The sequence below is a fragment of the Salvelinus fontinalis genome, chromosome 10 (assembly GCF_029448725.1).
Source record: "Salvelinus fontinalis isolate EN_2023a chromosome 10, ASM2944872v1, whole genome shotgun sequence".
NCBI classification, from domain to species: Eukaryota; Metazoa; Chordata; class Actinopteri; order Salmoniformes; family Salmonidae; genus Salvelinus; species Salvelinus fontinalis.
In genome coordinates this window covers 12,346,296-12,418,384 of record NC_074674.1, presented here as the reverse complement: position 1 = coordinate 12,418,384, position 72,089 = coordinate 12,346,296, and the positions used below count along the sequence as shown (strand labels likewise).

General features: G+C 43.7%; 1 protein-coding gene and 1 long non-coding RNA gene across 2 annotated transcripts; one reads left to right on the top strand and one right to left on the bottom strand.

Moving 5' to 3' along the window:
• Positions 1-28,752: 28,752 nt before the first annotated feature.
• On the bottom strand, positions 28,753-30,973 carry LOC129863212 (uncharacterized). Its single transcript, XR_008760944.1, has 4 exons — positions 30,744-30,973; positions 30,534-30,575; positions 30,022-30,167; positions 28,753-29,590 (listed from the first exon to the last, which is right to left on the bottom strand). It is a non-coding gene; the product is annotated as an uncharacterized LOC129863212 (long non-coding RNA).
• A 35,458-nt stretch (positions 30,974-66,431) lies between these two features.
• Positions 66,432-71,879, top strand: LOC129863639 (actin-related protein 2/3 complex subunit 5-like protein). The gene is made up of 4 exons (XM_055935765.1): positions 66,432-66,861; positions 68,556-68,627; positions 70,817-70,993; positions 71,214-71,879. The coding sequence occupies exons 1-4, from the start codon at positions 66,721-66,723 to the stop codon at positions 71,274-71,276; spliced, it is 453 nt and encodes a 150-aa protein (XP_055791740.1). The 5' UTR covers positions 66,432-66,720; the 3' UTR covers positions 71,277-71,879.
• Positions 71,880-72,089: the final 210 nt, after the last annotated feature.

Genomic DNA, 72,089 nt, shown 5'->3' with positions numbered 1-72,089 from the left:
AGTGATTAGTGCTGTGTAGCCAGTTAGTAGTGCTGAGCGAATAGTGCTGTGTAGCCAGTTAGTAGTGCTGAGCGATTAGTGCTGTTTAGCCAGTTAGTAGTGCTGAGCGATTAGTGCTGTGTAGCCAGTTAGTAGTGCTGAGCGATTAGTGCTGTTTAGCCAGTTAGTAGTGCTGAGCGATTAGTGCTGTTTAGCCAGTTAGTAGTGCTGAGCGATTAGTGCTGTGTAGCCAGTTAGTAGTGCTGAGCGATTAGTGCTGTTTAGCCAGTTAGTAGTGCTGAGCGATTAGTGCTGTTTAGCCAGTTAGTAGTGCTGAGCGATTAGTGCTGTGTAGCCAGTTAGTAGTGCTGAGCGATTAGTGCTGTTTAGCCAGTTAGTAGTGCTGAATGATTAGTGCTGTTTAGCCAGTTAGTAGCGCTGAGCGATTAGTGCTGTTTAGCCAGTTAGTAGTGCTGAGGGATTAGTGCTGTTTAGCCAGTTAGTAGTGCTGAGCGATTAGTGCTGTGTAGCCAGTTAGTAGTGCTGAGGGATTAGTGCTGTTTAGTCAGTTAGTAGTGCTGAGCGATTAGTGCTGTTTAGCCAGTTAGTAGTGCTGAGGGATTAGTGCTGTTTAGCCAGTTAGTAGTGCTGAGGGATTAGTGCTGTTTAGCCAGTTAGTAGTGCTGAGCGATTAGTGCTGTGTAGCCAGTTAGTAGTGCTGAGCGATTAGTGCTGTGTAGCCAGTTAGTAGTGCTGAGCGATTAGTGCTGTGTAGCCAGTTAGTAGTGCTGAGCGATTAGTGCTGTGTAGCCAGTTAGTAGTGCTGAGCGATTAGTGCTGTGTAGCCAGTTAATAGTGCTGAGCGATTAGTGCTGTTTAGCCAGTTAGTAGTGCTGAGCGATTAGTGCTGTTTAGCCAGTTAGTAGTGCTGAGCGATTAGTGCTGTTTAGCCAGTTAGTAGTGCTGAGCGATTAGTGCTGTTTAGCCAGTTAGTAGTGCTGAGCGATTAGTGCTGTTTAGCCAGTTAGTAGTGCTGAGCGATTAGTGCTGTTTAGCCAGTTAGTAGTGCTGAGCGATTAGTGCTGTGTAGCCAGTTAGTAGTGCTGAGCGATTAGTGCTGTGTAGCCAGTTAGTAGTGCTGAGCGATTAGTGCTGTGTAGCCAGTTAGTAGTGCTGAGCGATTAGTGCTGTGTAGCCAATTAGTAGTGCTGAGCGATTAGTGCTGTGTAGCCAGTTAGTAGTGCTGAGCGATTAGTGCTGTGTAGCCAGTTAGTAGTGCTGAGCGATTAGTGCTGTTTAGCCAGTTGGTAGTGCTGAGGGATTAGTGCTGTGTAGCCAGTTAGTAGTGCTGAGCGATTAGTGCTGTTTAGCCAGTTAGTAGTGCTGAGCGATTAGTGCTGTGTAGCCAGTTAGTAGTGCTGTGCGATTAGTGCTGTTTAGCGAGTTAGTAGTGCTGAGCGATTAGTGCTGTTTAGCCAGTTAGTAGTGCTGAGCGATTAGTGCTGTTTAGCCAGTTAGTAGTGCTGAGTGATTAGTGCTGTTTAGCCAGTTAGTAGTGCTGAGCGATTAGTGCTGTTTAGCCAGTTAGTAGTGCTGAGCGATTAGTGCTGTGTAGCCAGTTAGTAGTGCTGAGCGATTAGTGCTGTTTAGCCAGTTGGTAGTGCTGAGCGATTAGTGCTGTTTAGCCAGTTAGTAGTGCTGAGCGATTAGTGCTGTGGAGCCAGTTAGTAGTGCTGAGCGATTAGTGCTGTTTAGCCAGTTAGTAGTGCTGAGCGATTAGTGCTGTTTAGCCAGTTAGTAGTGCTGAGCGATTAGTGCTGTTTAGCCAGTTAGTAGTGCTGAGCGATTAGTGCTGTGTAGCCAGTTAGTAGTGCTGAGCGATTAGTGCTGTTTAGCCAGTTAGTAGTGCTGAGCGATTAGTGCTTTTTAAAGGTTTTTTGGGGTCAGTTCGGTTTCAGTTTAGATTATGAAAAAGTGATCAAGGGTTTCAATGTCGGTTTTGATCCTTTTTTTTTTACCATTAAAATCCCTATGAATTATGTGGGTTGAATGCTGTAACAACACAGAATAAAACAATTCATACAAATCCATGATGGTAGAGACCGCCCATTACTGCTCGTCACTTATTAACCATCATTTATTCACATTACTTGAATCAAATATTTCAGTTCTTGTGTATATTACACATTTGTTTTATTTGATGAATGTATTTTTTCATTCCAAGTCATCATCTCATGTCTATAGAGCTGCTGCCTATGTTGTCTGACAAAATCATCCCTTTAGTGTAAAAAAAAAACACATACCGGACAAGTAAGCACGCAATGGATTATGGTCATTGTAGTTAATTACCAAGTTTTCTGTTCTAAACTACGTTGAATATTGGCCTGTTGGAAACTACATTTTCATACTACATCGCACAGTTCGGTGCCTGAACTGATTTATCTCTACAGAAACTGTGCAATGTGTGCAATTGATCTCACAGAAAAAAAGCTGAATGAAATGGAATTCAAATACTTGAACCAACTTTGGTCAATTAGTTGTTTCAAAACCAAAATAATAACTGACATTTCAGTTCATCGCTCAACACTACCAGTTACCAGTTAGAAACAGTCATTTCTAAAGGCTTTCCCATAAGATTAAAATTCAATAAAATTAAAATTGCAAAGTAGGCTTACCCAGCAGAATATTATGATATCATGATGATTTGTATCAATCTCTGCTATTGTGCATGCAGTACAGAAACACAGCCAGCCAAACACCAGTCACTTGATGTGTGCAATTGAAATTAAAGGGCAACCATACCCTCCAAAATATATTATTTTTCCCACAGACCTCAAAAGTGATCTCCTGATGTGGTTAACACAGTTGTCAAGTTGGCTGGATGTCCTTTGGGTGGGGGACCATTCTTGACACACACGGGAAACTTTTGAGGGTCAAAAACCCAGGAGAGTGGCAGTTCTTGACACAAACCGGTACACCTGCCACCTACTGCCACACCCGGTTCAAAGGCATTTCAATATTTCGTCTTGCCCATTCCCCCTCTGAATGACAGAGCGGACGACCGGTGTGTCGGTGGCGGTGGAACACAGTACGAGCAGGTAGAGCAGAGCTGCCCTCCCTGGAGCGTGAGCACAAACAGAAGCATCCTGGGGAAGTACAGCGGCTATCGTACAGAGATTGTGTGCGTGTGCACGCCCACGTGTGTGTCGTAGGGAGATTGTGGATTACAGAGAGGATGTAACTGGGCCGTGAGATTTTAGTTTTGAGGAATTTTCCCAGTGCGGTCAAAGAATGCTCAAACTTATTTCTGACCTACTGTTGTGTCATAGCTCTGAGGTCAAGGGTTATGTATCAGTCTATCTAATTAAATGTAATCTGTATGGAAAACCACAGATGTAGATTTTGCACGTCTCTGTATGCGTGTGTATATGTGAAAAAGCCAGTTTTAGCATACCAGTTGGCAGTTAAGTGTGTTTGAGCGAGGGTACATGCATGTGTACATGGTGTATGTGTGCATATGCTTGTGTGTGTGTGTGTGTGTGTGTGTGTGTGTGTGTGTGTGTGTGTGTGTGTGTGTGTGTGTGTGTGTGTGTGTGTGTGTGTGTGTGTGTCTTCATTTCACAGGATATGCTGCAATCCCCAACCTCCAACCCATGGCTGTAAAGTGAAAAGGCATTATTTGCATAGCTTATATCTGTGTGGATGGAAGGTAACTAGCGGAGTTAGCAAATTAGTAAGCTTCTCGGGTATAAAGGGGTCTTTTTAAGAGAAAGGGGTGTGTCACGCCCTGGCCTTATTATTCTTTGTTTTCTTTATTATTTTAGTTAGGTCAGGGTGTGACATGGGGAATGTTTATGTTTTGTTGTTTTGGGTGTTTATTTGGTAAAGGGGTTAATGGGTGTAGTATATGGTTTTGTGTTGAGTGTAGATGTTTAGCATTGTCTATGGTGGTTAGTTATCTAGGAGAGTCTATGGTTACCTGAATGAGTTCCCAATTAGAGACAGCTGATTTCGGTTGTCTCTGATTGGGAGCCTTATTTAGGGTAGCCATAGGCTCTCATTGGTTGTGGGTAATTGTCTATGTAAGAACGTTAGTAGCCTGTATGTTTGTGCACAACGTTTGTAGCTTCACGGTCGTTTTGTTGTTTTGTTAAAGTGTTTTTGTGTCGTGTTCATCTTCGTGTTATAATAAAAGAAGATGGCTTATTTTCCAACTGCTGCATTTTGGTCCGTTAATCCGCCACACGATCGTGACAGGGTGAGACAAGGAAGGGCTCTGTCCCAGTACTTCTAAATAATGTCCTTTCCTTCATGTCCTTTTAGAACAGTAGTGATGAAGGAAAGAAAATGAGGAAACGGAGCCACAGTCAAGTATTGTATCGGGACACTGCACAAAGTAGGGCTACTGAGTTGGCAGTGCGGATTGCCAGGTTACAGCAAGACCCTCATGAAATTCGGTTGGTGACATAGTACATTCATAACCTTGTCATAAGGTTATTAGCACGACGTGAATTGAATGACACTGAAAGTGACACAAGCTCTTTTATGAAGCACAAACTGGTACAGCTAAACTACTGCCGATTTCAGTTTGTGAACGTGTTATGTACGCTCCTATGCATAAAAGACAGGTCTTCAATAACAACAAAGACATGTTACGTCCGGTGATATGACATTCTTATTACAGCATTATAACGGTCTTACGCAGTGTCTCCCCTCTCTCCCAGGAACTTAAGCCCTCAACCTTAGTGCCATACTCTCTCCCTTTTTCTCTTTCTCTCTGCTTTGTTCATTGTGAGCGATCAACAAAGGAGGAAAGTCCACTGAGACCGAGCACACAAACAGGCCAGTACAGTATCTTTCTTCCCCCTTGCACACAGACGCCGGACGGTGCGTTTGGGCAGCGCTGATACCGCTTCCCTTATCAACTCTACCACTTCAACTCTACCACTTCCTCTTCCTCCTTCCTACTCCGATAACCTAGGAAGAGCATTGTGATGTCACGCCGACGCTTCCTTTTTCCAGGGAGAGTGAGTGCAGCTGGGAGATATCAACCGCCGCCGCACCCGCCGCACAATAAACCGAGTCAAATGTCCAACGCAGCCGTTTTGATGTCAATTTCATTTCTAGACAACAATGAATTACCTTATATAGAAACCACGTTTTAATCCGTTCCATTTATTCCATTCCAGCCATTACAATGAGCCCGTCCTCCTATAGCCTCCCATCAGCCCCATGATTTCTGGGTAACGATTAAGTACCTTACTGTCATTGTTTTCAATTAACTAAGAGCAATTTCTCAAGCAAGAATTTAGCTAGGACTGTCTGGGAATGGATGGGAGGGGGGATTGGAAGACTGAAAACCAGCTGTTAATGGCAGAGAGGTTTGGAACCCTTGATCTTTTTATCATTGAATGTTTTTCCCCCTTTTTCTCCCCAATTTCGTGGTATCCAATTGGAAGTTACAGTCTTGTCTCATCGCTGCAACTCCCGTACGGACTCAGGAGAGGCGAAGGTCGAGAGCCGCGTGTCCTCCGAAACACAACCCAGCCAAGCCGCACTGCTTCTTGACACAATGCACATCCAACCCGGAAGCCAGCCGCACCAATGTGTCTGAGGAAACACCGTACACCTGGCGACCGTGTCAGTGTGCACTGCGCACGGCCCGCCACAGGAGTCGCTAGTGCGCGATGGGACAAGGACATCCCTGCCGACCAAACCCTCACCTAACCCGGACGACGCTGGACCAATTGTGCGCCGCCGGCTGCGACAGAGCCTGGACTCGAACCCAAAATCTCTAGCGGCACAGCTCGCACTGTGATGCAGTGCCTTAGAGCACTGCGCCACTCAGGAGGCCGGAACCCTCGTTCTTATTGGTCTCAGTCACTGCCTAGCAAGCCAGAACTCCATCCCACCACAACAGGCTGAAATTTCTTCTACTAAAAGGGCGTCATCATAATGTTTACAATTTCACAGTCTTTTCCCACCCTCATAGTGTGGAAATATATATAAAACACAGGAGAATCTAGTTGACTGCAATGGGCCTTATTGGTTGTTTGATACTATTTAAATGTGTTATCGCTCAGAATGTCCCCTGCTGAGAAAGAAATTGCATAGACCAGCATACATTTCACGCTGGTCCATGCTCGTCAAACTGGTCTGACCAGCATGGTCTAGCTGGTTATGCTGGTTTGCCAGCATGGTCTAGCTGGGTATGCTGTTCTGACTAGCGTAGTCTAGCTGGTTATGTTGGCCGACTAGCATGGTCTAGCTGGTCTGAACAGCATGGTCTAGCTGGTCTGAACAGCATGGTCTAGCTGGTCTGAACAGCATGGTCTAGCTGGTCTGAACAGCATGGTCTAGCTGGTTAGGCTGTCAGACCAGCTCATGCTGGTGATGCTGGTATGCTAGTGACCAAGCTGGTCCAGCATGGTCTAGCTGGTCCAGCATGGTCTAGCTATCAAAACCATGCGCATCATTATCATATTTCACAGAATGCTGTATTGTAGTTAGATTTTACAGTTGTTTGTTTCAATATCTGTGTTTTTAGGAAAAGGAATTAAACATCACTTGCAGGCCTGTTGTGGCCACTGTATTAGGTAGAAACTAGGCCCTCAAAGTACGGCCTTATGATATAAAGTGCATTCGGAAAGTATTCAGACCCCTTGACTTTTTGATACTTTAAATCAAATTTTATTTGTCACATACACATGGTTAGCAGATGTTAATGCGAGTGCAGCGAAAGGCTTATTCTAAAATGCTTCTTCTTTTTTTCCCCCCCTCATCAATCTACTCACAATACCCCATAATGACAAAGCAAAAACAGGTTAAAAATAAAAAAAAACTGAAATATCACATTTACATAAGTATTCAGACACTTTACTCAGTACTTTCTTGAAGCACCTTTGGCAGCGATTACAGTCTCGAGTCTACTTGGATATGACGCTACAAGCTTGGCACACCTGTATTTGGGTAGTTTCCCATTCACCTCTGCAGATCCTCTCAAGCTCTGTCAGGTTGGATGGGGAGCGTTGTTGCACAGCAATTTTCAGGTCTCTCCAGAGATGTTCAATCGGGTTCAAGTCCGGGCTCTGGCTGGGTCACTCAAGGACATTCAAAGACTTGCCCCGAAGCCACTCCTACAGACAATTCCTTCGACCCCATGGCTTGGTTTTTTCTCTGACATGCACTGTCAACTGTGGGACTTTATATAGACAGGTATGTGCCTTTCCAAATCATGTCCAATCAATTTAATTTACCGCAGGTGGACTCCAATCAAGTTGTAGAAACATCTCAAGGATGATCAATGGAAACGGGATGCACCTGAGCTCAATTTCAAGTCTCATAGCAAAGGGTCTGAATACATATTTAGGGTATTTTCATTTTTCATTTTTAATACATTTACAAACATTTCTAAAAGGCTGTTTTTGATTTGTCATTATGAGGTATTGTGTGTAGATTGTCTAGGATTTTTTTTTTTATATCAATTTTAGAATAAGGCTGTAATGTAACAAGATGTGGAAACAATCAAGGGATCTGAATACATTCCGAAGGCACTGTATGTAAAGTATTGTCTTAAATAACTAAGCACTTTGATGCTGGTTTTGCATGCTGGTAAGCTGGTAGTTGTAACGAGTATTACCGAAGGTGGCCTTCCTTCCTGTTCGAGTGGCGCTCGGCGGTCGTCGTCGCCGGTCTACTAGCTGCCACCGATCCCTTTTTCCTTTTCGTTTGGTTTTGTCTAATTGATTTCACCTGTTTATTGTTTGGTTGTTAGGGTGGTGTTATTTAAGTTCGTTTAGCCCGTTTATGTTTGTGCGGGCTTGTTTCTCTGTTTGTATATGAGGTTGTTGTTTTCATTGGGGTTTTTCCACAGTCTGGATTTATTTTCCAGTTTTGGACTTTATTTCAAGTCGGAGTTTTACGCCAATGTTTTTGACGTTACCAGTTGTTATTCTGGTTGGACATTAAAAAGTGGTTTTCCCCGTTACCTTTGCTCTCTGCGCCTGACTCCTTACCTTTGTCCTCATCGAGTGTAACAGAAGCCCGCACCATTCTATGGAGCCAGCAGGAGCAGCGACCACCCCTCTCCCCACGATGGAGGAGAGAGTCCTTCATCACACGTCCATCCTTCATCGCATCGGATCAGCTATGGATCTTATGATGGAGAGGATGGATCGTTGGGAGAGGAGTGGTCTCCCTACTAACCCACCTACCCTCCCTCCAGCAACTATACCATCTCCTCCAGCAGGACCTGGTACCAGCGCGTTGCGTATTACGCCTCCAAGCCAGTACGATGGAGCGGCGGCGGGGTGCCAGGGATTCCTGCTACAATTAGACCTGTACCTGGCCACCGTTCGACCAGCTCCCTCGGATGAAGAGAGCGTGAGTGTCCTCGTCTCCTGCCTGACGGGTAGAGCCCTTGAGTGGGCCAATGCGGTCTGGAACGGGGCCGACTCAGCGAGGGGCCACTACCCGGAGTTCACCCGCCGTTTTCGGGCCGTGTTCGATCACCCTCCAGATGGCCGAGCGGCGGGTGAGAGATTGTTCTATCTACGACAGGGGACGAGGAGCGCGCAGGACTTCGCGCTGGATTTCCGGACCTTGGCCGCTGGAGCAGGGTGGAACGACAGGGCCCTGATAGACCATTACAGGTGTAGCCTGAGAGAGGACGTTCGCAGAGAGCTGGCTTGTCGGGACACTACGCTAAGTTTGGATGAACTAATAGACATGTCTATCCGGTTAGACCATCTGCTAGCTGCTCGCGGACGTTCTGAAAGGGTCCTGTCCGTTCCATCTCCTGACCCTCCTGCTCCCATCCCGATGGAGCTAGGAGGGGCAGCATCTAGGGAGATCGGAGGAGGCTCCTCCTGTACCAGTTGTGGCCGAAGACGGCACACTTCCGGTCGGTGCTGGAGGAGTTCATCTGGGAATCGAGAGGGCAGGCAGAACACTCCTCGGTCACCTCAGGTGAGTCAGCACCACACTCTCCCAGAGCTTCCTGTTGGTCACATGTTTTTGTTAATATGTTTCCTTAAATTTTTTCCCTCTCTCCAGCATAAGGCGCTAGTCGATTCAGGCGCAGCTGGGAATTTTATAGATCGCGGACTCGCTCAGAGGTTGAGGATTCCGTTAGTTAAGGTAGACCCCCCTTTTCCTGTGCACTCCTTAGATAGTCGACCGTTAGGGTCAGGGCTGGTCAGGGAGGCCACAATTCCTTTGGAGATGATTACGCAGGGGAATCATAAGGAACGGATTAGTATGTTTCTTATCGATTCACCTGCGTTTCCGGTGGTGCTGGGGATTCCTTGGCTGGCTATTCACAATCCGACGATTTCGTGGAAACAGGGAGCTCTACAGGGGTGGTCTGATGAGTGTTCAGGCAGGTGTGTAGGAGTTTCCATAGGTGCGACCACGGTGGAGAGTCCAGACCAGGTTTCCACCGTGCGCATTCCCGCTGAGTATGCCGATTTGGCTATCGCTTTCAGTAAAAAGAAAGCGACCCAATTACCTCCCCATCGACAGGGGGATTGCGTGATAAACCTCCAGGTAAACGCTGCACTTCCCAGGAGTCATGTGTATCCTTTGTCCCAGGAGGAGACGTTGGCTATGGAGACATATGTTACGGAAGCTCTGGGACAGGGATTCATTCGGCCCTCCATGTCACCCGTCTCCTCGAGTTTCTTTTTTGTGAAGAAAAAGGATGGTGGGTTGCGTCCGTGTATTGATTATCGAGGTCTAAATTCCATCACGGTGGGTTTTAGTTACCCACTACCTCTCATCGCTACGGCGATGGAATCAGTCCACGGAGCACGGTTCTTCACGAAACTGGATCTTAGGAGCGCGTATAATCTGGTGCGTATTCGGGAGGGAGATGAGTGGAAAACCGCGTTTAGTACTACATCGGGCCATTATGAGTGCCTCGTCATGCCGTACGGGTTAAAGAATGCTCCAGCTGTCTTTCAATCCTTTGTTGATGAGATTCTCAGAGACCTGCACGGACAGGGTGTGGTGGTGTATATTGACGATATTTTGATCTACTTCGCTACACGCGCCGCGCATGTGTCTCTGGTGCGTAAGGTTCTTGGGCGACTGCTGGAGCATGACTTGTACGTGAAGGCGGAGAAATGTGAGTTTTCTAAACAAGCCGTTTCCTTCCTGGGTTACCGCATTTCCAGCTCGGGGGTGGATATAGGGGGTGACCGCGTAAAAGCCGTGCGTAATTGGCCGACTCCGACCACGGTAAAAGAGGTGCAGCGGTTCTTAGGGTTTGCCAATTACTACCGGAGGTTTATCCGGGGTTTTGGTCAGGTAGCAGCCCCTATTACCTCACTCCTGAAGGGGGGGCCGGTGCGTTTGCAGTGGTCGGCAGAGGCAGACAGGGCCTTCTGTAGGTTGAAGGTGCTGTTTACCGAGGCGCCAGTGTTGGCGCATCCGGACCCTTCTTTGGCGTTTATAGTAGAGGTGGACGCATCCGAGGCTGGGGTTGGAGCGGTGCTCTCACAGCGCTCGGGTGTGCCACCAAAACTCCGCCCTTGTGCTTTTTTTTCGAAAAAACTTGGGCCAGCGGAGAGGAATTATGATGTGGGGGATAGGGAGTTGTTGGCTATGGTTAAAGCCCTGAAGGTGTGGAGACACTGGCTTGAGGGGCTAAGCACCCTTTCCTCATCTGGACTGACCACCGTAACCTGGAGTATATCCGATCAGCTAAGAGACTGAATCCGCGTCAGGCAAGGTGGGCCATGTATTTTACCAGATTTCGTTTTACGATCTCGTATCGACCAGGTTCCCTTAAAACCTGTTGGGGATGGGGGCGCTGTTTAGACTATTTATGCTAATTGGGTAATTTTTGAAACGGCTTCCCACAAAATCCTTGATCGTACAATATGCATATTATTATTATTATTGGATAGAAAACAGTCTATAGTTTCTATAGGAGTTGAAATTTTGTCTCTAAGTGGAACAGAGCCCATTCTACAGCAATTTCCCTGACATGGATTCAGATTTCAGAAATGTTGGCCACTGTTCTGAAGTCAGTTAAAAGGGCACTGAAATTGCTATGACTATACGGACACTTCTTACGTCTTCCCCTGGATGCCTTTACGTGATGACGATTCCAATGGGGTCGATTGCGCGTTCACAGGCCCTACAAATGAAAAAACCCTGAGGCTAGTCATTCTTTTGGAGCTGCGTCATGCGCCTAGAGGACACCGGCCCGCACCTGTTCCAAGCATTAGTGAAGGGGGTAATATTACTCGGGTCATGTTTCTACTCGTTATGGGAGTTAAAAACATCATAAGGTAGTTAATTTAAAGCGTTTTATAGCAATTTATATCCGTTTAGTGCGATTTTGGGACATTTATTTTTGAAACGATGTGAATAGTTGGGCACGCTTTTCAGTTCATCCCGAACGCAGTTGGCATTTCCACATGGCAAGAGGACAGCTTTCCACCAAAAGACGATTTCTCCCAAGAAAGGATCCTTTGCCCAAGATACTGATGGAAGAACAGCTCAAGGTAGGACATTTTTATTATGATAAATCGTGTTTCTGTCGAAACATTTTAGTGGCTTAGGACGCCATGTTTTTTGACGTAGCTTCGCTTGGCGCAAACTGTATTGAAAAGTAAGGATAAATTAAAAAATGTAATTCCGCAATTGTATTAAGAATTAAATTGTCTATCAATCCCTGTCCACCCTATATTTTTTAGTCACGTTTATGAGTATTTATGTATAAGAGTAGATCACTGTCTAAGTGGCGCAAGGACATTTTCTGACCAGCTTGTCTACATTTCACATTGTCTAACCATGATTTTGGTGGCTAAATATAAACATTTGCGATCAAACTCTATATGGATTGTGTAATATGATTGTTACAGGAGTGTCATCGGAAGAATTCTGAGAAGGTTAGTGAAAAAATTAATATCTTTTGGCGATGTTGACTTTTATCGCTCACTTTGGCTAGAATCAATGCTGGGCTGCTATGTGCTATGTGCTATGCTAATATAACGATTTATTGTGTTTTCGCTGTAAGACACTTAGAAAATCTGAAATATTGTCTGTATTCACAGGATCTGTGTCTTTCGATTCGTGTATGCTGTGTATTTTTACGAAATGTTTGATGATTAGTAAGTAGGTAAACACGTTGCTCTAAGTAGTTTTTCTATTCCATTTGTGACGGTGGGTGCAATTGTAACCTATGCCATCTACCTGAAATATGCACTTTTTTCTAACAAAACCTATCCCATACCATAAATATGTTATCAGACTGTCATCTGATGAGTTTTTTTCTTGGTTAGGGGCTATAAATATCTTAGTTTAGCCGAATTGGTGATGGCTACTGGTGTTGGTGGACAAATAAAAGATGGTGGATTATGCTAATGTGTTTTTAGGTAATAGATGTACATCTTTACATATTGTGTCTTCCCTGTAAAACATTTTAAAAATCGGACAAGTTGACTGGATTCACAAGATCTGTGTCTTTCATTAGCTGTATTGGACTTTAATGTGTGAAAGTTAAATATTTAAAAAAAATATTTTTTTTGAATTTCGCGGCACTGGTTTTTCAGTGGGGGGGGGGGGGGGTGTGCCGCTAGCGCCACGCTGATCCTAGACAGGTTAACACTAAGGCCGACGCGCTGTCTCGCCTCTATGACTCAGAGGAGCGGTCCATCGATCCTACTCCCATCATTCCGGCGGCCAAGTTGGTGGCACCGATAGTATGGGAGGTGGACGCGGACATCGAGCGGGCGTTAACCTGTCTAGGATCAGCGTGGCGCTAGCGGCACCCCCCCCCCCCCCCCCACTGAAAAACCAGTGCCGCGAAATTCAAAAAAAATATTTTTTTTAAATATTTAACTTTCACACATTAAAGTCCAATACAGCTAATGAAAGACACAGATCTTATGAATCCAGTCAACATTTCCGATTTTTAAAATGTTTTACAGGGAAGACACAATATGTAAAGATGTACATCTATTACCTAAAAACACATTAGCATAATCCACCATCTTTTATTTGTCCACCAACACCAGTAGCCATCACCAATTCGGCTAAACTAAGATATTTATAGCCCCTAACCAACAAAAAAACTCATTAGATGACAGTCTGATAACATATTTATGGTATGGGATAGGTTTTGTTAGAAAAAAGTGCATATTTCAGGTATATGGCATAGTTTACAATTGCACCCACCATCACAAATGGACTAGAATAATTACAATGAGCAACGTGTTTACCTAACTACTAATCATCAAACATTTCGTAAAAATACACAGCATACACGAATCGAAAGACACAGATCCTGTGAATACAGACAATATTTCAGATTTTCTAAGTGTCTTACAGCGAAAACACAATAAATCGTTATATTAGCTTAGCACATAGCAATTAGCAGCCCAGCATTGATTCTAGCCAAAGTGAGCGATAAAAGTCAACATCGCCAAAAGATATTAATTTTTTCACTAACCTTCTCAGAATTCTTCCGATGACACTCCTGTAACATCACATTACAACATGCATATACAGTTTGATCGAAAATGTTTATATTTAGCCACCAAAATCATGGTTAGACAATGTGAAATGTAACTCAGCTGGTCAGAATTTGTCCTTGCGCCACTTAGACAGTGATCTACTCTTATACATAAATACTCATAAACGTGACTAAAAAATATAGGGTGGACAGGGATTGATAGACAATTTAATTCTTAATACAATTGCGTTATTACATTTTTTAATTTATCCTTACTTTTCAATACAGTTTGCGCCAAGCGAAGCTACGTCAAAAAACATGGCGTCCTAAGCCACTAAAATGTTTCGACAGAAACACGATTTATCATAATAAAAATGTCCTACCTTGAGCTGTTCTTCCATCAGTATCTTGGGCAAAGGATCCTTTCTTGGGAGAAATCGTCTTTTGGTGGAAAGCTGTCCTCTTGCCATGTGGAAATGTCAACTACGTTCGGGATGAACTGAAAAGCGTGCCCAACTTTTCACATCGTTGCAAAAATAAATGTCCCAAAATCGCACTAAACGGATATAAATTGCTATAAAACGCTTTAAATTAACTACTTTGTGATGTTTGTAACTCCTATAACGAGTGAAAAGATGACCGGAGAAATATAACAGGCTAAACTAACGCTTGGAACAGGAGAGGGTCGGTGTCTTCCACGCGCGTTACGCAGCTCCCAAAGAATGACTAGCTTCAGAGTTTTTTCATTTGTAGGGCCTGTGAACGCGCAATCGAGCCCGTTGGAATCGTCATCACGTAAAGGCATCCAGGGGAAGACGTAAGAAGTGTCCGTATAGTCATAGCAACGACAGTGCCCTTTTAACTGACTTCAGAAAAGTGGCCAACATTTCTCAAATCTGACTCCATGTCAGGGAAATTGCTGTAGAATGGGCTCTGTTCCACTTAGAGACAAAATTTCAACTCCTATAGAAACTATAGACTGTTTTCCATCCAATAATAATAATAATATGCATATTGTACGATCAAGGATTTTGTGGGAAGCCGTTTAAAAAATTAGCCACATTAGCATAAATAGTCTAAACAGCGCCCCCATCCCCAACAGGTTAAGGGAGGAACCTGCGCCTCCACAGTGCCCGGAGGGGCGTAGGTATGTACCGCTCGCTGTTCGTGATCAATTGATTCGATGGGCTCATGGTATACTCTCGTCAGGTCACCCGGGTATTTCGAGGACAGTGCGAGGTCTTAGGCGGAAGTACTGGTGGCCCACCTTGGAGAGGGATGTGCGATTCTATGTCTCTTCCTGTTCGGTGTGCGCTCAGAGTAAGGCTCCTAGGCACCTGCCTCGAGGGAAGTTACAACCCCTCCCCGTTCCACAACGGCCGTGGTCCCATCTTTCGGTAGATTTTCTGACTGACTTACCTCCATCTCAGGGGAACACTACGATCCTGGTCATTGTGGATCGGTTCTCTAAGTCCTGCCGTCTTATCCCGTTGCCCGGTCTCCCTACGGCCCTGCAGACTGCGGAGGCATTATTTACCCATGTCTTCCGGCACTACGGGGTGCCCGAGGATATTGTTTCTGATCGGGGTCCCCAGTTCACTTCCAGAGTATGGAAGGCGTTTATGGAGCATTTGGGGGTCTCGGTCAGCCTTACATCGGGGTATCACCCGGAGAGTAATGGGCAGGTGGAGAGAGTGAACCAGGAGGTGGGTAGGTTTCTGCGGTCGTATTGCCAGGACCGGCCAGGGGAGTGGTCAAGATACATCCCTTGGGCAGAAATTGCTCAGAACTCACTAAGCCACTCCTCTACCAACATGTCACCATTTGAGTGTGTGTTGGGGTATCAGCCGGTTCTGGCACCATGGCATCAGAGTCAGACCGAGGCTCCTGCGGTGGAGGAGTGGGTACAGCGCTCTAAGGAGACTTGGAGAGCCGTCCAGGAGTCTCTGCGTCAGGCGAGTAGACGGCAGAAGAAGAGCGCTGACCGTCACCGCAGTGAGGCCCCCGTGTTTGCACCGGGGGATAGGGTCTGGCTCTCGACCCGAAACCTGCCCCTCCGCTTGCCCTGCCGGAAGCTGGGTCCGCAGTGTGTAGGGCCATTTAAAGTACTGAGGAGAATAAATGAGGTGTGTTACCGATTGTTACTTCCTTCTTATTATCGTATTAACCCCTCATTTCATGTGTCTCTCCTCAGGCCGGTGGTAGCTGGTCCCATGCAGGAAGGTGAGGTGCCGGAGGTCCCTCCACCCCCTCTGGATATAGAGGGGTCCCCGGCGTACAGGATAAGGTCCATTCTGGATTCCAGACGTCGGGTGGGGGGCCTGCAGTACCTCGTGGACTGGGAAGGGTACGGTCCGGAGGAAAGGTGCTGGGTCCCGGTGGGGGATATATTGGATCCATCTATGCTGAGAGAGTTCCATCGCCTCCATCCGGATCGCCCTGCGCCTCGGCCCCCGGGTCGTCCTCGAGGCCGGCGTCGGCGCGCTGCGGGAGCTGCGCGTCAGGAGGGGGGTACTGTAACGAGTATTACCGAAGGTGGCCTTCCTTCCTGTTCGAGTGGCGCTCGGCGGTCGTCGTCGCCGGTCTACTAGCTGCCACCGATCCCTTTTTCCTTTTCGTTTGGTTTTGTCTAATTGATTTCACCTGTTTATTGTTTGGTTGTTAGGGTGGTGTTATTTAAGTTTGTTTAGCCCGTTTATGTTTGTGCGGGCTTGTTTCTCTGTTTGTATATGAGGTTGTTGTTTTCATTGGGGGTTTTCCACAGTCTGGATTTATTTTTCAGTTTTGGACTTTATTTCAAGTCGGAGTTTTACGCCAATGTTTTTGACGTTACTAGTTGTTATTCTGGTTGGACATTAAAAAGTGGTTTTCCCCGTTACCTTTGCTCTCTGCGCCTGACTCCTTACCTTTGTCCTCATCGAGTGTAACAGTAGTGGCGGACTTACCATCAGGTCTCACATTATTAAGGGGACTTGTGAGCTGGGCATAATAAAAAAGAACAATAGGCCTACTGCTGGAATTATTTTGGATGAACGTGCGAAGGTAGCCTACTTCTTGAAGTGATTTGTTTGACAATCAGATGAAAGCATCATGACCGGTTGTGTTCATGACACATTAAAATGTAATACATTTTAACAGTTAACTTCTCTGCGCTACGGATCCCTTTAGCGGGATCATTTTCATAAACAACCACAGGGCGCAAAATATTACTAAAAATATTTATAATCATGCAATCACAAGTGAAATATACCAAAACACAGCTTAGCTTGTTGTTAATCCACCTATCGTGTCAGATTTTGAAAATATGCTTTGCAGCGAAAGCAATCCAAGCTTTTGTGAGTGTATCAATCAATGCTACAACAGCTAGCCCCAAATTAGCATGGTCACGAAAGTCAGAAAAGCAATACAATTAATCGCTTACCTTTGATAATCTTCGGATGTTTGCACTCACGAGACTCCCAGTTACACAATAAATGTTATTTTTGTTCGATAAATATTACTTTTATAACAAAAAAAACGCCATTTGGGTTGCGCGTTATGTTCAGAAAACCAAAGCCTCGTTCCGTTCGACGAAAATTCCAAAAAGTATCCGTAATGTTCCTTGAAACATGTCAAATGTTTTTATAATCAATCCTCCGGTTGTTTTTACGTAACATAATCGATAATATTTCAACCGGACCGTAACCTATTCAATAAAAGAGAAAAAGAAAATGGAGAGCTACCCCTCTCGCGCGCAGGAACTAATCAGAGGACACCTGACTAGTTTTGAAAAATCTCGCTAATTTTTCAAAATAAAAGCCTGAAACTATGTCTAAAGCCTGGTCACAGCCTGAGGAAGCCATTGGAAAATGAATCTGGTTGATACCCCTTTAAATGGAAGAAAGACAGGCCAGAAAACACAGATAAAAAAATATAAAAAATCACTAACCGGGTTAGATTTCCTCAGGTTTTCAACTGCAGAATCAGTTTTGTTATACTCACAGACAATATTTTGACAGTTTTGGAAACTTTGGAGTGTTTTCTATCATAATCTGTAAATTATATGCATATTCTACGATCTGGACATGAGAAATAGTCCGATTACCTTGGGAACGTTATTTAAAAAATATAAAAAATATGACCCCTAGCGTCAAGAGGTTAAATTACATGTGTGCACACGCTCAGACTGGCCTCTGCCTGGGGCTTCCAAATCACTAAGTCCGGCTCTGTATGCTGGTTACCAATAACTATACGCTGTTTTCTTCAGCAGGGGACTGTCTGACGTGCACTTTGTAGGGGCACCACGTTATGACATGATTGACAATCAGGTTGTGGCTTTGTTTATGACATTTTCTGACTAGAACAGATTAAAACATGATTGACGATAAGTTCAAAAGAAGTTCAGCACCGAGTAGAGGGAGACTGTGTTCCGTCACTCATTTTCATTACACATCTAACACAGAGTAGTGTGGGGTTTCCGGGGTTGTGGAGGAGGAGAAGAAAGAGGAGTAGGAGGGGAAAACGTATAGAACCCTGTCTGATCCCAATCTGAACCACGGTTGGAAATGAGTTTTGTAACAGAACGGCAACGACCGTAATATCTAACCAAACAAAACAATACACCCTTCAAACATAACTCCAGCCCTCTCCGTCCCTCTTCTCCCACACTTTTTCCATTTCTTAGCCCCGTCATCCTCCCCTTCTCCCTACCTCCTCCTCTTTGCCCGCCCTTCTCCTGAACAGGAAATGAAAACCATTTTAAAATAATTTCTAAACCGCAGGGGCTTCAAACCAGCAAGTAATTAGCATGGGAGTGAGGGCTGGGGAGTGGACGAGGGCCAAGGATGATCGCGGGATTTGGGTTGGGACAGGGCTACCATCCTGTCCCTGTCTCTCTCTCTCAAATTCAAACAAGCTTTATTAGCATGAGAAACGCAAATTGCAATTGTGGCCCTAAATAGATCAATTATACAAAGTGACAGTAAAAAAATTGGGAATTAAATCAGAAAATGCCCTAAATACCTTAAGTGAAGCTTCCATCCCTGTATCCTATCCACTAGTCCTTTTGGATCTGAAAGTACTCCAGTAGCCTACTGTAGGTGGTAGAGGCCAAGGTGACAAAATCAGGCCATCTTCCTTTCAACTGCATTTCAGTGGCATCTAGGGAATAGCATATAGGAAGGAAAGCTGAAAAGTTTTCAGAGCGATAGCAAATCTCCTTTACATCTTTCTCTTTGTCTGTCTGTCCGATCCTCCCTCTCTTTTTCCTCAGAGGAGGGGTGTACAGTAAATTGGAAGATGTTAGCATTCGTCTGAGTTATCATCCCCTTTTCCGTCCCCTTGGCGACCTCCACCGACCTCGGAGCAAAGTCGCCAAAGTGGACCACCTAGGGGGCGCCCTTCATTGAAAACCAGCTGATAACATCTCCTCTGACATTTCCCCCTCCATTCTATCTGAAAGGACCCAGCCACTGAAATTACAGCTAAGCAGCTCAAAAGCCCAGTTAAATGGTTCTTTCTTAGATGGCTGGCAGGTCAGTCTCTATGGGAAGCCTGGCTGAGGAATCACATAAAGGGGGAGATGACAGGCCCAGTCTGGGTCTCAGAGGCTCAGAGCCATCACACCAAAGCAGGATGGGTCGCACGTAATGTTGGGAGAACGTTGGGACAATGTGACATCAGTTATTCATAAATATATTGCCATGTGCATGGTTTCATAGCTGTGTGGTTTGATATAGCGATAGATAGGCCTTGAGCGGCCTACATGTTTTCACGTCTGGTTTGGACCATGACAACAGTAACGGTTTGTACCATTTTGTTCCCACCAGGTTAATAAAGGAATAAGTAGTTTTCACTGCAGAAAATAGACACATGATTTTTAATGTAAAACACAGTGTCCAAGCTCACTCCATTACTGTTTACTCTTCACTGCCTGCCCCCTGGTGGGAAGAAACACCTGTTAGAAACACCTGCAAATAACAGATTTTACTGGAATTTTGATGAAATGTTTACAACCTTTTGTCTGTCAGCGCACAAACAGCTGAACATCATTAAATCTCCACTGCTTTAATTCCAATTTGTCTACAAATGAATCATGAACATGTTGGAAAATCTAAGTAAAAGAATAGTACTAAATCAAATCAAACTTTATTTAAAGTGGATTTTAAAGTTTGATGTAGTCCTATTCTTTAAGTTTGGTTTTTGGTTGAGATGGAGACATGAATCCAAAATCAATGATACATTTGTAGACAAACTGGAATTAAAGCCAGACTTAGTCAGTGGCACAGACGGAACTATCCAAGCAGTAGATACAACCAAACACAATTCAATATTACTTTGGTCATACAGTAAATATCCTAAAGTTAAGGCTATCTTACAAACTAACGTAACCTTCAGAATTAAAAGGAGCAACACATTGAGGTTACTGTAACTGTTAATGTCTTCTTATGTAATCATATAATGCCTGCATGTTTAGGACAGCACGCATAGGTATTCACAGGTCTGTGGAGATCTTCACAATTGCTTTAATAATCCACACAGAATATCGAACGGCATTGATCATTTGTACCGTGCACTTTTAGTGTAATCTCAACTGCAATCCAGTTCATTTGGTTCTGCTATTAGATCAAGTGATAACGCATGAATCTGTTGTATAAGTAAACAAAATATCTGACATTGTAAATGGTTGAAAGCGCTGTGATAGACATTTGGGTGACAACTAAATAAATAAATACATTTCCACTGGAATTTGGTTGTGCTTTTAGACGGTTGAAAGCATCGTGATAACACATTTGAAATGCAACTAACTTTTGGATCTATTTTTGAGCGGGTGAATATAGGTTGTAACCTCGTTGATCAACGTCTCAACCATTACCCAATTATCCACGTTGAACTGACGTGGTGTGCCCAGTGGGTTTCTACAACCTTGGAAAGAGGTCAGAATGTGGTTCGAAAGACCACAGTTTACCATACCTGGGAATGAGCCACATCCCACAGAAAAATTTGATCGATAAAGTCAAACCACATTGCAGCTTTACTCAGACTGTTCACACTATATTCTAAGGACAGGTGTGGTTTCGCGTCAATATCCAATGACGATGTCCGCAAGAGGAACAGCTTGTTGAGTGTCGGTTGTACAGTAATATGATTGCCACCTCGTATACAGAGTGAGCATTCTAAGTGAACCGCGGTGCAATTTTTCCTTTCTCTGTTTTTGATTGAATTGGGACCTCGGTCTGGGTAAAAACAGACACCCTGGTGTGCCATGTTCTATATGTGCTATCAGAAACTCTGCCATGCTTAAACATGTCAATACTCTAAGCTTCTGGTGTTGAAAATTGTTCGTACTGAGCCTCCAAGTGGTAAATACCAATGGGAAACTCAGATAGCATTGTTGTAATCCCAGAATTTCCTAGTTCCGAGTAGCACATGAAGGCAGCATTAGCCGAGATGATTCTGATTGACTGAACCAGTGGGAGGTGGGTTTTAGCCTGAAGGGATTGAAAGAGCAGTCTTCTGCCTGAAACGCTGAGTGTCACAATATTCCCATCTCAAGCTCCTACTACTAGGAGCCCCAACATTGAGGTGACACCATGGGTATTTTAGTAACACTTTCTATCAACAAAGTGTAATCCATTGGGAATATATGTATGTACCGGTAGCTTAGTAAGGAGTTGTGAACTGGGATAATGCTTACAGCAAGTCATATAATGCACTATATTGTTCCACTCTTTAAGTACTGTCTGAAGTATTACCTTTTTGGTGTTAGCAAGACATATGTATGACATTTCTCTGCATGTCAGTGTTTGTGTACAGTGTCCATGTGTCTGAATGTTTGCGAGTACGCAAGCATCTGAAAGTGTTTGTTCGTCAGTGTGGACAACGCCTCCTCTGTATGTCTTGGAGATGTCTCGCACACACCCATAAATACCCTGCACCCCAGGATTTAGACAACACCGGTGAGGCGGGCCTTGATTGACAAGCCCATTCCAAATGTTTTTTCCATCCAAATCGGTGGGAGTTTAGCTGCAGCTGCCTCCCTCTCCAGATTTCATTAGTCATCTCTCTGTGGCAAACAAACCCGCTGCATGGCAGGGGTAGAGAGGGTACCCCACTGTTAGGTAAAATCCCTGAAAGTACTGTGGAGAATGTCTTCCTCTTACCTTGAGCTGGTTACAACCAGGGTTTTTGATTTGTTGTTTTTCAACTCAGGGCCTTCTCGCTATCACTGTTTTAAGATACTCTGCCGTTAAGCCAAACAGAGTGGTTCTCTATTAGCAAATGGGCCATGGCTAATAGTGGAGTTGTAGAGGGCTTTTGATTTGTGTTTTTGCTTTATTGTCAAAAAACACACAAAAAAAATGACATTTTCAAAAAGATGAGCCACTCTCCCAACTCACTTTGTCACTGTGGAAAGGGAGAATACAGCTTCAGCCAGTCAAGCGTTCGCATAAAATGATAATCTATGCAACTCCACCACACAGGTCATACGTGTGTGACTGTGTGTGCTCCTTTGGAGCCCCACCCAAAACAATACAGATTTCTGTGCGGCTATTGGCTCCAGACCGTGTTCATTTCAGCATAACCCCACTCATGCGCTCCCTCCTGGGCTCTGATGAAATTACACCCCCACATCTGCAGGGGGCTCTCTTTCCGTTGCCCTGGCCCCCATTTTTAGAAGGGCGAGTCGACAATGTGGTGTTGGAGGGATTGATGCAGGAGGCTCGTGGCTCACGATTTGTAGTTAATCAATCATTGCGCCGCCTTAATGACGTCCCGCTGCTCCCCTAATGTCTTCTGGCAGGGGCTGGCTCTGAGCTCACGCAGGCACACATATGGCCGCCTCGAGTGAGTGACAGGACCCCTATTTGCGCGAGTCACCCCTCGCGTCGGATGCCATCAGCCACACACAGCCTCCACAAGCAAGGAGTGAAACGGTGGAGAAAAATAAGAGAGAGGGAAAGAGAGAAAGGAGATAAGAGAGCCTCTTGAGTCCTGCCTGCCTGTTTGGCTAGGCTCTCCTGTAAAAGTGAGGTGTCGAGAACAATGCAAGTAGGGAATGTGAGAGACATTCTGTATTATCTCAAACTTTCTTTTCTAACACCCCAAAGAAGTGTGAACTCTGTTTAATAACGTGCTCGCGGAATTAGCACAGAATATCAGATGGTTGCAGCCTCAGAGACAACATTTTTGGTTTCTTTGTTTAAAAAGCTATGCAGAAAGATACTGAAATTGTAAGTGTGTGACATTTAATCATATTCATGTAAAAAGTACTATTTTCATTCACATTCTTCGAGGATGGCAGGTATTGTAGAGGTTAGAGAGGGTCAAATCCCCAGGTCCGACTGGAAGATCTGGTAGCGGTGAGCCGGCAACCTGAGGGTTTCTGGCATCAGTGTCCTAGAAGCCGTCTCCTGCCGTTGTGCCCCTGAGCAAGGCACTTGACCCCTAACTGCTCCGAGGGTGCTGCACGGCGAATGACCCCTCGTTGAGCCCACTGAAAGCAGAGCATGGTTGGGCTGGACAACATTTCCATTCATTACATTCGGGAAGAGACTTCAATGGCACTCCACTTTGACACCAGGGGCAGAACACTTGGAAGACTACAACTGAGGGAACTCAGGTGATTGGTGCGCAGTAGAGGATGCAGGAAACATCTGATGACAAATACAAATAGACATCCAAATCCAAACACAGGTGTCATGTCAACTCCTTGCCATGCTAAAGAAGTGTCAAGGAGTGCGATTATGGCACAAACAGACTGGTACCCCGGGCTACCCTTTCTGCCACTACAGTGCATGAAACAGCAGGTTTTGATGTTTTGACAGGGCAATTACGTGTCTGTTGTGATGCAGAGGAAAGATTTTGGCAGAACATGTCAGGGATGTGTCTCGCTGTCTATGTAACGCGTGGGTGCAGGAATCAGGCGCAGAGAGCAGAAGGTTAGGACAAACGTATTTAATTCTGGTACTGACACGCCACTAAGCGCATGAAAACCCAGACCGGCCCAAACCAGGACCCACTACAGTACGGGGTAAATACCACAAGATACAATCCACCACAACCTAACAGAAGGAACAAGCCCGCACAACAGCAAGCGGGCATTGCCAGCTTAAATAGCCCTAATCACAAACAAACAAGGAACAGGTGAAAACAATAAGACTCAACCAACCGAACAGGAAAAAAAGGAACAGGAAGTGGAACCGCCTTCGGTGGGAATCGTGACAGTCTATCCCAATGTGATGGTCATTGTTCAAGGCATGAATGCACATCGCAAACACTCCTAGAAAAACCTGTTGCTTTTAAAGAGTGAAAATATTGCATAATTGCTGATCTAGTGGAGAAAGTGACTTCAGCTGGCACAAATGAGACTAATTATTGACTGCCATGTGTGGTATAAAATGCTATTATTTTTGTAATGAGGCAGGCTCACTTCTGTGCTCTGAATACACCATACATATGATTTAATGAATGTTCCCTCCTCTCCCTTTTGCGCTCTGGCAGTTGAAAGGCAATGCAACGCAGCGCTCCCTTGATGTATCATGAAATTGGGCCATATTGTTGCGTGTCTTTAAGTAATGCAACATCGCCTCCGATGTAATTATTAGTCTCTCTTGGGATACTTTCTTGTGAGGTGACTTCAACACCTCACACACCTCGTATGCACTCTAAATACACACACAATAATACGTCAAATAACATGTTATACACTCATACACTTATCTACCGACTCTCAAATGCACACACAACCATACAAAACCATGGGCACATGCACTGGCATATCGCTGTTTCTCTGGACCACCTGCAAGGCCGCCCCCCTCCCTAAAAAACAACCAAACAGCCACTCACTAAGTACACTACCGATCGCTGTCCATGGTGCTGAAATTGCGACATCGACTCTATGATAGGCTTTTAGTGGTGCCAGGGTATGTAGCCTATAGCTTTGCTTGCTAATGGTTAAATGTTTATTCTCAGGTTAAGCATGACATTGTAATGAACACGAGGGGAGACAGAGAGCTGGTTTCAAGCGCAGGGCGCAGCAGGTGTTTATTGCAAAGGACCACAGGAGGAGGCAGGTAGCTGGGTCCAGGGGCAGGCAGAAGGTCATACAGAGGGGTCCAAAAGGGCAACAGTACAGGCAGGGAAAAGGCTAGTAACGTAGTCCGAGAGATCAGGCAATAGGTAGATAACAGGAAATCCGATAGGCTAAAGTACAGGCAGGGAATAGGCAAAAGGCGTCGTTAGTGAGGCAGGCAAAAACTCATACACGGGAGGAGTAAATCACGGGAAAAACAGAGCTCTGAAAGACGTGTGTCACAAAACAAACAATACCTCACAGTGATGAGGTGCAATGAACTGAACTAAATAGTGTGTGATAATGACATACAGGTGTGTGAACAGGTGATCAGAACTCAGGTGATTTGGATCTGGAGAGTGAGCTGCGTTCAGGGGATCTACGTGTGAGAGCGTGAGCTGGAAAGGGGGCTGGAAAGTGAGCTGCGTTCAGGGGATCGACGTGTTTGAGGGTGTGAGTTGGAAGCAGACGTTGCAAACATTTCACAAAGCTGTACATGGTGTCGCAATGCCGCCATTTATTTAGACTGCTGGCTAGCGGCAATAATGTAATTACTTAATCAATAATTCAAGTTGGAAATTCAAACATGGCAGATTATAAAATAAATTGTCGATGCAACAGCATACTAATCAGCTCCCAATAGAAATCAGCTCCGTGCTTGCAGAACTGGTGTATTTGAAGTGCCACCTTCTTCCCAGCTTCCCTGATGTTGCTACGGCAATCAAGCTGTTTTTACCATCCCTGTATCTGTCGCTTCTGCGGATAGATAGTTTTCTAAACTGAAATTTTTTCAGTCACATTCCAGAAGCCCAAGAAAAAATGCACATATGCACTAGGATTGACCTATGAAAGATTTTTTTTTTAAAGGCTTATGAATGACTTTTTGGAGGGTTACTGTCAAAATGAGATATTCAATAAAAATAATTGACATCGATGATCCCAGAGATCATATGCCCCCCCCCCCCCCCCCCCCCCACCACACCGTGCGGGGGTATCCGATACGCCAGTGTGCACACGTCAGTACACACACAAATTCAAACACCCACCAGGGGTTGGAACCGGTCAGGGAAAAGAACCAAAAGCCTGAAAAAATGAGTAACAGAATCCGAACCGGGAACGTAGGTGATCTATACTGTTCAGAAACTGAACCGTTATTTTAAAAGCATGGAAACTGGTTCATAACAGAATTTTACTTTCCGGGGATATTTTGCAGGACACTCCTGCATTGTCTTGGCTGTGTGCTTAGGGTTGATGTCCTGTTGGAAGGTGAACCTTCGCCAAAGTCTGAGGTCTTGAGCGCTCTGGAGCAGGATTTCATCAATGATCTCTCTTTACTTTGCACCGTTCATCTTTCCCTCGATCCTGACTGGTCTCCCAGTACCTGCCGCTGAACAACATTCCCTCAGCGGATGCTGCAACCACCATGCTTCACCATAGGAATGGTGCCAGGTTTCCTCCAGAAGTGATGCATGGCATTCAGGCCAAAGCGTTCAATCTTGGTTTCATCAGATCAGAGAATCTTGTTTCTCATGGTCTGAGAATCCTTTAGGTGTCTTTTGGCAAACTCCAAGCGTTCTGTCATGTGCCTTTTACTGAGGAGTGGCTTCCGTCTGGCCAATCTACCATAAGGGCTTGATTGGTGGAGTGCTGCAGAGATGGTTGTCCTTCTTATGCCTGCCAATACCATAATTCCACTGCCACCATGGGGCACTCTGTTCACAACGTTGTCATCAGCAAATCACTCGCCCACACAACACCATACACTTGGTCTGACGTTGTGAGGCTGTTTGGACGTACTTCCAAATTCTCTAAAACAATGGCTTATGGTAGAGAAATTAACATTCAATTACCTGGCAACAGCTCTGGTGGACATGTTTGCAGGCAGCATGCCAATTTCACTCCCTCAACACACTGTTGTGTGACAAAACTGCACCTTTTAGAGTGGCCTTTTATTGTCCCCAGCACAAGGTGAACCTATAAAATTATTGTGCTGTTTATTCAGCTTCATGACATGACACACGTGTCAGGTGGATGGATCATTTTGACAAAGGAGAAATGCTCACTAACAGGGATGTTAACAAATGTGTGACTCGTTTCAGGAAACTAGGCTTAGGTCGCACGTCTCTACTTCACTACTTTTTTTAATCAAAATGCATTTTTTGGGCAGAAATGCCTTCTGGAACGTCAACTTTCATGTGCCTTAATAACAAACTTGAATGCCATCTATAAATCTGAAATTGTTCAATTACGTGCCGAGATGGTTTAGCCAAGGAAAAAATAAGCAATTTTGACACAACTTTGGAAGTATGCTTGGGGTTATTGTCCATTTGGAAGACCCATTTGCGACCAAGCTTTAACTTCCTGACTGATGTCTTGAGATGTTGCTTCAATATACCCACATAATTTTCCAGCCTCATGATGCTATCTATTTTGTGAAGTGCACCAGTCCCTCCTGCAGCAAAGCCCCTCCACAACATGTTGCTGCCACCCCAATGCTTCACGGTTGGGATGGTGTTCTTCGGCTTGCAAGCATCCCCCTTTTTCCTCCAAACATAACGATGGTCATTATGGCCAAACAGTTCTATTTTTGTTTCATCAGACCAGGGGACATTTCTCCAAAAAGTATGATCTTTGTCCCCATGTGCAGTTGCAAACTGCAGTCTGGCTTTTTTATGGCGGTTTTGGAGCAATGGCTTCTTCCTTGCTGAGCGGTCTTTCAGGTTATGTCGATATAGGACTTGTTTTACTGTGGATAGAGATACTTTTGTACCTGTTTCCTCCAGCATCTTCACAAGGTCCTTTACTGTTGTTCTGGGATTGATTTGCACTTTTCGCACCAAAGTACGTTCATCTCTAGGAGACAGAACGCGTCTCCTTCCTGAGCGGTATGATGGCTGCGTGGTCCCATGGTGTTATACTTGCCTACTATTGTTTGTACAGATGAACGTGGGACCTCCAAACTTGTGGAAGTCTACAATTTTTTTCTGAGGTCTTGGCTGATTTCTTTTGATTATCCCATGATGTCAAGCCAAGAGGCACTGAGTTTGAAGGTAGGCCTTGAAAAACATCCACAGTTACACCTTCAATTGACTCAAATTATGTCAATTAGCCTATCAGAAGCTTCTAAAGCCATGACATAATTTTATGGAATTTTCCCAAGCTGTTTAAAGGCACAGTCAACTTAGTGTATGTAAACTTCTGACCCACTGGAATTGTGAACAGTGAATTATAAGTGAAATATTCTGTCAGTAAACAATTGTTGGAAATTACTTGTGTCATGCAGAAAGTAGATGTCCTAACCGACTTGACAAAACTATAGTTTGTTAACAAGAAATTTGTGGAGTGGTTAAAAAACGAGTTTTAATGACTCCAACCTAAGTTTATCTAAACTTCCGACTTCAACTGTATAGTGAGCTCCAAAATTAGTGGCATGATTCAATGGTGACTACATGGGAATAAGGTATATTTAACTTGAGTGTTAAATTCAACACTACATATGAATCACACTAATGTGATTCAGTGTTTAGAAAATACCACTGCCTGTAACGCACGTCGTCGGGAGAAGGAGAAGAGGACCAAGGTGCAGCGTGGTAAGTGTTCATACTATTTAATTAAAATATGAAACACTAGACAAAACAACAAACACGACAAACGAACAGTCCTGAAAGGTGAAACAAACACTAAACAGGAAACAACCACCCACAAACACAGGTGGGAACAGGCTACCTAAGTATGATTCTCAATCAGAGACAACGATAGACAGCTGCCTCTGATTGAGAACCATACCAGGCCAAACACATAGAAATACAAAACAAGGACAACATAGAACACCAGACATAGAATGCCTACCAAAACTCACGCCCTAACCAACCAAAATAGAGACATAAAAAGGATCTCTACGGTCAGGGCGTGACACTGCCTTAGAGTTAAAGTAAAATTCCACTCAAACTCTTTGGGTATTTGTTTCTAAATACAGAAAGTGTCACAGTATGATGCGTTTTGCATGACGTCATCATACTGTGACACATTCTGTATTTTGAAAGTTCTATATCGTGAAAACTTGAATGCTGTCATACAAAACATTTTTGGACAGTATCAACAGTGGACTAATGAAACAAATACCAAAAGATGGTTTTTGAGTGGTATTTTCCTTCAGGTTTTCATCACTTATAAAAGTGTTCAAGGGAAACTTTTGTTGTTGTTTTGTCTCTGTACTCCAGCACTTTGGATTTGAAATGATACAACGACTATGAGGTTAAAGTGCAGACAGTCAACTTTAATTTGAGAGTATTTCCATAAATATCTGGTGAACAGTTTAGAAATTACAGCACTTTTTGTACATAGTCGCCCCATGTTAGGGGACCAAAGGTATTGGGACAAATTCACTTACGTTTATAAAAGTGGTAAAAAGTATTTGGTCCCATATTCATAGCACGCAATGACTACATCAAGCTTGTGATTCTACAAATTTTTGGATGCATTTGCTGTTTGTTTTGGTTGTGTTTCAGCTTATTTTGTGCCCAATATAAATTAATGGTAAATGATTCATGTATAATTTTGGAGTTACTTTTATTGTAACTATGAATAGAGTATGCTTTTAAACACTTCTACATTAATGTGGATACTACCATATGGATAATCCTGAATGAGTCGTGAATAATGAGTGAGAAACTCACAGATGCACAAATATCATACCCACAAGACATGCTAACCTCTGACAATAGAAATAACAGGGGAGGTTAGCATCTTTTGGGGGTATGATATTTGTGCGACTAACTTTCTCAATCATCATTATTCACGATTCATTCAGGATTATCCGTAATCATGGTAGCATCCACATTAATGTAGAAATGTTTAGAAACATATTCTGGCAGTTTACCAGCTGGTTTAGCAGGCTTTGGCGACGTTAGCTGGGCTGTTGGGTTTGGGGAGCTGCGACTATGGCTTCTTGTAGACAACCGTCTGGTCCTTTCTGCGCTCCACAGCCAGGTGGACAAGCCTCTCCCTGAAGTGGTGGGTTCTGGGCTCGTACCCTTTCTTCATCACCCACTGCTTTGACCTCTTGCAGAACATTTGCTTGCACTGCAAGTCTCCTGGAAAGACATGACGACTGATCATAAGGATGTGTAACACATGAAGACTGATCATAAGGATGTGTAACACATGAAGACTGATCACGAGGATGTGTAACTATACAAGAAATCAAAAAAAAAATCTACAATAGACTGGTATGTGTTTTGTTACACTCAAAGTCAATAATGGGGCATGGAGATGGGCTGTTAGCAAAAATGTGAAAAGTTTGAAGGTGGGGGGGCTCGACTTGTGTAAACCCTCCTTGGTTGTGCTGTTGAGTAGACAAGCCCTGCCAACAATAGATTGAATAGGCTAGAAGAGTATACTAACAGCCCATCTCCTCCATGCCAAATAACTGACTGCAAGGGTGTGAAAGGTTTGAGGAGCACTAGATAGTTGAGTGTATTGGTGATTTTGTTTTCTCAAGAGGGTATTGTCCTTTCATAAATACTTTTGGCTGTCCTGCCTTGTTTCCGAGTCTAATGATGTTGAGTTTGAGCTTGTTCCCGTCTGAAAGCTTTCATCCAATGGGTGTGCAGGCTCTTTTCTATTAAAGCTGGTGTCAAGGTCATCTTCATTAGCAGCAGTGGGATTTGTCTGTAGGACGGACGGTAGTCATTGATTAGCCAACATTTTACTACTTCATCCCCATCAATGCACACTCAAACAAGGTACTATATCCACCCACTCCCCTCGTGTCAATAGATCATGCATACTAACCTTCACACACAATACCAACCGCCAACAGACACCAGTTAGTCACCCACACCATCCCCTCCTTACTAATACCTCCTTTTCTGCATGAGCAATCAACCAAGCCTCCATAAAACCACGAAAACTACTGGAGCCTACTTATAAACACACCAACTATGACAACAAGACACGGACCCTGTTTATGCCTAGCTCCAGTATATGTATTTTCTCATTCTGCAGTCATGGAAAGATTTAGCAAAGGTGACTTACACTTGTTCCTAGTGCTGAGCTTGATGTTGATGGGATTGGACTCTAAATAGAACACAGTCACATTAGCCTTTGTGATAGTCTCTAGCTAACGTAACATGACCAAACTAACATTAGCTTGCAAAGTTACAAATCACCTCGCCAGATAGCATCTGGCTAATTACATTGATTTGCTTTGGAATGTAAGAGCTAGCTAGATTTTAGTGTAGACACCTCAGCTCAACTTCTTTCTGCTATGTTGATGTTGGCGGATCGACTATCTTCCTCTTTGAAGGTGAAGAGGAAACTCGATGGAATAGCTCACTTTTCAACATTCAACGACTTGGGCTCCCCATAAGTTGAGACTTCAGCTCCATTTCAAAATCCTCTGGCTGAAAGGGCTGGATACAAAAAGATATTTCTCCAAATCAACTGTATCTACCGGGGCGGTTCTACGTCCTGAAATCGCTAGGAATTCTGGATAGCGTGGTTTGCTTACAACAAGGAAATGTAGATGGCCCTAGCGGTGAGATGCAGAAGCGTTCGTATTTGTGTGTCGTGAGGAAATCCACAATGTGTATTACATATATGATATGTTAATAACATATACAGGGAAATGTATAGTGAAATAGAGCAGCGGTGAAATGTCCCTTTAATTGAACACAGACAGTAAGAGAGTTAAACGTAACTCGGACAGAGTTAATTGCTTTCAAGCGCTCTGGATTGCGTCGTGAAAAAGGGGCTTGATTGAACAAAGATGAAGACGATAATTATTATAAAACGATTCTGACCTTCGCAACTCTGGATGATGGCACTACCCACGTAGCCCTCTGCGCAGCGCTCACAGTGTTTCCCTGTGGTGCTGTAGGCGCAGCTCAGGCAGTGGCCCGTCTCGGAGTTACAGATGCGGGGGTGAGGTCTCGGGGTCGGTGTTCCCGCTGCAGTTGCAGGGCAGGCAGATGCTGTCAGCGTTGTAGAATCCATCCCTGCACTGGTCACAGTGGGGTCCCTGGTACTCTGGCTTGCACTGGTCCCACACGGATTGTCCACTACGGTCTGGAATGAAGATAGAAATATCACAGCAGGGTTTCAGTATGGGGCGTCAACAAGACCTGCCACTAAGTGGTGGTAGCGTACTGTATGATAAACATGAGTTTGTAGAGATTGAATGTAGCGCACTGTAGGGTGTTTGCATGATAAGCAATAGAACACTGAATAAAACTAAAACGAATAATCCACATTTGACATTTTATTGTGAGAAGGAATACACCATTTCCAACCGTTTCCGTGTCCAATCCTCCCCTTTGCTTTCAAGATAGAATCTCTGCACAAAACAACATTTCTCAGGGTGCATATAACTGTGGCAGAGACGGATATATACACACTAAAGAAAAAACTTGAAATGTAAAGCATTGACAAATTTGTTTGGACAAAGTGTTACATTTGCTCTTTCTGTGGATAACTCAACAAACATCATTGCCTTGCTCACTGTGTTTTGCTAAATATGCTAGGAGACTATCAGTACACTAACTTCCAGTACACTAACTTCCAGTACACTAACTTCCAGTACACTAACTTCCAGTACCCCCATACTGGACCTCCTATATGTGCACATGCACCAAACATTTTTAATTGGCCTAATCAGATAATTACATATAGAATCCCTATTAATTAAATAGGATCACTGTCACCTTGTCGTAAAGATTTGTCACTTAACTTTTGTGGCAAACACAACCAGTCATGATGTTTTTGTCTGATATTCAAACAATCACTTCAAAGGGCTCCTTTACTAGGCTACCCATGCACGGTCATCCACTCGCAACATACACTACACAGTGCATTCCAAAAGTATTCAGACCCCTTCCCTTTTTCCACACATGTGTAGCCTAGTAAAGGAGCCCTTTGAAGTGATTGTTTGACTATCAGATGAAAACATAGTGACTGGTTGTGTTTTCCACAATAACAGGTAATACATTTTAAAAGTTAAGTGACAAATCTTTTTGTTACGTTACAGCCTTGGTCTAAAATGGATTAAATCATTGTTTCCCCTCATCAATCTACACACAATACCCCATAATGCGAAAACATGTATTTATACATTTTTGCAAAAAATGTATGCCAAATCAAATCAAATGTTATTTGCCACATGTCCCGGAATACAACAGGTGGTAGACCCAGTGGTGGAAAAAGTACTCAATTTTCATACATGAGTAAATGTAAAGATACCTTAATAGAAAGTTACTCAAAGTAAAAGTGAAAGTCAGCCAGTAAAAATACTACTTCTAAAAAGTATTTGGTTTTAAATATACTTAAGTATCAAAAGTAAATGTGATTGCTAACATATACTTAAGTATCAAAAGTTTAAAATAAAAGTATAAATCATTTAAAATTCCTTATATTAAGCAAAGCAGATGGCACCATTTTCTTGTTTATTAAATGTACGCATTGCCAGGGGCACACTCCAACTGCATTTGTGTTTAGTGAGTCTGCCAGGCCAGAGGCAGTAGGGATGACAACTTGTTATCTTGATAAGTGTGTGAATGTAACCATTTTCCTGTCCTGCTAAGCATTCAAAATGTAATGAGTACTTTTGGTTGTCAGGGAAAATGTGTGGAATAAAAAGTACAATACTTTCTTTAGAAATGTCAAAAATAGAAATAGCAATGTACAGATACCGCAAAAAACGACTTTAGTACTTTAAAGTATTTTTACATAAGTACTTTACACCACTGTGTAGATCTTACTGTGAAATGCTTCCTTACGAGCCCTTAACCAACAATACAGTTCAAGAAATAGAGTTAAGAAAATATTTACTAAATAAAGTAATTTTTAAAATAAAAAGTAACACAAAATAACAATAACGAGGCTATATACAGGGGGTACCGGTACCGAGTCAATGTGCAGGTTAGTCGAGGTAATTTGCACATGTAGGTAGAGGTAAAGTGACTATGCATGGATAATAAACAGGGGGGGTCAATGTAAATAGTCCAGGTGGGCATTTGATTAACTGTTAAGCAGTCTTATGGCTTGTGGGAAGAAGCATGTTATTTAGAAGCTGTTAAGTATTCAGACCCTTTGCAATGAGACTCGAAATTGAGCTCAGGTGCATCCTGTTTCCATTGATCATCCTTGAGATGTTTCTACAACATGATTGGAGTCCACCTGTGGTAAATTCAATTGATTGGATATGATTTGGAAAGGCACACACCTGTCTATATAAGGTCCCACAGTTGAAAGTGCATGTCGGAGTAAACACCTTGCCATGAGGTCGAAGGAAGCCAGAGCCCAGACTTGAAGCCGATCAAACATCTCTAGCTGTGCAGTGACCTTCCCCACCCAACCTGACAAAGCTTGAGAGGATCTGCAGAGAAGAATGGGAGAAACTCCCCAAATACAGGTGTGCCAAGCTTGTAGCGTCATACCCAAGAAGACACAATGGTGTAATCACTGTCAAAGGTGCTTCAACAAAGTACTGAGTAAAGGGTCTGAATATTTATGTAAATGTGATATTTTATTTTATTTTATATAAATTAGCAACGTTTTTGCTTTGTCATTATTGGGTATTGTGTGTAGATTGATGAGGATTTATTATTTATACATTTTAGAATAAAACTGTAACGTAGCAAAATATGGAAAAAGTCAAGGTCTGAATGCCTTTCTGATGGCACTGTATACAAAAGAATGTGGGCACCCCTTCAAATGAGTGGATTCGGCTATTTTAGCCACACCCATTGCTGACAGGTGTATTAAATTGAGCACACAGCCATGCAATCTCCATAGACAAACATTGGCAGTAGAATGGCCTTACTGAAGAGCTCAGTGACTTTCAACGTGGCACAGTCATAGGATGCCACCTTACCAACAAGTCAGTTCGTCAAACTTCTGCCCTGCTAGAGCTGCCCCGGTCAACTGTAAGTGCTGTTATTGTGAAGTGGAAACGTCTAGGAGCAACAACGGCTCAGCCGCGAAGTGGTAGGCCACACAAACTCACAGCCGAGTGCTGATGCACATAGCGTGTAAAAATTGTCTGTCCCCGGTTGCAATACTCACTACCAAGTTCCAAACTGCCTCTGGAAGCAAGTCAGTGCAATAACTGTTCGTCGGGAGCTTCATGAAATGCGTTTCCATGGCCAAGCAGCCGCACACAAGCCTAAGATCACCATGCGCAATGCCAAGCGTCGGCTGGAGTGGTGCAAACCTTGCCGCCATTGGACTCTCTGGAGTGATGAATCACGCTTCACCATCTGGCAAGAGAACTCTACCTGCCCGACTGCATAGTGCCAACTGTAAAGTTTGGTGGAGTAGGAATAATGGTCTGGGGCTGTTTTTCATGGTTCGGGCTAGGCCCCTTAGTTCCAGTAAAGGGAAATCTTAATGCTACAGCATACAATGACATTCTAGATGATTCTGTGCTTCCAACTTTGTGGCAACAGTTTGGGGAATGCCCTTTCCTGTTTCAGCACAACAATGCCCCCGTGAACAAATCGAGGTCCATACAAAAAAGGTTTGTCAAGATTGGCGTGAAAGAAGTTGACTGGCCTACACAGAGCCCTGACCTCAACCCCATTGAACACCTTTGGATTGAATTGGAACGCCAACTGAGAGCCATGCCTAATCGCCCAACATCAGTGCCCGACCTCACTAATGCTCTTGTGGCTGAATGGAAGCAAGTACCCGCAGCAATGTTCCAACGTCTAGTGGAGGCCTTCCCAGAAGAGTGGAGGCTGTTGTAGTAGCAAAGGGGGGAACCACTCCATAATAATGCCCATGATTTTGAAATTAGGTTTTCAACGAGGAGGTGTCCTCATACTTTTGTCAATGTAGTGTATTTCCAGCCTCCAAACCAATGCTCGACTTGGGCTGGAGTTCACCAGAGCAGAGTACCGAACCTCAAATTATGTACTGCTTGAGCTCCTGTTCCTCGTATAGAATATTATCTAAAAAATATTGTGGAGCTCCTGCACCCAAATATAAACAGTACCGGCACCCAATTCCAGTCCAAGTCAAGCACTGCTCTAAACTGTCGTGAATGGAAAGAGACATATGTTACACAAAACGCCAAAAAGTGTAATGACATTCGGCAATTGTCATTAGGCTAGAATGTATGCTCCCACTGCTGTTCGCGCCCATCTCTGCCTTGGCAAAATTTCAGTGTTCTGATCGAACCACATCGGATTTTGGAACGTACCACCAATTTAAGTCCATTCACTCATTTTTTCATTTTTTGCCTCTGACATGCGGTAATGATAAAAAGTGGTGTAATAGCCTAGTTTACTTGACATTTTGTTGGGGGGGGGGGGGGGGGGGGGGGGTCACACCTAGCTCGGCTATTAGACTATTCTTTAGTAAAGGTTGAATAGTCTAATGTTCAGCTATTAGCCCCCCTCCCCAACTTGCAACAAATTGTTGTTACTCCCATCTTGTTCCTCGCCCTCTTCCACGTGTCATTCCCCACCTTACTGGCTATTTGTCGAGACCGAAACCTTTTTATTTTCAATCAAAAATAATTGGTCCGAAAGAAAAAAACGTGGCTTCAAAGCAACAACAAAAACATTTGCAATCAAATATTTTGTAATAGAGCGCAAAACTTAATGCATTTTATTCCCCCAAAATATTTAGAGAACAAAACGTTTTAATTTGGCCATTTTTTGAGTGTAAGTTTGGCTACAACCAATACTGTTCAGCCTTTCTTTCCGACACAAAGGAAGTCATAGTAGACACCTACGAAGAAGGACTGTGTGATGATGGCATCTCAGGTAAGCAGCACTGGGCGTTCTTCAGTCCAATTTTTACATAGCTAGTAGTTAGCTCCTACGATTCAGTGTCGGTTCATAACATTCTACTATATTGCATAGATACATACATACCGTAGAATGATAAATCATGCAATTATTATTCTCAAGCTAGCCAAAGCATTTAGCTATGAACGCCTGTTCTCGCCATTTTCAGTTGAATTAATCTAACTTTATTTCATAGCAACTCATAAGCAGGCTATGTCATATGTTTCATAGTCGATATATAATCATATTTCACGACAGTGTAACGGTTAGTTTTATTTACAGAAAGATAAAAGAAAACAATATGTCTGTCAGGGAATGCTATTTTGATGTCAGATGAAGAGTTAGACCAGAAAGTCAGTGACATTAGGGCAAGGATGCCCCATGCGGGCTTTAGAATGGTCAAAGGAAGTCTCAGAGCAATGGGCCATCATGTACAATGGCGAAGAGGCTTCGCGGCGTGTAGATGGTGCAGGTATCATTACCTATTCGTAGACAAATGTTCATTGATGTATGAAATGGGAGTTGTTCTTCATCAACTGGTAATACATAAATAATGAAGCAGGTTAATAGGTTAAACATTTCACTTTTAATTCCAATGCTTTTTTTCAAGATACAACATTGTCATCTTTAGCGGTATAGATGGATTTTCAAGGAAGGTAAGTATATTATTTTGTATACATATTGCATATTTCCCATCACCTAATGAACAACCACAATACCAGTCTGGTGTTAAGCTTTCTGTGCTGTATTGATGTATCCTGAAAACGGCATCTGCTGCTTTATATTGAACGGTCATATCTCAGTTATTGTTTTCAAATCTACAAAAAATAAGCTATTTTCTTTACTTTCAGAGTGAGAGCTGATCAAGGGATCGAAAATTTGTATTGATTAGCTGTATTGATGAACCCCTCCCACATCTGAACTGGCTGACACAGCATGATCATAGGTGAGAGGTCACTTGGTCGGGTCAACAGGAAGTATTATTAAGGAGATGCTTTACATTGAAATACAGACAGAGATGTAGTAGTCCCAGAGTTAATGATCCAAGGTCAGTTTTGCATTTCACCTCCTGATGATTATGATGACTGACCGTGTTAGTATAAAAAAAACTGGCTTAATCATACTCTCTCTCTATCCATCTGTCTCTCGTCTACAGGTATGTTTTGATGTGAGAGAGGAAGCCAGTCCCGTCATCGCCACCTCACCCGCTCTTAAGATAACCTTTGGGCTGACAGGGAGCCCAAGGCTGGTTAGGAGACACTATGTAATTGTGATGAACTGAGAGAATATTAGGGTAGCACTGTAATTCATTAATCATTTGCTGTCTTCCCTGCTCTTCTGTTTTACCTCTTTCCTTTGTCTTCTACTCTCTCCCCACCTCCTCTTTGTTCCTCTTTTTTTATAATGCACACCATAAGTGCATTGATGTAGCGATTGAACTTGTATTTATAATATAATATTACAATTATAATATTTGTAATGCATGTATTATGTATTTATAACACCTGGATAATGAACTTTCAATAAAGCGTTTCTCCTTCTCCACTGGTTGAAATTAAGTATCTCATTGAAATTCTACACCTATGCTGTGTCCTCAGATTAATGCAGATGAAGTTAGATATGCATAGGAAGTGTAGTGTACTGTTTTTTTCCTTGTATATATGAATTACAAATCAGCCTTTACTTAAATCCTGTTTCCAGTCTATTGCATAGTTACAATGTGTAATCATTGATGTGTAGTGTTTTCTAAATTCTGTTTTTGTATGTATGAATTACAAATCAGCCTTTAACTAGTTAAATCATGTTTCTAGTCTATTGCATAATTACAATGTGTATTTCGCGCCCTGCACTTGAGCTGGCTGTTGTCATAAGTGTACCGACCTCGGGCTTGCAGCCAGAAGAAGTTAATCAAACAAAACATGCATGTATGGTGTAACATGAAGTCCTATGAGTGTCATCTGATGAAAATAATTGAAGGTTAGTGAATCATTTTATCTCTATTCTGGTTTTTGTGAAGCTATATTTAACTGGGAAAATGGCTATGCTTATTGTGGTTTTGTGGTGACCTAACATAATCGTTTGTAGTGCTTTCGCTGAAAAGCCTATTTGAAATCGGACACTTTGGTGGGATTAACAACAAGATTACCTTTAAAATGATATAAGACACAATATCTGAGGAATTTTAATTATGAGATTTCTGGTTTTTGAATTTGGCGCCCTGCACTTGGACTGGCTGTTGTCATATCGGTCCCGTTACCAGGACTGCAGCCATAAGAAGTTTTAACTGACTTGCCTAGTTAAATAAAATTAAAACAATCTCGCAAACTTTAGACCAAGTGTGCACACAGTTTCTAGTGGTTGATGTTTTCTATTTGTTGATGTATACCAAACATTAGAAACACCTTTCTAATATTGAGTTGCACCTCCCCCTCCCCCTCCCCCTTTGTACCTCAGAACAGCCTCAATTCATCTGGGCATGGACTCTACAAGGTGTCGAAAGCATTCCACAGGGATGATGGCCCATGTTGACTCCAATGCTTCCCACAGTTGTGTCAAGATGGCTGGAAGTCCTTTGGGTGGTGGACCATTCTTTATACACACGGGAAACTGTTGAGCGTGAAAAACCCAGCAGCATTGCAGTTCTTGACACAAACCAGTGCGCCTGGCACCTACTACCATACCCCGTTCAAAGGCACTTACATTTTCAGTCTTGCCCATTCACCCTCTGAATGGCACACATACACATTCCATGTCTCAATTGTCTCAAGCCTTAAAAATCCTTCTTTAACCTGTCTCCTCCCCTTAATCTACATTGATTTAAGTGGATTTAACAGGTGACATCAATAAGGGATCATAGCTTTCACCTGGAATCACAATGTTTTGTATACTAAATTTATGTTTGAGGCTTTACTGAGCCGGACAAACTTCTCTCTTCGAAGAGAGCCCAAGCACTTCCCCAGTATTTCCCCAGATCAAGTATGCAGACATTGCGCATCTCTAGTCAGAAAAAGCCTTCCACAAAGATTTTCCTCCTAGCTCATTTTCGGGCTGGCGCCCACATTGTTATTTTCCTTACAAATAATAACTTTGGACATGTGTGCATTCCTATCAAAGTAAGTGCTTTATTTTCTGTATATCGTCTTGTCGTTTCTACTGGAGCATACCGTATGCATGCATAGAACATAATGTATTTATGGTTTAATTCACATATTTTCAAGTACTGGTGACAAATCATGCATTCTGATTCTTGCATATATTGTAATGGACACATATGATGTTTGGGAAGGATATCCCCATTATCTGTCAAGTTTCCATCCAAAACTTTGTCTATGTGATATGAAAATGGATCAAAGTCTTTTTGTAAAGATAGGAATGTGATTTTAGGAGTCATAAGAAATAACTTCTAATCACATCCTTTGCACAGCAACTAGCCACGCCCCGAGTGAGGTCAGAAGAGCGTGTCAGTGTGATGGAACAGCCCTTTTCGACCAGAGTGCTTAAAAGGATCAGACCACAAAGACATGAGACCAGGGTCCACACGTTTGAAATTATTAGAAATTAACCTCAATACGAGAAGAAGATAAACTCTCCAGACCAGACCCGAACACTGACAGGCTGCAGCTGTGCATGTAACATGGTTAAAACTCTTGACTATCCACACGAGCAAAGAACAAGTTCTCAACAAAAGACACCACTGGTGACACACTGTGTTTCTGATCAATTTGATGTGATTTTAATGGAGAAAAAAAATATTTGCTTTTCTTTCAAAAGCAAGGACATTTCTTAGTGACAGTGTAGACCTTGTTAATGTTGTAAATGACTATTGTAGCTGGAAACGGCTGATTTTTTATGGAATATCTACATAGGCGTACAGAGGCCCATTATCAGCAACCATCACTCCTGTGCTCCAATGGCACGTTGTGTTAGCTAATCCAAGTTTATCATTTTAAAAGGCTAATTGATCATTAGAAAACCTTTTTGCAATTATATTAGCACAGCTGAAAACTATTCGGATTTAAAGAAGCAATAAAACTGGCCTTCTTCAGACTAGTTGAGAATCTGGCGCATCAGCATTTGTGGGTTCGATTACAGGCTCAAAATGGCCAGAATCATAGACCTTTCTTCTGAAACTCGTCAGTCTATTCTTGTTCTGATAAATGAAGGCTATATCATGTGAGAAATTGCCAAGAAACTGAAGATCTGGTACAACGCTGTGTACTACTCCCTTCACAGAACAGCGCAAACTGGCTCTAACAAAAATAGAAAGAGTGGGAGGCCCCGGTGCACAACTGAGCAAGAGGACAAGTACATTAGAGTGTCTAGTTTGAAAAACAGATGCCTCACAAGTCCTCACCTGGCAGCTTCATTAAATAGTACACGCAAAACACCAGCCTCAACGTCAACAGTGAAGAGGCGACTCTGGGATGCTGGCCATCTAGGCAGAGTTCCTCTGTCCAGTGTCTGTGCTCTTTTGCCCATTTTAATATATATTTTTTTTTTAATGAGCTGCATAACCTATTCTTACAATTTGTTCATTTTCATTTGCGCTTGTTAGCATATTTAGCTAGCAGTCTTTATGGAAATTCACTAGTACTTGTGCTAATATTGTTACCATTCTGTTAAGACACCCAATGGGCTTTTTATGTCTTTAGCGCCCCCTTGTACTAAGCCGTAAATACCGTAAATCCCAGCATGAGAGAAGGACGTTATGACTATATGAAAAATTGGATACCGCCCAAACCTAATTCAATTCATGTGTATTCTTTCCATTCAAAATAGCCTTTCGCAAACAGACAGTGAAAAGGGGACCTGAAGAGAGGTTCTGTCTTGAGTGCACTCCTCCATCCCAACAGCATTTACCTGCAGTACGCATGATCAAACAAAGGCCTAGGGCAGAGACATGGGCCGTGTCCCAGGCAGACGACATTGCAGTTGCCTGCCAGATCAAACAATACATGGATAGGTTTTTGACATCAGCTAACCACATCATATAATATAGCAATATGACGCCCGACTGTGAAGTCGATGACATGGCACGCAAGCATTGGTTGATGCGTGCAGCTCAACTGAGATAGTGTTGATGACACAAGTTTACTGGAGAACTGAGACGAAGTAGAGACTCTGGACAGGGTGGATATTCGTATAATAAAAAGCAGTTTTATTCAGAGGTAAAGATATCTGATACAAACATGCATGGACTCGTTCATTCAGCTCGTAAGGAACCTGCAGACAGAGCCCAGATAACAGAAATACATAGTCATTTTATACAGCACAGAAAGTAGGTTGAGTCTGGTAGATCTGGTTTTCTGGTTGGTCCTGATCAGGTTGTTGTCTTCTCAGATTGGTCCGGATGAGCTGTGCGTCATCCTTCTGAGTCTTGGATCAAAAGTTCTTTGTTACCAAATGTTCAGCTAAAACAGGAGATTTAGGTGTGTGCGCAGATGTTCCTATCTAATCGGTGTTTATGAAAGGTTTACGTCAGCCCTCAGTCCTTGGTTATGTGTGTGTCTCATTATTTCGTGAAATACAGACCCAAGCACTCTTGCTCAAGGCCTTTCCTGCCTTATCAGTGTTTATGAATGTTCTGTGTCAGCCATCTGTCTCTGGTGTGTGTGTGTGTCTCAGTTTCTGCTTGTGAGAAACCCTGTTTTTTTAGAAAGAAGTTAGTTATAACAATGTAATAGCAATATGCTTGTGTTATTTACAATGGTATTTCTTACAATAGCCATTAACATTTCCCAAGGGTGGCTGTTTGAACAAGCCACACATCTTCTCTGAATATACACAATGCACGATCTGATTGTAGAGTGTGCACTTCTATTTTGGTATAGCTGTATGGTTAGTCACCGCCTTGTCCTAATCATGTGCTTCATCTGCCGAATGTATTGCAGTAGCCAGTCAGTATGATGGAATTGTTTATTCTGTGTAAATACCAGAGGTAGGGTAGAGTCCTAAAATCTGTACTTAAAAGTACTGTTACTTATAGGGATGTGCATCTTGCCACTTCAAGACAATTAGATATATGGGCTGCGATATGATACAGGAACGATACATTTCGGTTTGAAACAATTCTGTGCGATTTGGTTTGATTAGGGGAATGCAATTCGGTTCAATGCGATACGGTGCACTAACATTTGTTGCATAAACACATTCATTTTCCATTCTAAAATCAAATCAGCTGCTGATGGAGCTCACGAGTTGGGCCTGTCTGAGCTGACTTTTTTGCAGATTGTTAGAGCTAGTAATGTATCAATATTTATCTTTTAAATTAGCTATGACATACACGGTGTACACGGTGTCGCAAGGCTGCTGTAAAGGCAGTCAAGGTTGTTCTCCTCCTCAAACGAGGAGGAGCATGGATAGGACCAAGATGCGGATTGAGGGAAATAAGCCATCTTTTAATGAAAACAGCAAAACAATACACTACAAAACTACAAAACAACAAATGAGACTAACCTTCAACTGTCCTGTGAGGACACAGGAACAAACACCCACAAAAGCCTACTGCCTATGGCTACCTTAAATCTGGCTCCCAATCAGAGACAAATGAATGACAGCTGTCTCTGATTGAGACCCAATCTAGGCAGCCATAGACATAACTAGACAACCTAACAAACACTATCCCATACACATACAACACCCATGGACTAACCAAACACACACAACATACAATGCCCACCCCAACTCACGCCCTGACCAACTAAACATAATCAAAATAACATAAAAATAGGTCAGGAACGTGACAGCTGCCATTTAGACTGCTGGCTGGCAGCAATAATGTAATCGCTTGTTCAGTAATTAAAGTTGAAAATTCAAACATTGCAACCAATTATTATTTGTTTTAATATACAACTGTTCTGTATAGCCTACCTGAACCTGCATGACATGAGCCGTCCTTGCTCTCTCTCCCAGCTTAGACAGAAAGTTGTAAGTAAAACCAGGCTATTAACGCCAAATAATAGTCAGTCCACCCTCAAAACACTAGCTTCCTATGGATTGTTTCATTATGCAGTGTAGTCTACTATCTATAGATACAGTGCATTCGGAAAGCATTCAGACCCCTTGACTTTTTCCACATTTTTTTACTTTACAGCCTTATTCTAAAATAGATTTTTTTCCTCATCAATCTACACACAATACCCCATAATGACAAAGCAAACTCTGTTGTTTAAAAAAAAAAAAACATTTTTGCAAATGTACAAAAAAAATAACAACAATATCACATTGATTACATTTTTTTTTAAATTAATTTTAGAACAAAATGTGGAAAAAGTCAAGGGGTCTGAATACTTTCTGAATAAACTGGATCTACAGTATTCAGCTGCTATTAATAAACGTTTTATAAAAATCATATCAAATAGCCTAACAACGAGGAAAAAGTTGTCGACTTTAGGCTACATATTGCCACTATTGTTGAACTCAGCAGGTTTTGTCTGGTCAATTGCAGCCTACACAAATGGGCTGCAATTGGGGTCAATTAAATGAAATCCAATTTGAGAGACTCCATTGGTCTAATGAAGTCCTCCTTGCCGTTTCTTTCTGTGTCTCTTTTTCTCTTTGAAATTCTAGCAAATTTATTGAAAATAAAATACAGAAATAACCCATTTACATAAGTATTCACACCCTTGAGTCAATACTTTGTAGAATCAAATCAAATTCTATTTGGCAGTGATTACGGCTTTGAGTCATCTTGGGTATGTCTGTATCAGCTTTGCACATCTGAATTTGGTAATTTTCTCTCATTCTTCCTTGCAGATCTTTTTCAAGCTCTGTTAAGTTCAAAGGGGAATGGCGGTGAACAGCAATTTGGAAGTCTTTCCACAGATTTTCAATGTGATTCCAGTTTGGGCTTCGGCTGAGCCACTCAAAGACTTTCACACTATTGTTCTGAAGCCATTCCAGCGTCGCTTTGGTGGTATGTTTGATGTCATTGTCCTGTTGGAACGTAAATCTTCACCCCGGTCTAAGATTGTTTGTACTCTGAAGCAGGTTCTCATCAAGGATTTGCCTGTATTTGGTTCCATTCATTGTTCGCCATATCCTTACCAGTCTCCTAGTCCTTACCGCTATAAAAGCATCCCCCATAGCATAATGCTTCCACCACCATGCTTCACAGTAGGGGTGGTGTTAGAAGTGTGATGAGCTGTGCTTGGTTTTCTCCAGATATAGTGCTTTGCATTCAGGACAAAGAGTTAAGTTTGTGTCTCATCAGACCACAGAATCTTTTGCTTAATGATCTCAGAGTCTTTCGCGTGCCTTTTTGCAAACGCCAGGCGTGCTGTCATGTGCCTTTCTCTCAGGAGTGGCTTATGTCTGGCCACTCTCCCATAAATCCCAGATTGGTGAAGTTCTTCCATCTCATCCAAGGAACTCTATAGTTCTGTCAGAGTGGTCATTGGGTTTTTGGTTACCTCCCTGACCAAGGTCCTTCTCGCCTAGTTGCTCCGTTTGGTTGGACGGCCAGCTCTATGCAGAGTCTGGGTAGTTCCAGAATTTTTCAATTTCCCAATGATGGAGATCACTATGTTCTTGGAAACTTAACACTCTATAACCTGTTTTATACCCTTCCCCAGATACATGTCTCATCACAATTATATATCTGATATCTACAGACAGTCCCTTGGACTTCATGGTATAGTTTCTGCTCTGACATGCACTGTCAACTGTGAGACCTTAGTTTCTGCTCTGACATGCACTGTCAACTGGGAGACCTTAGTTTCTGCTCTAACATGCACTGTCAACTGTGAGACCTTAGTTTCTGCTCTAACATGCACTGTCAACAGTGAGACCTTAGTTTCTGCTCTAACATGCACTGCCAACTGTGAGACCTTAGTTTCTGCTCTAACATGCACTGTCAACTGTGAGACCTTAGTTTCTGCTCTAACATGCACTTTCAACTGTAAGACCTTAGTTTCTGCTCTAACATGCACTGTCAACAGTGAGACCTTAGTTTCTGCTCTGACATGCACTGTCAACAGTGAGACCTTAGTTTCTGCTCTGACATGCACTGTCAACTGTAAGACCTTAGTTTCTGCTCTGACATGCACTTTCAAGTGAGACCTTATGTAGACAGGTGTGTTTCTTTCAAAAATAATGTCCAAACAATTGAAATGGCCACAGGTGGACTCCAATCAAGTTGTAGTGACATGTCAAGGATGAGCTAAGGAAAATGTGGTGTCATAGCAAAAGGATGTGAATATTTATGTAAATTAGATATTTCGGTATTTCATTTTCAATAAATATGCACAAAAAAAATCTGAAAACATCTTTTCACTTTGTCATTATGGGGTATTATGTGTAGATGGGTGAAACAAATATTTAATGCATTTTGAATTCAGCCTGTAACAACAAAATGTGGAATAAATCATGGGGTATGAACACTTTCTGAATGTACTGTAACCATTCCTGTACCTGTCGCTTCTGTGGAGAGATCATTTTCTAACCTAAAACTCATAAAGAAGCATGAGGCTCTCGGTATGATGTGCACTTTTGAACAACTGAGTAGGTTCCATTGCACTGGCGCTGTCGACCACGGCATTCGTTCACCGATATCCCCTTACTTCGAATCAGTTCAATCTTTTTTTCCCCCCAAGGCCTGAGGCACTTTGATCAGTCACATTCTTGAAGCCGTATAAAACAAATACTTAGCTTCCTATTACATATGGAAATTACAAAAAGGTTACTATCAAAATGATTTATTAAATAAAAAAATAGACATCGATCAGAGCTCGTGGGCCACCACGCCTTGCGGGGGTGTCCGGTACACCAGTGACTCGGAGTGAGCTTATTTTCTTCCACCATGTGAATCGGGTGAATCAATACATCCATACTTAGATTGTAATTTACTAAAGTAAAAGTAAAATTTGCCCTCTTAAGAAACTACTCAAGTAAGAGTGGCTTGCGGTGTTTCTGTAGCCTACAATGTACATCCCACATATGACGGCAGAATTTGTCGACCCAATAGATTTGGGAAAGCCTTCGAAAATCTCATTTAAACAGCGTATGATGGTTAAATCTTTGCGATGCGCAATTCAGTCGACTTCAGACCAAACTTTTTAAATACCTCGTTTGCATACCCATTATTGCCTTAGCATTTTACTGGTAGATATAAGTTGAAATGTCTTTGCTACCTACCCTACCGCTGTCGTTCTTTTGTGAGCTGCTACATGGACAACCAGTTGAGCGGCGCGCTCTTACTGCCTGACAGCCTATTCTGCCCAGGCTGTGTGCGGGGCGCGTGATAAATAATCGACATAATGAACTAACACCACCAAATACAAAAAAGCACAGACATTTCTTTCACAGCACAGGTAACTTGCACAAAACCCCCAAATAAAGATAGAATTAGTCACTAACCAAGAAACAACTTCATCAAATGACAGTCTTATAACATGTTATACAATAAATCTATGTTTTGTTCGAAAAATTTGCATATTTCAGGTATAAATCATAGTTTTACATTGCAGCTACAATCACAAATATCACCAAAGCAGCTAGAACAATTACAGAGACCAACATGAAATACCTAAATACTCATCATAAAACATTTATGAAAAATACATGGTGTACAGCAAATGAAAGATAAACATCTTGTGAATCCAGCCAATATTTCAGATTTTTTAAGTGTTTTACAGCGAAAACACAATATAGCATTATAGTAGCTTACCACAATAGCCAAAAACACAACCCATTTATCAGCAGCAAAAGTTAGCGATCGCAAAAAAACAGCAAAAGATATATAGTTTTTCACTAACCTTGACAAACTTCATCAGATGACAGTCCTATAACATCAGGTTATACAATACACTTATGTTTTGTTCGAAAATGTGCATATTTAGAGCTGAAATCCGTGGTTATACATTGTGAAAACGTAGCAACTTTTTCCCAGAATCTCCGGATATATTTCTGACACTCACCTAATCTGACCAAATAACTCATCATAAACTTTACAAAAAAATACATGTTGTACAGCAAATGAAAGATACACTAGTTCTTAATGCAATCGCTGTGTTAGAATTCTAAAAATAACTTTAGTACGACATACAGCTTACGTTATAGCGAGACAGCGCCTGCAATGAGGGCGGAAAATAGTACTAAACATTTTCCACAGAAATACGAAATAACATCATAAATGGTTCCTACTTTTGCTGAGCTTCCATCAGAATCTTGTACAAGGGGTCCTTTGTCCAGAACAATCGTTGTTTGGTTTTAGAATGTCCTTTTCTCCTGTCGAGTTAGCAACCAAATCTAGCCAAGTGGCGCGAAGTTGTCCATCTTCACCAAACGCAGAGAACGGAAAACGCAATCCAGGGTTCCTTCCCGCGCCTTGCTGAACAAAGGAAATTTGGGGTCACGTCATTCCAAGAGCTCTTATTCGACCTCAGATCTAGCTAGACACTCCATTTCACCTCTCACTGCCTGTTGACATCTAGTGGAAGGCGTATGAAGTGCATGTATGTCCATAGATTTCAAGCAAATGAATAGGAAGGCCCTGGAACAGAGCCTCGATTTCAGATTTTTCACTTCCTGACAGGAAGTTTGCTGCAAAATGAGTTCTGTTTTACTCACAGATATAATTCAAACGGTTTTAGAAACTTGAGTGTTTTCTATCCAATAGTAATAATAATATGCATATTTTACGATCTAGAATAGAGTACGAGGCCGTTTAAATTGGGCATGATTTTATCCCAAAGTGAAAATAGCGCCCCCCTATCCCAAAGAAGTTCACAAAATTTGAGTTTGCTATTCACAAAAAGCAGAGCCTGGTGTGAAACATGCCTCGAACAAAATAGATCTCCGAAGACTTAAGATTAAGAATTGTTGACTTGCATAAAGCTGCAAAGGTCTCTCTCAAAGCCTTGATCAGTCTTGACAAATTGTCTATAAATGGAGAAAGTTCAGTACTCTCCCTAGGAGTGGCCGTCCTGCAAAGATGACTGCAAGAGCACAGCACAGAATGCTCAATGAGGTTGAGAATAATCCTAGAGTGTCAGCTAAAGACTTACAAAAATCTCTGGAACATGCTAACATCTCTGTTGACGAGTCTATGATATGTAAAACTGTAAAGGCAGTCATTGTTGTTCTCCCCCTTAGACGAGGAGGAGCATGGATAGGACCAAGATGCGGATTGAGGGAAATAAGCCATCTTTTAATGAAAACAGCAAACAAGACACTACAAAACTACAAAACAACAAATGAGACTAACCTTCAACTGTCCTGTGAGGACACAGGAACAAACACCCACAAAAGCCTACTGCCTATGGCTACCTTAAATCTGGCTCCCAATCAGAGACAAATTAATGACAGCTGTCTCTGATTGAGACCCAATCCAGGCAGCCATAGACATAACTAGACCTCCTAACAAACACTATCCCATACACATACAACACCCATGGACTAACCAAACACACACAACATACAATGCCCACCCCAACTCACGCCCTGACCAACTAAACATAATCAAAATAACATAAAAATAGGTCAGGAACGTGACATAACCCCCCCCTCAAGGTGCGTACTCCGAACGCACCACCAAAAGTCTAGGGGAGGGTCTGGGTGGGCATCTGTCCACGGTGGTGGCTCCGGCTCTGGACGCTGTCCCCACACCACCATAGTCACTCCCCGCTTCCGTATCCCCCACCCAATGACCACCCTCCAACTAAACCCACCTAACTGAAGGGGCAGCATCGGGATAAGGGGCAGCACCGGGATAAGGGGCAGCACCGGGACAAGGGGCAGCACCGGGACAAGGGGCAGCACCGGGACAAGGGGCAGCACCGGGACAAGGGGCAGCACCGGGACAAGGGGCAGCACCGGGACAAGGGGCAGCACCGGGACAAGGGGCAGCACCGGGACAAGGGGCAGCACCGGGACAAGGGGCAGCACCGGGACAAGGGGCAGCACCGGGACAAGGGGCAGCACCGGGACAAGGGGCGGCAGGTCCTGGCTGAGGGACTCCGGCAGGTCCTGGCTGAGGGACTCCGGCAGGTCCTGGCTGAGGGACTCCGGCAGGTCCTGGCTGAGGGACTCCGGCAGGTCCGGGCTGAGGGACTCCGGCAGGTCCGGGCTGAGGGACTCCGGCAGGTCCGGGCTGAGGGACTCCGGCAGGTCCGGGCTGAGGGACTCCGGCAGGTCCGGGCTGAGGGACTCCGGCAGGTCCGGGCTGAGGGACTCCGGCAGGTCCGGGCTGAGGGACTCCGGCAGGTCCGGGCTGAGGGACTCCGGCAGGTCCGGGCTGAGGGACTCCGACCGGTCCGGGCTGAGGGACTCCGGCAGGTCCTGGCTGAGGGACTCCGGCAGGTCCTGGCTGAGGGACTCCGGCAGGTCCTGGCTGAGGGACTCCGGCAGGTCCTGGCTGGACGGCTCCGGCAGGTCCTGGCTGGACGGCTCCGGCTGGTCATGGCAGGACGGCTCCGGCTGGTCATGGCAGGACGGCTCCGGCTGGTCATGGCAGGACGGCTCCGGCTGGTCATGGCAGGACGGCTCCGGCTGGTCATGGCAGGACGGCTCCGGCTGGTCATGGCAGGACGGCTCTGGCTGGTCATGGCAGGACGGCTCTGGCTGGTCATGGCAGGACGGCTCTGGCTGGTCATGGCAGGACGGCTCTGGCGCTAGGCAGACGGCAGACTCTGGCCGGCTGAGACGCACTATAGGCCTGGTGCGTGGTACCGGAACTGGAGGCACCGGGCCGTGGGCACGCACCTCAGGGCGAGTGCGGGGAACAGGAACTGGGCACACTGGACTCTCGTGGCGCACTCCAGGCCTGGGGCGTGGTACCGGAACTGGAGGCACCGGTCTGGAGACCCGCACCATAGGGAGAGTGCGTGGAAGAGGAACAGGGCTCTGGAGATGCACTGGAAGCCTGGTGCGTGGTGTAGGCACTGGTGGTACTGAGCTGGGGTGGGAAGGTGGCGCCGGATATACCGGACCGTGAAGGAGGACACGTGCTCTTGAGCACCGAGCCTCCCCAACCCTACCAGGTTGAATGGTCCCCGTAGCCCTGCCAGTGCGGCGAGGTGGAATAGCCCGCACTGGCCTATGCAGGCGAACCGGGGACACCACCTGTAAGGCTGGTGCCATGTACGCCGGCCCGAGGAGACGTACTGGAGACCAGATACGTTGGGCCGGCTTCATGGCACTCGGCTCGATGCCCAACCTAGCCCTCCCAGTGCGGCAAGGTGGAATAGCCCGCACTGGGCTAAGCACGCGTACTGGGGACACCGTGCGCTTTACCGCATAACACGGTGTATGACCAGTACGAAGCCCTCTTACTCCACGGCAAGCCCGGGGAGTTGGCTCAGGTATCCAACCCGGCTTCGCCACACTCCCCTTTAGCCCCCCCCCCCAAGAAATTCTTGGGTGAGCCTCTCGGGCTTCCAGCCTCTCATACGTGCTGCCTCCTCAATCCACCGCTCCTGGGCTGTGGCTGCCTTCTTCACCTCCCGAGAGCGGCGATTCTCTCCAACCCTTCCCCAGGGTCCTTTTCCGTCCATGATCTCCCAAGACCATTCCTCCTGTGTCCAGTGCCTTAGTTCTTTTTCTCTCTCCTCAATCCGCTTGGTCCTGTTGTGGTGGGTGTTTCTGTAAAGGCAGTCATTGTTGTTCTCCCCCTTAGACGAGGAGGAGCATGGATAGGACCAAGATGCGGATTGAGGGAAATAAGCCATCTTTTAATGAAAACAGCAAACAAGACACTACAAAACTACAAAACAACAAATGAGACTAACCTTCAACTGTCCTGTGAGGACACAGGAACAAACACCCACAAAAGCCTACTGCCTATGGCTACCTTAAATCTGGCTCCCAATCAGAGACAAATGAATGACAGCTGTCTCTGATTGAGACCCAATCCAGGCAGCCATAGACATAACTAGACCTCCTAACAAACACTATCCCATACACATACAACACCCATGGACTAACCAAACACACACAACATACAATGCCCACCCCAACTCACGCCCTGACCAACTAAACATAATCAAAATAACATAAAAATAGGTCAGGAACGTGACAAAAACACTGAACAAGAATGGTGTTCATGGGAGGACACCAGAGAAGAAGTCACTGCTGTTCAAAAAAAACATTGCTGCATGTCTGAAGTTCGCAAAAGAGCACCTGGTTGTTCCACAGCGCTACTGAAAAATTATTCTGTGGACAGATGAAACTAAAGTTGAGTTGTTTGGAAGGAACACACAACACTATGTGTGGAGAAAAAAAAGGCTCAGCACACCAACATCAAAACCTCATCCAAATTGTAAAGTATGGTGGAGGGAGCACCAAGTTTACCAAGACATTTTACAGGAGAATGTTAGGCTATCTGTCCGCCAATTGAAGCTCAATAGAAGTTGGGTGATGCAACAGGACAACGACCCAAATCACAGAACAGCTTCAACAGAAGAAAATACGCCTTCTGGAGTGGCCCAGTCAGAGTCCTGACCTCAACCCGATTGAGATACTGTGGCATGACCTCAAGAGAGCGGTTCACACCAGACATCCCAAGAATATTGCTGAACTGAAACAGTTTTGTAAAGAGGAATGATCCAAAATTCCTCCTGACCGTTGTGCAGGTCTGATCCGCAACTAAAGAAAACTTTTGGTTGAGGTTATTGCTGGCAAAGGATGGTCAACCAGTTATTAAAACCAAGGGTTCACATACTTTTTCCACCCTGCACTGTGAATGTTTACACGTTGTGTTCGTGTTTGTGTTATTAGTTTAAGCAGACTGTGTGTGTCTACTGTTGTGACTTAGATGAAGATCAGATCAAATTTTAGGACCAATTTATGCAGAAATCCAGGTAATTCCAACAGTAATTCCTGCACTCTAAGGGACCTCCAACATCATCATTCAAAAGAATAATATTATTTTGGGGTCAGTGCAGCCAAACACAGCAACAGACAATATACACGCTTTAAGGAAGAGTGTTATTATTAGAAAAAGTACAGCATTAAAAGCCCTGGAACTAACCAGCTAATTTACTAGGGTCGGACCTGACCTGAAACCCTGTATTCAAGTGTATGGTGTAGATCAACCAATGGCAGGCATGTTAGGAACTGTACATAACATACAATATATCATCTAGCCCCGGCCTGGGCAATTATTTTCCATGGAGGTCCACAATAGAATATATTTTTGCCGTCGCGGGCCAGAATCATATTACAGGATTATGTGGATGACTGTGTTGACAGATATATCTACCGTAAATCATGTCCAGATTTGCTACTTATTTTACTTTATTAACATGCACAGAAATAAACCACATCCATGTTCTCCTTTTGGTAGGTATTTTCAGTATTAAACATGCAATGAACTACACGGAGGTTAAAGTACACTCTGCATTCAGCACCACGGACAGAACTCTTGTTAACGGGTATGCGCAGAAACACAAGAGAGAGAGCTCAACATTACATTTAAACTATTCAATGAGAGGAGTGAAGTCTCTGATGGGCATTGACTAGAGCAGTGAAGTCAGGTTAGTTTCTGACGTCACTATGCTCAGGATTGCTGAGAGGGGAGAGTCAGTAAAAGATGATCTGTGACTTGACTTGTTATATTTCTTTACTGAAATAGTCTGTTTACATACATAGGTTGACCCAAACATCTTCTGAGCATGACTCCTAATCTTGATTAACAAAATGTAAAGTATTTTCCGGGTCCATACATCTACATGTGCACCAAATGTGGTGCTTTTATCCTTTTATCACAAAATGCACGATTGTTTTGCTTAGCTGCACCACTATCTCGCGATATCCAGAAAGTTTGGCCTGAGAGAACGGTTGCACTAGTTACCACAGCCACAAAGTCAAAATTGGCTTTATCGTAAAAATGTATTCATTTAAGGTTAGTGTTAGGCATAAGGTTAGGTTAGGGTCCCTTTTTAAATCAATAGAATAGAATTGTAGAAATAGGCTTGGTTTATGACTTTGTGGATGTGGTAGCTAGTGACGACCGGAGAGAAAGTAGTTCAGTGTTAACTGCTACCAGCGCGTTGCCATGTTTGCGGTTTTCCGGACAAATTGGGCTACTTTGAAAACTATGTTGCGGGTGAAAATGTATTGGTCGCGGGTTGCGGGTTTTTGGGCTATTTTTAAGTTGCACCACGGCTGCCATGACATTTCTCTTAAAATAAATTCAACAAAAAAAGAAACGTCCTCTCACTGTCAACTGCGTTTATTTTCATGTGTAAGTATTTGTATGACCATAACAAGATTCAACAACTGAGACATGAACTGATCAAGTTCCACAGACATGTGACTAACAGAAATTGAATAATGTGTCCCTGAATAAAAGTGGGGGGTCAAAATCAAAAGTAACAGTCAGTATCTGGTGTGGCCATAAACTGCATTAAGTGAACTGCACCAGATTTGCCAGTTCTTGCTGTGAGATGTTACCCCACTCTTCCACCAAGGCACCTGCAAGTTCCCAGATATTTCTGGGGGGAATGGCCCTAGCCCTCACCCTCCGATCCAACAGGACCCAGACGTGCAATGACAACAAGCTCAGTCTGATAATGCTGGGACACACCGCCCCAGACCATGACGGACCCTCAACCTCGCTCCAGAGTACAGACCTCGGTGTAATGCTCATTCCTTCGACGATAAACGTGATAAACCATCAAACATGGTCTGCCACTGCAAGGGCGATCAGCTGTCCGTCCTGTCTCCCTGTAGTGCTGTTGAGACTTGTGTTTCACAACACCTGCACAGTACGGTACATCCAAACATCACACCTCACAGTACGGACATTGCAAATTATTTCTCTAGCCACATCTGCAGTCCTCATGCCTCCTTGCAGCATGCCTAAGGCACGTTCACACAGATGAGCAGGGACCCTGGGCATCTTTCTTTTTGTGTTTTTCCAGCGTCAGTAGAACGGCCTCTTTAGTGCCCTAAGTTTTCCTAACTGTGACCCTTAATTGCCTACCGTCTTGCAAGCTGTTAGTGTCTTAACAACCGTTCCACAGGTGCATGTTCATTAATTGTTTATGGTTCATTGAACAAGCATGAGAAACCGTGTTTAAACCCTTTACAATGAAGATCTGTGATCTATTTGGATTTTTACAAATTATCTTTGAAAGACTAAGTTTGCTGTGTTTATATACACTACCGTTCAAAAGTTTGGGGTCACTTAGAAATGTCCTTGTTTTTGAAAGAAAAGCAAATTTTTGGTCCATTTAAACAACATCCAATTGATCAGAAATACAGTGTAGACATGGTAATGTTGTAAATGACTATTGTAGCTGGAAACGGCAGATTTTTTATGAAATATCTACATAGGCGTACAGAGGCCAATTATCAGCAACCATCACTCCTGTGTTCCAATGGCACGTTGTGTTAGCTAATCCAAGTTTATAATTATAAAAAGGCTAATTGATCATTAGAAAACCTTTTTGTAATTATGTTAGCACAGCTGAAACTCTTGTTCTGATTAAAGAAGCAATAAAACTGGCCTTCTTTAGACTAGTTGAGTATCTGGAGCATCAGCATTTGTGGGTTCGATTACAGGCTCAAAATGGCCAGAAACGAAGACCTTTCTTCTGAAACTCATCAGTCTATTCTTGTTCTGAGAAATGAAGGCTATTCCATGCAAGAAAATGCCAAGAAACTGAAGATCTCGTACAACGCTGTGTACTCCTCCCTTCACAGAACAGCGCAATCTAGCTCTAACCAGAATAGAAAAAGGAGTGGGAGGCCCCGGTGCACAACTGAGTGTAACAGTTTAACTTTAGTCCGTCCCCTCGCCCCGACCCGGGCGCGAACCAGGGACCCTCTGCACACATCAACAACAGTCACCCACGAAGCATCGTTTGTAACGATCGTTCTCCTCCTCGTCTGAGGAGGAGCAAGGATCGGACCAATATGCAGCGAGGTATGAAGACATAATGATTTATTTAAAGAAAGACGAACACGAAAAAACTCTTAACAAACTACAAAACAATAAACAACGTAAACAGACCTAAACATGAGAACTTACATATAGACGAAGAACGCACGAACAGGAACAAACTCACAAATGAAACAGTCCCGTGTGGCATAAACACTAACACAGGAACAATCACCCACAAACAAACAGTGTGAACAGCCTACCTTAATATGGTTCTCAATCAGAGGAAACGTAAAACACCTGCCCCTGATTGAGAACCATATCAGGCTAATTAACAATGAACCTAAACATAGAAACACATAACATAGAATGCCCACCCAGCTCACGTCCTGACCATACTAAACAAAGACAAAATAAAGGAAATAAGGTCAGGAACGTGACATCGTTACCCATCGCTCCACAAAAGCCGTGGCCCTAACAGAGCAAGGGGAACCACTACTTCAAGGTTACAGAGCAAGTGACGTCACCGACTGAAAGGCTGCTAGCGTGCACCACCGCTGCCTAGCTAGCCATTTCACATCGGTTACATGAGCAAGAGGACAAGTACATTAGAGTGTCTAGTTTGAGAAACAGATGCCTCACAAGTCCTCACCTGGCAGCTCCATTAAATAGTACCCGCAAAACACCAGCCTCAACGTCAACAGTGAAGAGGCGACTCCGGGATGCTGGCCCTAGTGTATAGGCACAGAACATAATAGCAGCCCAATAATAGGCCTATGCTACTAATTAAACAAGTTTTAACACATCTGGATAGTAGGCTATATAATCAGTTCACTGTCAATAACGTAGCCTAGTATTTTCAATCTGAATACATTGATAAAATCACCAATGCCCTGGACGTTCTGCCACCCTAGGCAAGACAAAAATATATACATCTTAGACATCTTTATGAATCTAAGCATGGCACTTTCAAAAGTTACCTTTCCACCCAGACAGAGGCTCTACTGACGCAGGAAACTGTGAGCTTCAACTGCTTGTCCATTGTATAACCCAACAACAGAAGTGTTTCCCTAAAAGCTGCCTAGGTTTAAACAAACATCTTCTCTTTTCAGAAACAACTCAATTAATAGGGACAGAATAGCAAAGTCGATGTTTTTTATCTCCTCGAATATTTAGCTTCAGTTTAGCTTCAGATTGTCATTGAGAGGCATCAATATATCCCCGTATGCATCCGAGTCACGTCTTTCGCGGGCATTTTAGAGCTTGTTTCTACCATAAGGCATCACTGAGTTAAGCATTGTTGTAGAACGTTTGATATAATCTGGATACGTTTTATGTATTTATTTCAAAATATAAAGCAAACAATAGATATCCTTTTTTCCCTTTTCTTTAACAAAGGGTATGTGATACCCTCACTCAGTTGGAGCCCTGGTTTTAGTCAAAACACACCAACCCCTTCCCAGACATGGAGGTATTTATTCAGAACCAAACACACCAACCCCTTCGCAGACACGGAGGTATTTAATCAGTGCATGCGACAGTATTGGAGTATTTGGCTATACCGACATCTATGGACAGGATAATTGTGTCTGTCAAACAGGTTGGCTTACCACTTGTTTTTTGGAAGAAGAAAAAATAATCTCCAATTATATTTAACCCCTGCATCAAAGAGTTACAATGTTGCTATCACTATGCAACCTACAACCTACAGTAGGAAAACAAGTTTATTATTAATAATATCCCACCTGTGGCACGACCCCATAATTCTTACAATTATAATAAAAATAACACTTTTATATAACATATTTAACATTTCTGTAGAACAGAGTAAGATCATTTGAGCTTTGGAAACAACTGCTTTCATAAATGCATGGCGAGCCTCGTTTCGCTGGAGCAGTGTAAAATACGCTTTATGTCAATGACCCAGCCTTAACAAATGTCGTTTATTTTACATATCGAATTTGATTGTCCAACATCAGCATTCATTTATTTCGTCTCCACCAAGAGTGGCCTCTTTCCTCTGCTGCTGCATTGCAGTCAGCGATGTTCTCTCGGTACCTGTCCATGGTCCTGAAATCAAATAATCTGAGTATGCTTGGACACTAGCCTGATTCCAAGCTCCTTCCACCTCTGGAAACTATCTAGGTGGTCATGCGACATCTCATGCGAGGTGAGGAGGTGGCACTGATTCTTCCAGTCCCTGGTTCCATCCCTGACCAGCGTATATTTTCACTCGTGTGAAAAAAGTTTTCAGCAAAAACAGAAGGCTACATCGTTTTGCTTGGAATAGACAAGCCTTGGTCTCTCCACTCTCTCCCCGTTCGCCATCCTCCTATTGTAGTGGGCCACCGAAAACTTCCGTTGCCCCTCATCTCTTGTGAAATTCCCCTCCTTATCCTGATGTGGCCCAGCCTGCACTAAGATATCCCGTAAAGATCCATTCCTATATTTTGGCCACTCACCGGGATCTTTTATGTTTTTTGTTTGGGAGTCGGATTTAGCAGCAGCATCACCACCACTGTCATCAGGGACGGGGAGCGACGAATCTGAGTCTGGGTCCAAGATAGTAGGTTCTTCGCTGGCATTGTTTGGAGGTGTGGCTAGGGCCTGGTGTGACCACCTGTTCTTGTCCAGCCAGAGAGCTGTCATCGGTGAAAGTGCATGGCTCGGACTCCTTCGGTTTGCCCGCTTCACTGCTAGAATCAGCGAACGGGGGCTCGTCGTTCTCCTCGAATGAATGGCCTGTCCTCGTAGGCTTGTCATTCTCCACACCGGCTGATGGACACTGATACATTTCACCAGATCATTTCTCAGATCATTTCTTTGGTTTAGAGATTGTGGCTCTTTTCTCGTTTTTTATTTAGTTTAAATATTCGCTTCCTGATAGTTTTTGTCTCTTAGACATGGTAGCAAATCGTTTAAAATCTATATAGATTACTTTTAGCTAAAATTATATCCACTAGTAGTAGCTAGCTAACGTCAACAGGCTAGGTTAGGCTACTGCCTTAATCGTCTTCATGACGAGCAAACTTTACAAAAATAAATCTATAATTTATCTGGCAGCTTCATTTTTATTGTTTCATAATTGGATAATCCCATATATGCGGTGGGGGCGGGAACTGCAGAAACGCTATGAGCTGGTGGCTGATGTGACCTGTGCGGTGTAGTAGCCGATCTGGGGTGCCGGAGGGCGGCAGCCAATTGTCAAAATGCCGAACCAAATTCAAGTGCCGCCTAGGCGGAGACCTAATCTTGCCTAATGTGTGTTGTGTGTGTGTTGAGAGCGCACTACAGTTATTGGCTGAGTCACGTGAGCGAGAGAGAGCGCAGCAAGCGCACACAAAGTGACAACTATTTACCAGTTGTAGGTAGACTATTTAGATTGTCATTATGAAGACACCTATTTCCAAACCGTTTTCCATAAAACATATTAATGCACATCAATAAATAATGGAGACAAAGCACTGGAAAACGACTTTGGGCGCGTTATATAAATAAATCCGCTAGCCTAACATTCGCAAAGGAGACTTATTTACAATTATAAACCTGGTTTGAGCCCTGAATGCTGATTGGCTGAAAGCCGTGGTATATCAGACCATATACCACAGGTATGACAAAACATTACTTTTTACAGGGGTGCGTGCTCAGTCCCCTCCTGTACTTCCTGTTCACTCATGACTGCACGGCCAGGCACGACTCCAACACCATCATTAAGTTTGCCGATGACACAACAGCGGTAGGCCTGATCATCGACAACGAAAAATACAGCCTATAAGGAGGAGGTCAGAGACCTGGCCGTGTGGTGCCAGGATAACAACCTCTCCCTCAACATGATCAAGACAAAGGAGAAGATTATGGACTACAGGAAAAGGAGAACCGAGCAGGCCCCCATTCTCATCGACAGGGCTGTAGTGGAGTAGGTTGAGAGCTTCAAGTCCCTTGGTGTCCACATCAACAACAAACTAACATGGTCCAAGCACGCCAAGACAGTCGTGAAGAGGGCATGACAAAACCTATTCCCCCTCAGGAGACTGAAAAGATTTGGCATGGGTCGTCAGATCCTCAAAAGGTTTTACAGCTGCACCATCGAGAGCATCCTGACTGGTTGCATCACTGCCTGGTATGGCAACTGCTCGGCCTCTGACCCCAAGGCACTACAGAGGGTATGCATACAAGCTTCCTGCCATCCAGGACCTCTATAACAGGCGGTGTCAGAGCAAGGCCCGAAAAATTGCCGAAGACTCCAGCCACCCTAGTCATAGACTGTTCTCTCTGCTACCGCACGGCCAGCAGTACCGGATCTCTAGTAGTACCGGAAGTCTAGGTCCAAAAGGCTTCTAAACAGATTCTATCCCCAAGCCATAATACTCCTGAACATCTAATAAAATGACTTTCCAGACTATTTGCATTGCCCCCCCTTTTTACACTGCTGCTACTCTCTGTTATTATCTATACATAGTCACTTTAATAACTCTACCTACATGTATATAATACCTTAATTACCTCAACTAACCGGTGCCCACACACATTGACTCTGTACCGGTACCCCCAGTGTAAAGCCTCGCTATTGTTATTTTACTGCTGCGGTTTAATTAAGTAAGCATTTCACTGTAAGGCATTTCACACCTGTTGTATTCGACGCATGTGACAAATAAATTGTGATTTGATTTTGTAATTATGCTGGTAACCAGTTTATAATAGCAATAAGGGACCTCAGGGGTTTGTGGTATATGGCCAATAAACCACGGCTAACGGCTGTATTCAGGCACTCCGCATTGCGTCGTGCTTAAGAACAGCTCTTACCTGTGGTACATTGGCCATATACCACACCCCCTTGTGCATTGTTGTTTAATCATAGCAGTCAAGCAAGTAAATCAACATCCATTGATGGAAAATTATCTGGCGAGTTTAATAAGGGCGAATGTTCTTTTCTCTTGTCACACATACACATTCCTTTATTACGCCATGTCAAAGCTTGCAATAATTATTTTGAGGAAACCCGAATTTTGCTTCTAACGTCCTTACAATATATGATATTCCTTCTTAATTGGCTCGATAACTTTATGGAAAACGGGTTTATTGTATACACAGTATCAGTCAAAAGTTTGGACACACCTACTCATTCCAGGGTTTTTCTTTATTTTGACTATTTTCTACATTATAGAATAATAGTGAAGACATCAAAGCTATGAAATAACACATATAGAATAGTGTAGTGACCCAAAAAGTGTTAAACAAATCAAAATATATTTTACATTTAAGATTCTTCAAAGTAACCACTCTTTGCCTTGATGACAGCTTTGCACACTCTTGGCATTCTCTCAACCAGCTTCATGAGGTAGTCCCTTGGAAATAATTTCAATTAACAGGTGTGCCTTGTTAAAAGTTAATTTGTGGAATTTCTTTCCCTCTTAATGCGTTTGAGCCAATCAGTTGTTTTGTGAGGTCCCATTTTGTGTGTGGTCCCATTTTGTGTGTGTGCGCACATGGGTGAGCTTGCCATTTGTCTTATGATTATTGGTTCAGGATTTGTTAAGTATATTCTCTAATAGACAGGTTTTATGTTAGGTCACCACCAAACCACAATAAGCACAGCCATTTTTCCAGCGAAAGATAGCAGTCAGAAAAAGCAGAAATAGAGATAAAATTAATCACTAACCTTTGATTATCTTCATCAGATGACACTCATAGGACTTCATGTTACACAATACATGCATGTTTTGTTTGATAAAGTTCATATTTATAACAAAAAATCTGAGTTTACATTGGCGCGTTACATTCACTAGTTCCAAAAACATCAAGGGATTTTGCATAGCCACATCATTTAAACAGAAATACTCATCATAAATGTAGATGATAATACAAGTTATACACATGGAATTATAGATATACCTCTCCTTAATGCAACCGCTGTGTCAGATTTCAAAAAAACGTTTAAAACAATCATGCAATAATCTGAGACGGAGCTCAGAACAATAGTCAAATTAGCTGCCATGTTGGGGTCAACAGAAACCAGAAAATACATGATAAATGTTTCCTTACCTTTGATGAACTTCATCAGAATGCAGTCCTAGGAATCCCAGGTCCACAATAAATGCTTGATTTGTTCGATAATGTCCATTATTTATTAACTACTTTGGTTAGAGCTTTTGGTAAACAATTCCAAAGTCACAAAGCGCGTCAACTATAACGTGACGAAATGTCCAAAAGTTCCGTAACAGTCAGTAGAAACATGTCAAACAATGTACTGAATCAATCTTTAGAATGTTGTTAACATACATCTTGAATAACGTTCCAACCGGAGAATTAGATTGACTTCAGAAGAGCGGTGGAACGGAGGTCCTCCTCATGTGAACGCGCATGTGAAAGCGCATGTGAAAGCATGGTCAGCTTGTGGCAGACCTGACTAATTCCTGTCTCCTTCAGCCCCCCTTCACATTAGAGTCATCAGACAAAGTTCTATTGACTGTTGACATCTAGTGGAAGCCGTAGGAAGTGAAAACTCATCAATATCTCGCTGTAATTTCAATGAGAGCTTGGTTGAAAATCTGCCACCTCAGACAAAATGGTGGAACTTCTCAGGTTTTGCCTGCCATATGAGTTCTGTTATACTCACAGACATCATTCAAACAGTTTTAGAAACTTCAGAGTGTTTTCTATCCAATATGAATAATAATATGCATATATTAGCAACTGGGACTGAGGAGCAGGCAGTTTACTATGGGCACCTCTGTGCACCTTTCATCCAAGCTACTCAATAAATCATAAATCATTCTCTCAATGTTATCCCTGTCCCAGGGCGGTGACTAAGGGAGACAGATACTGACCTGCTCTCAGCTACTCGGTGGAAAAGACCTGACAGTAACAACTAATCTACTACTAGCTAGCTTATATATTGATAGACACGGATACAGGCTAGTGACATGCCTTACAAACAATTATTAGCAGCCATAAGAAGTTAACCAACATTGCTGAATACTTCTGGCAGGCAGCAAAAAGACCCGACCTCTCTGGAGGTGCGTGGCGGAGGGACCTCAGACTGGTGCACCGGACAAACGCGGGGGAGTGGAGGACGGCAACAAAAATAAGTTGTTTGGTTGTGTTCCTTTTCTAATTACATAATCTCCTCCCCCTGTGGTAGCATTTTGATTCTCAGTAACTATACTGTTCTCCTTGAAGGAGAAAGAATAATCAATATAAGTTTAAATATTAGACATGTGTAAGCAGAATGAAGGCTGAAGCCCATGTGAGTGTACAAAGCTGGATCAACATCAAATTGACCATTGGACATGTAAAACACAGAATGTAAGCAGAATCTGTGTAGATGAGGCAAGGTAAAGTAATAAGATGTGACTGGTCTGGGCCATGTCTGATCTTGTGAAATCTACTGGACACGCACATAAGTTAAGCATACATAGACAATGTAGGTCTGAACTTGTAAAAACCAAGCACTGGGAATGAAGATTCAGTTCTTCCATGGAAGTGCTTGGCTTTGTTGCTCTCTGTAATAAAGGCTCATTGAATTCACAAGCTCCGGTATCTGAGAAGTATTTGATTTAAATAAAAATATATTACAAAACACACATCACGACAAGAGAGACAACACTACATAAAGAGAGACATAAGACAACATGCCAACAAATATGGTGTCACGCCCTGACCTTAGAGATCCTTTTTTTGGGGGGGGGGGGGGGGGGGGGGGGGGAACACGGGGAGTGTGGCAGAGTCAGGTTGGAGACCTGAGCCAACTCCCCGTGCTTACCGTGGCGAGCATGTGACTGGTCAGGCCCCGTGCTATGGGGTGATGCGCACGGTGTCCCCAGTGTACACTCATAGCCCGGTGCGCTATATTCCAGCTCCTCGCATCTGCCGGGCTAGGGTGAGCATCCAGCCAGGAAGAATTGTGCCGGCCCTGCTCTCCAGACCTCCGGTATGTCTCTACGGCTCAGGATATCCTGCGCCGGCTCTGCGCACTGTGTCTCCAGTGCGTCTGCACAGCCCAGTGCGTCCTGTGCCTGCGCCCCGCACGTGCAGGGCCAAAGTCACTATCCAGCCAGGACGGGTTGTGCAGGCTCTTAGCTCGAGACCTCCAGTGCGCCTCCACGACCCAGTGTATCCGGTGCCTCGGCCAAGGACAAGGCCTCCTGCATGTCTCCCCAGCCTGGTGAGTCATGTGCCTGCTCCCAGAGCCAGGCCTCCTGTGTGTCTCTCTACTCCAGTGATGATCAATGGCAAGAAGCCTCCAGTGATGATCCATGGCAAGAAGCCTCCAGTGATGATCCATGGCACGAAGCCTCCAGTGATGATCCATGGCACGAAGCCTCCAGTGATGATCCATGGCAAGAAGCCTCCGGGTGGTGATCCATGGCACGAAGCCTCCAGTGATGATCCATGGCAAGAAGCCTCCAGTGATGATCCATGGCAAGAAGCCTCCAGTGATGATCCATGGCACGAAGCCTCCAATGATGATCCATGGCACGAAGCCTCCTGTGATGATCCATGGCACGAAGCCTCCAGTGATGATCCATGGCACGAAGCCTCCAGTGTTAATCCATGGCACGAAGCCTCTAGTGAGGAGGCATGGCACGAGGCTTTCCAGAGGCGCCCTTCAGTCCGGAGCCTCCAGCGTCGCCCTTCAGTCCGGAGCCTCCAGCGACGCCCTCCAGTCCGGAGCCGCCAGAGTCTCCCTTCTGTCCGGAGCCGCCAGAGTCTCCCTCCTGTCCAGAGCCGCCGGAGTCTCCCTCCTGTCCGGAGCCGCCAGAGTTGCCCTCCTGTCCGGGGCCCGCTGCGAGGGTCCCCAGTCCGGGGTCGGCGGCGAGGGTCCCCGCTCCAGAGGCGCCACCTAAGTGGGCCAAGCTTAAGGTGGAGTGGGGTCCACGTCCCGCACCAGAGCCGCCACCGTGGATAGATGCCCGCCCAGACCCTCCACTATAGGTTTAGGTTTTGCGGCCGGAGTCTTAGAGATCCTTTTTATGTCTCTATTTTGGGTTTGGTCAGGGCGTGAGTTGGGGTGGGCATTCTATGTTTTGTGTTCTAATTTTTCTATTTCTGTGTTTGGCCGGGTGTGGTTCTCAATCAGAGGCAGCTGTCTATCGTTGTCTCTGATTGAGAACCATACTTAGGTTGCCTTTTCCCACCTGTCTCTGTGGGTAGTTGTCCATGTGTAGTTGCCTGTGAGCACTACGTTGGCGTCACGTGTCGTTTGATTGTTTATTGTTTTGTTGGCGAATTCTTATATTAAATAAGCATGTACGCTCACAATGCTGCGTTTTTGTCCACTTCTTCCCAAGACGACCGTGACACATGGCAGCAACACATGAAAACACAACACGGTAGAAACACAATATGGCAGCAAAACAACATGCTAGCAGGCCAAAGCATGGTTCAAAAATTATTGGGCACAGACAAAAAAAGGCAAGAAGGTAGAGACAACAATACAAAACGCAAAGCAGCCACAACTGTCAGTAAGAGTGTCCATGATTGAGCATTTGAATGAAGAGATGGAGATAAAACTGTCCAGTTTTAGTGGTTTTGCAGCTCGTTCAAGTTGGTAGCTGCAGCAAACTGAAAAGACGAGCGACCCAGAGATGTGTATGCTTTGGGGACCTTTAACAGAATGTGACTGGCAGAACGGGTGTTGTATGTGGAGGATGAGGGCTGCAGTACGTATCTCAGATAGGGGGAGTGAGGCTTAAGAGGGTTTTATAAATAAGCATCAACAGGGGGTATACAGAGACGGCCAGTTTACAGAGTAGTATAGAGTGCAGTGATGTGTCCTATATAAGGAGTATTGGTGGCATATCTGATGGCCGAATGGTAAAGAACATCTAGCCCCCCGAGAGCACCCTTACCTGCCGATCTATAAATTACGTCTCCGTAGTCTAGCATGGGCAGGAAGGTCATCTGAATCAGGATTAGTTTGGCAGCTGGGGTGAAAGAGGAGCAATTACGATAGAGGAAACCAAGTCTAGATGTAACCTTAGCCTGCAGCTTTATATGTGCTGAGAGAAGGAAAATATACCATCTAGCCATACTCCTGAGGAATTGAATGAGGTCTTGAAATCTTTAAAATGTTCATCCTATTTGTAATAACAACAAAAATATTGGCTACGGTTGTTTTACTCCACTTCCTGCTTTGGTTGTCACTTTAATCTTTCGACTGTCGGTCTGGGTCCTTGCATCCATAGGCATATAGCTCGGTCAATGAGTGCATATAAGAGAATCCGTTTGGATTACAAGATGATTTGTAGATCAGTAATTCTGCAGTCAGACTAAAATGGAGTTGATCTCAAAAAATGCAATATATGAATTTGAGTGGTAATTTATGCTACATTTTCCCAACAGCCCCATTACTCAACTTCACAGCCAACCAGAGGAAAAGCATCAATTGAACTAGGGAGGAATAGCGAAGGCCTATAGACAAACAGAAAATCAGGGGTGTGTTCAGTTCGTGACAGTTTGAACTGAATTACGTGTTTCCCCAAAACGTTGTGCATCGTTCAACAACACCTTTTGGGGTACATTTGCTCCCATTTGGTGGGTGTGGTGAGGTGTGACTTGATCAATTTGGATGTGACGATTTGAAATCGCAAAATTCATGCAGTACCCCAAACACTTTCTCCCTCTGGGCCACCACTGTTTCTGTTAAATTCAACTTTGCACACCGTTCTGTTGTACTGAACACGCCCCAGGGTTGTGCCTTTCATTCCATTAGTTGGCCACAAAAACCTAAATGTATTAAGTTTGATAACTAGAATAATTTATAATGACAATGGTGTACTACTGTATACTGCACTATCCAGGGTTGGGTAGATTACTTTCTAAATGTAATCTGCTAAAGTTACTAGTTACCTGTCCAAAATTGTAATCAGTAACATAACTTTGGGATTACAACCTCAGTGACGTTATCTGATTACTTTCCATTACTTTTGGATTACTTTCCCCTTGAGGCATTAGAAGACATCAAAAACGATCCATCAAACGCTTGTATCATCATAGTGGTCTCTGACTTGTAGTCAGACTTGCTCAGGTGCAACAAACTTAAACTTGTACCTGTGTTCAACGCTGAATTGAATGTAGTTGAGAAAACAGAGTGGTGTCAATCATTTTCTTCTTGCAAACATCCTTTCTGAATTTAAAAGTAATCAAATAAGTAATCTAGTTTTTAAAAAGTATCTAATCTGATTACAAAATGTGTTTTTTTGGTAATCCGTTTGCATGTAACTGATTAAATGTAATCGGTTATTGTTACGTCCCAATCATGGCAGCAGTACTCTTATTGTGAAGGATTAAAAATATATATTTGACTCGGAAGTGACGATTAGTGCCGCTGGCTTCACGTGAGTGAAGATAATTCAGGCAACACTATTGAGTGTCAAACGAGTTAGCTAGGTACATGGTGGTAAAATAATGTGTGTAACACTGGCAGATAATATTATCTAGACAAATTACAATCAAAACACCGTTAGCGAAGACGGTGGTTGCTAGAATAGCAGGAGAGCCGATACAGAGCAAGTACCCTGTACTTGGCTCGCATTAACGCAACAGCGCTGTGTGTAGGACTAGCTTTAGCTTGCTAGCTACTATTTCTTCCAGCGAAGTTGCTCTGATGGCGAAAAACACTCTTTCGTCTCGATTCAGGAAACTCGACATAGATGAATTTGATGAGAACAAATTCGTTGATGATCACGATGAGGCTGTCGATAATCAGGGACCGGACGGCACGGAGATAGACAACCTCATCAGGATATATCCTTTACGTTCATGCCACCATGTTCGTTAGCTAAATGTGCTAGCTAGCTTGCTAACTATGTGATTTGTGATTTGATAATGGATTTTGTTTAACTCAAATCAAAATGCTCTTTTAATTTCTGCTCATGCTGACATGTCTCTTGCTAGGTAGGTAGCTGATGTTGTGCAAATATTTCGATTTAGGTTGCTAGTTAGCCAGTGCCTGGAGGATATCCCTGGCTGAACTATCCTAGCGCTGGTCCAGACCAGGGCGCCGTCCAGAGCTATCGGAACCCGAGACTCTAGCTACTTGTTAGCTAGGTAACTTAGTTATGTCTAAACATAGCTGTCTATAGCTAGCATGCAACGCACCAGCAGTTGCTACACTGTTAATGAGGGAATCCCTATGCCGTTTGATTTGGGTGAGACAGGAGTTGCAGGGTCTTCATGGCCCTCTTATGTTTATTTCGAGTGAGCCACATTCAGGGCAATGACACCAGTAGAGGATTTGCTTGAGGCAGGAAAATACAACATGTTTACTCCACATTGTGAGGAACTATAGCTATCTCTCTGCGTTTCATCCTCTGTGTGTCATCTTTCTCCATTTGAGAGGTAGCACTCTGGTCAGGTGAGCTGGAACCGGCTGTGTATGATCAGACACCTCTGGGAGCTCTTGAAATGGATCTCACATACTGGCAATGGCATCAACACCCTCTGTGATAGTCTCTCACTAGCCGGCAACCACCCGGCTACTCAACCCTGTACCGTTAGTGGCTGCTGCCCTATGTACGTAGACATGGAATCACTGGCCACTGTTTACATACTGCTTTACTCATCTCATATGTATATACTGTACTCTATTCTACTGTATTTTAGTCAATGCCATTGACATTGCTCGTCCCAGTATTTATTTATTTATTCCCTTTTACTTTTAGATTTGTGAATTGTTAGATACTACTGCACTGCTGGAGCTAGGAACACAACCATTTCGCTACTGTTAAATCTACTAAATATGTGTTTGACTAATACAATTTGATTTGGTGGAAAGAATCTCTGAGCATAATGTGTTCCATTAGCTGCAAAAACTTGACGTACCCAGTTGCAGCCCACTTTTTGGAAGCAACCCACTCCATTTCGTCCCCTCGGTATATCGGCATCGCACACACATCCGTCCCTAGGAGAGGGGGTGACCTTGACAATTTATTCAAATGAGATGCCACCTGGATCTTTCATTTAAAGACCCTTGCTCCCTTTCGTCTCAATGTGGACTTTGATCTGAAGCCATTCTTCTGATTATTGTATTTTTTCTATCCATTGTAAATGTTTGTTTCTATGATTATATGGCTGGATGTTTGCTTTTTTTCTCTTCCATTTCTGTAAATCAACCAATGAAATCAAGCCACACCCGGCTATGATTGCAGGCACCTGTGTCTTTTAAAAGTATATAAATTAGTGACCCGCAGAGGTTGTCATTATACCCTGATGAAGACCGCTTGTCCGTCAAAACATTGGTTCTAAAATGATTGCATCTGAGCGCCTAGTGAGGCTCTCCTTTTCTTACTCCGTTAGCCAGCACCTCGCCTACACAGGTGTGTGTTTCTTTTGCCTCTGTTGGTGGGAATAAAATGTGGAGAAGTACAATGTTCCCGCCCTTCAAACCTATTTAGGATATGGCAATAGACGGTGTTAAATTCCTTAACCGACTAATGCACAGGAGACACGATGACAGCTTTTCACCTTGCTCTGCGGAACCCTCCTCTCAACACTAAGAATCCAGCAATAAAGGTAAGGGGCCAAGACTTTCATTTGAAATTCTTGCATCATGTAACTTTGTGGGAAGGTACACGATATATACAAAAGTATGTGGACATCCCTTCAAATCAATCAATCAATTTTATTTTATATAGCCCTTCGTACATCAGCTAATATATCGAAGTGCTGTACAGAAACCCAGCCTAAAACCCCAAACAGCTAGTAATGCAGGTGTAGAAGCACGGTGGCTAGGAAAAACTCCCTAGAAAGGCCAAAACCTAGGAAGAAACCTAGAGAGGAACCAGGCTATGAGGGGTGGCCGGTCCTCTTCTGGCTGTGCCGGGTGGAGATTATAAATTAGTTTATTCGGCTATTTCCGCCACACCCATTGCTGACAGGTGTATGAAATTAAGCACACAGCCATGCAATCGCCATAGAAAACATTGGCAGTGGAAAAGCCTTACTGAAGAGCTCAACTTTCAATGTGGCATCGTCATAGGATGCCACCATTCCATCAAGTCAGTTGGTCAAACTTCTGCCCTGCTAGAGCTGCCCCGGTCAACTGTAAGTGCTGTTATTGTGAAGTGGAAACGTCTAGGAGCAACAACGGCTCAGCTGTGAAGTGGTAGGCCACACAAGCTCACAGAACGGAACCGCCGAGTGCTGTAAGTGCGTAAAAATCAACTGACCTCTACAGAGTTCCAAACTCAAATCAAATTTTATTAGTCACATGCGCCGAATACAGTGAAACGTTTCCTTACGAGCCCCCAACCAACAATGCAGTTTCAATAAATACGGACAAGAGTAAGAGAAAAGTAACAAGTAATTAAAGCAGCAGTCAAACAACAATAGCGAGACTATATACAGGTTGGTACCGGTACAGAGTCAATGTGCGGGGGCACCGGTTAGTTGAGGTAGTATGTACATGTAGGTAGAGTTATTGAAGTGATTACGCATAGATGACAACAGAGTAGCAGTGGTGTAAAGAGGGGTGGTGGTGGGGGGCACATAGTCTTGGTAGCCATTTGATTAGATGTTCAGGAGTCTTATGGCTTGGGGATAGAAGCTGTTTAGAAGCCTCTTAGACCTAGACTTGGCGCTCCGGTAGCAGAGAGAAGTCTATGACAAGGGTGGCTGGTGTCTTTGACAATTTTTAGGGCCTCTGACACAGCCTGGTATAGAGGTCCTGGATGGTAGGAAGCTTGGTCCCAGTGATGTACTGGGCCATTCGCACAACCCTCTGTAGTGCCTTGCGGTCGGAGGCCGCGCAGTTGCCATACCAGGCAGTGATGCAACCAGTCAGGATGCTCTCGATAGTGCCTCTGGAAGCAACGTCAGCACAATAATTGTTTGTCTGGAGCTTTTTGAAATGGGTTTCCATGGCCGAGCAGCTAAGATCGCCAAGCGTCAGCTGGAGTGGTGTAAAGCTCGTTGCCATTGGACTCTGGAGCAGTGGAAACTTTTTATTTGGAGTGATGAATCACGCTTCACCATCTGGCAGTCCGACAGACAAATCTGGGTTTGGTGGATGCCAGGAGAACGCTACTTGCCCAAATGCATAGTGCTAACTGTAAAGTTTGGTGGAGGAGGAATAATGGACTGTGGCTGTTTTTCATGGTTCGTGCCCTTTAGTTCCAGTGAAGGCTAATCTTAACGCTACAGCATACAATGGCATTCTAGACGATTCTGTGCTTCTAACTTTGTGGCAACAGTTTGGGTAAGGTCCTTTCCTGTTTCATCATAACAATGCCCCAGTGCACAAGCGTAGGTCCATACAGAAATGGTTTGTCGAGTTTGATGTGGAAGAACTTGACTGGCCTGCACAGAGCCCTGACCTCAACCCCATTGAACACCTTTGGGATGGTAACTGCGAGCTTAATCACATTAATGCTCGTGGCTGACTGGAAGCAAGTCCCTGCAGCAATGTTCCAACATCTAGTGGAGAGCCTTCCCAGAAGAGTGGAGGCTGTTACAGCAGCAAAAGGGGGGCCAGCTCCATATTAATGCCCATGAGTTTGGAATGAGATGTTTGACGAGCAGGTGTCCACATACTTTTGGTCATGAAGTGTGTTTGGAGTCAATATTAACATTGGTTTAGAATGCTAGCTCATTGAAGGAGAGGCTTAGCAAGCATCCCAAACATGTTGCCTCTCTTGGGAATCTGCACTGGTGTAAATAACTTTTGTAAACACTCTCTCTCGCTGTCTTGTTCTGTCTTTCAGGAAAGGGCTCTGGCAATAGTGCTGAGAGTGTTGACATCATTTAAGTCAAGTGATATTGAGCCAGCCGTCAAGTCTCTTGACAGAAGCGGGGTGGACCTGCTTATGAAGTACATATATAGAGGCTTCGAGAAGCCCTCCGACAATAGCAGTGCCATTCTCCTACAGTGGCACGAAAAGGTGTGAAAGCTATATCTGAACTTGTGCAATCTTTAAACTCTCGTCCACCTAATGTTCATGGAAATATGATGCACAGGAGGCTACTGAGGGGAGTTTGGCTCATAATGCTATCAAACACAAAACCGTGTTCAACCATTATTATGAGCCCGTCCTCCCCAATTAAGGTGCCACCAGCCACCTGTGTTTGATAATTTGTCTCTTCCCCTCTTTCGTCACTCAGGCTTTCGCAGTTGGGGGCTTAGGGTCAATCGTACGAGTTCTGACGGCCCGAAAGACCGTTTGAGGGGACGGGCTTAATCACGTGGAGCGTCTCGGCTGACCACTGGCAAGAGGAGTGATTGCCTTCTGTGGAAGGGAAAATTAGATTATCAGAATTTCTTACTGAAAAAACCCTTACACTACATAAGTTAAAGACAAAACACAAAGGGAACATTTATTTTTAGTTTCAAAATGTATGGGATAGCTGTAATTTAGGACAGGATGATACGTGTTCATGTATAGGACGATCATTTTTACCCAATCACGAGTTATTTTCTCGTTCTTTATTTCATTTCTGTTCTAATACTATTGAGAAGCATCAGCATGTTTCTTGAGGGTGGGGGAAGGAAGGAAAAGAGACATGGCAGGTCAAAGGAAAAGTGTGCATTAAGTGGTACTGTACCTTTATACCAGTGTGTGTGTGTGACAAATTCAGTGTGCTTGCGAGTGTCTGTCTGATATGTTAGTGTAATATTTCATTTTTTTTCTCATTGTCATTTTTGTACAGACAGAAGTACATTTTAATATAAAGAGATTGAGATTCAATTAATTGGTATGCAGGGTGGCGTATATTGAACAATGGGGGATTTTGTTGTGAAGTGCCTGCTGCAATAAAACTGGAAACAAGTGTCCTTGTCATTTGCCCCTCTCTGGGAGCCAAATTCTGTTATTTTGACCAATCACATCGGCTATTTTCAGAACTGATTAGCGGGGGGGAAAATATCAGTTGGGCTGGCTGTAAACACCGCTTTGTATATGCAGAATTGTGGTAGTGAATTTGGCTGTGGAACCTGTATTCCTGCTCAGATTGAACACAACCACGGCATGTGTGACGAAC

Excerpts from the sequence above, each read along its gene's own strand:
- LOC129863639 (XM_055935765.1), top strand. The coding sequence starts at position 66,721 with ATGGCGAAAAACACTCTTTCGTCTCGATTCAGGAAACTCGACATAGAT. Across the intron at positions 66,862-68,555 it reads TAGACAACCTCATCAGGATA|GGAGACACGATGACAGCTTT; the intron begins TATCCTTTACGT and ends GACTAATGCACA. Across the intron at positions 68,628-70,816 it reads CTAAGAATCCAGCAATAAAG|GAAAGGGCTCTGGCAATAGT; the intron begins GTAAGGGGCCAA and ends TCTGTCTTTCAG.